General features: G+C 38.7%; 1 protein-coding gene across 1 annotated transcript; it reads right to left on the bottom strand.

The window, feature by feature from the left end:
- Positions 1-53,311: 53,311 nt before the first annotated feature.
- Positions 53,312-60,678, bottom strand: LOC104114166 (uncharacterized). Its single transcript, XM_009624544.4, has 2 exons — positions 60,117-60,678; positions 53,312-54,743 (listed from the first exon to the last, which is right to left on the bottom strand). The coding sequence occupies exon 2, from the start codon at positions 54,729-54,731 to the stop codon at positions 53,505-53,507; it is 1,227 nt and encodes a 408-aa protein (XP_009622839.1). The 5' UTR covers positions 54,732-54,743; positions 60,117-60,678; the 3' UTR covers positions 53,312-53,504.
- Positions 60,679-72,089: the final 11,411 nt, after the last annotated feature.

Below are 72,089 nucleotides of genomic sequence, written 5' to 3'. Positions count from 1 at the left end.
TCTATGGATTTGGAGATTGGGAGTTCTCAGGAGCGGATTGTTTCATGGTTATGGACTGTGAAGTTGTGGCTGGAGCTAGCCATATGATAGAATGTGTTATGATTCAGTCATTATGGATTTTCGGAAGAATTTTTATCTATTTGTGGGTAACCCGAGTTGATTTGGGGGTCCATAGGTTGGCCCAATTAAGATGTGTATTCTACATCGAGCTGGAATGATTGGCTCCATACTGTTATTATTGAGAGATGTGACATTTGGTCGATGTTGAACTTATTCGTCTTCTCAAATGATCTGGGAGTTATTCCTTTATGCTACGAGGAGTTGTGATTCATTGGTTATGTGCACAGATGGTGCGGTTCTATTTGAGCTTTATAGCAGAATTTGAGTGTGATGAGTAACTGGGTATTGCGTGATCGATACCGTAATGGTTATGTCCTTTCAGGTTTTTGTGTGGTATTTTTGTCATTTGCCTCTCCGTTGTTATTAAATTGGAGCAGGGTAGCTCGGAGTATATAATATAAACCTCGTGTTAGAATCGGGTGATGGTTCTACGGTGTATGATAAATTTTCAGCGTTTCGTTGTGGAAGTACTTGTTAATCTGGCGGGGCAGTTATCTCATTTGAGTCATTTTCCATGACTGGGTACATTTGAATTGTTGCGTATTAGTGCACGGATGGCACGAGTTGTGGCTCCGAGTTATATTGGTGCGGTATATCTGTGGAGCAGTTATGTTTAGTAATATAAGGTCATTGGACCTGGAATGGGTACTATCAGGTTTAATTTCGGTATATCCAGGAGTATAATATTGAAAGTTGGCTCAGAAAGTGATTATGGTTCCGGTTGGGGTAAGAGACCTCCATGACTTGTTGGTCCGATAAAGGGTTACGAGATTCTGCGTGTTTCTTTTATTATCAATAGTGTAAGAAGGTTTTGGGATGAGGTTTGGTTCGATATGGGTTTAATACCAGTATGCGGTTGGTTTTGGAGCAGTCACTGTGATCAAGAATGGTGCTACGAGCATGCGAGTTGTGTAATATGCTGGTTGATTATATCCGTGGTTATAGTTATAGCTCGATGCAGCTTATTCGGACTTATACAGTGTGTAAATGTAAGATTCGTGTCTTGAAAGAAATTTTAAAGGTTGGAAATTAAACTCCAAGTTTTATGGGCTAAGGTTAAATTAATGATTTTCAGTTGCATTGTGTAGTCAAGCCTATGTGGGATAGGGTGACGTGGGTTCACCCCCGGGTACGTGTGTGATAAGATGGAATAGTGATTTGATGGCTTGGAAACAACTCTTGGCACGTTCGAGGACGAACGTATGTTTAAGTGGGGAAGAATGTAACGACCCGGCCGGTCGTTTTGAGTATTACAACCCCGCTTCCCCCTTTACTGCTCAAATTGTACTTTACAGTTATTGTGTGAATTGCCTGGGTAATTGGTTCGGGTCCGGTGAGGTTTGGAATGAATTGGAACACTTAGTTCCAAGGTTTAAAGCTTAAGTTAAAATAGTAACTAGATGTCGACTTATGTATAAACGACCTCAGAATTTATTTCTGATGATTCCAATAGCTCCGTATGGTGATTTTGGACTTAGGAGCGTGTCCGAAAAATTATTTGGAGGTCCGTAGTGGGATTAGGCTTGAAATGCCGAAAGTTGAATTTTTGGGAAGTTTGACCGGGGAGTTGACTTTTTTGATATCAAGGTTGGAATCCGATTCTTGAAATTTGAATAGCTCCGTTATGTCTCTTATGACTTGTGTGAAAAATTTGAGGTCAATCGGACGTGAATTGATAGATTCCGGAGTCGTTTGTAAAAACTAGAAATTTCATCATTAGGCTTGAATTAGGATGTAATTAATGGTTTTAGAATTGTTTGAGGTGATTTGAGGGTTCAACTAAGTCAGTATGATGTTTTAGGACTTGTTGGTATATTTGGTTGAGGTTCCGAGGGGCTTAGGTGAGTTTTGGATTGTTAACGGATAATTTTTGGCCTTGGTGAGATTGCTGATATCTGTTACTGCATTTTTCGGATTTTCTCTTTCACGTTCACGAGTAGGCCCTCGCGTTCGCGAAGAGGAATTTGTGGTAGGCAGGATTTGCTCATCACGTTTGCGAGGAGGTCTCGCGTTCGCGAAGAGAAGCTGGGTCGTGCATCGCGTTCGCGTATAGGGTATCGCGTTCGCGAAGGGAAATATAGTGGGGTTGGGTTTTGCCTTCACGTTCGCGAAAGGGAGCTCGCGTTCGCGAAGAAGGGCTCCTTTAAGCATCACGTTCACGAGCAGTGTCTCGCGTTAGCGAAGAGCAAATTTTGGGAAGCACATTTTGTGCTTCGCGAACGCGAGGGACCTGTCGCGTTCGCGAAGAAGACAGGTCTGGACAGAAAGTTTAAGTTCAAAATAATGGGACTTCGTCCCATTTTCCATTTTTAACGATTTGGAGCTCGGATTGAGGCGATTTTTGGGAGATTTTCAGAGAAAACAATGGGGTAAGTGTTCTTAACTCAATATTGGTTAAATTACCCGAATCCATGGTTGTTTTTATCATTTAATTGGTGAATTAAGTTGGAAAAGTTTGAAAACTCTCTTAGTTTAAATTGACGATTTGAAGGCCGAGTTGTGGTCGGATTTGAGTAATTTTGGTATGGTTGGACTCGTGGTTAAATGGGGGTTCGAATTTTGTGAGTTTTATCGGATTCCGAGATGTGGGCCCCACGGGTGATTTTTTGGGGCGTAATTTCGGGTTTTGTGGAAATATTAGTATTTTGATATGGAATTAATTCCTATAAAATTTGTGGGCTGAATCAAATTAATTGTGATTAGATTCGAGCTGTTTGGATCTTGATACACATAGAGTGGAATTGCTGGAGCATTACTTAACTTACTCGACATTGGATTTGGCTTGTTCGAAGTAAGTAACTCCTCTAATCTTGGAGTTGAGGGTATGAACCCTGAATATATGTATTTTGTGAATTGTTGGTAGGTAACGTACATGCTAGGTGATGGGCATGTGGGCATGCACTATAGAAATTGTGACATAATTATTTATGTGGAATTTTATAGTTAAATAATCTTGACGTTTTCCATGCGATTTTATGTGTTAAAGAAATTGAGCTGAAAAGCATATTAGAAATCATGTTGAGGCCATGTGCCAGTATTATTGGGACCCTCAGAGGTCATATTGCTGTGAATTATTGTGTTAAATTGAAAATTCATACTCAGTCATATTCATTTCATTGCATATCATAACTCAGTTTTATGACTCTATTTTGATGCATATAAATGTTTTGGGCCGAATGCCCTGTTTTACTGAGATGCCCAAGTAGCTTGAGAGTTTTATGACTGAGTGAGGCCGAGGACCTGATTTATGTTGCAAATTTATGGGATCGGGCTGCACGCCGTAGCATATTGCATATTTATGGGATCGGGCTACACGCCGCAGCATGTTTGATATCGACTGAGGGCCTGATTTGTGAGGATGAGTGTGGATCGAGGTTGCCCACCTGCAGCATATTTATGACTGAGTGAGGCCGAGGGCTTGATTTGTGAGGATGAGTGTGGATCGGGGCTGCCCGCCTGCGGCATACTTTATTATTATAGCACGTGAGTTGTCCGTGCAGCACGTGAGTTGTCCGTGCAGCACGTGAGTTGTCCGTGCAGATTATAGCGCTTGGGCTGTAGGTGCCCCTCCGAAGTCTGTACAAACCCCTAGTGAGCGCAGGTACCTACTAAGTGCGAGTGCCGAATGCTGAGTGAATGGGATCCATGAGTGATTGTGAGGTATGCCCGAGTGGCAAGAGTGATTGTGAGGTATGCCCAAGTGGCACGAGTGACTGTGAGGTTTTTCTCGAGGGGCTGTACATGAGTGATGTTTTGCCCGAGGGGCTGTTTATGATCTTACCATTGAGTTGCATTGCATTGGCATGCACACATGACATACATGCATAGAGATGTATTTCCTCGTGTTGTACTGCATCACATCATTCATGATTTTTCACACATTGTTGACAGATGGGCATAGTGATGCATTTGTTTTTACACGGGTTATCCGGAAAGAAAATGAAACATCTTATTTATTATTGACAAGATTTTGGGAGAAATTTATTATTTTCAAACTATTCATATTTTTGGAAACTCCAGCAAACGATTTGGATTTTTTTTCACTGATGTATTTGAAAGAAAGAACTACTATTTTTGAAATAATGATTTGGTTGGGTATTTTATCCCTGAGTTACTTCTGGCATTATTTGCTTTACGTTGTAATGAATTGTTGTGTACTATTGGTTTTGGACCCGACCTTGGTGGAAGCTCATCACTACTTTCAACCTACGGCTAGGTTTGTTACTTACTCAGTACATGGGATCGGTTGTACTGATACTACACTTCTGCACATTGCGTGCAGATGTTGGCTGTTGTTGTTGCTGTGCTCAATGGTTGCGGGACTTGAAGATGTACCTGCGTTCCTGTTGTAGCTGCCTTTTGTTCAGGGAAGCCTTAGATTTATAAAAGCTCTGTTTATGTATTATTCAAACAGACTATGTATTATTTTATTTCCGCTTTATATATTCTATTCTTAGAAGCTCGTGATTTGTACTACCAGTTCTTGGGGAATGTATAAGGTTAAGATAATTATTTACTTAAATTTCTTTAATAATTGTTATTGAAATTGGATAGTTGAAAGTAGGCTTACCTAGCGGGTTGGGTTAGGTGCCATCACGACTAGTTGGATTTTGGGTCGTGACAATTATGTACCACACTCTAATGGGAGTGGGTCGTTCACCTCGAAAGGATAATATATGCATCTATGGTTCGTGTTGCTCGACCTTCAGTAGTGTACACGATATGATGGGATCGGGCCGATCGCCTCGGCAGTATCATCCTCTTTCTGAGATCTAGTCGTACTACTCGGCATAATCGTGCATATCCGAATATTCACGAGATTTTCCTTCCACTGATGCCTTGCATTTTATATGGTATTTCTTATCTGTTTGGGTCATGACAACTTGGTATCCGAGCTTTAGGTTCACTTGCGTCTCACGAGCCATGAGAAAGTCTAGTAGAGTCTTGTGGATCCGTAGGAGACGTATGTACTTATCTTCGAGACGCTACAGGACTGTTAGGAGCACTTCTCTTCTTGATTCCTCATCGTGTGGTTCAATTCTTTTATGGCCTATGCCTTTATTTTCTTCCTACTCAATCTTATGCGACGTGGAGCTCTTGGTATCAATTGGGCATTGAGGACTTATAAATAGTATCGCATATGAGGTGCAATATGTTTTCCCTGCGTGTTCGAGTGGGCTATTTTCGTCACTGTGCGGGAGGATGTTCTGTCGTTTCAGCTCAGTATCTATATTTTCTATGGTTTTGAGGCTACGCACAGATTGCTATGATGTTCATGCATTGTTATTGCACAGTGTCGGTGTAATAGTAGGGTGATTATTTATGTATCGAGGCAGTGAACGACTTGAAGGAGGATTTATCAATGCATGATTTAGAGGTTTGGCATTTTAATCCAGCGGAGGAAAGGCAACCGGACTATGGATGTCCAGGCTTTGGTCGATGGAGTAGCGAGACTTAATATATTTTAAGTGTGGTGGAATTCTCATTTGTGATGTGGTGTCGTCGTTCTTGTTTGAACTCATTCAGGTCACCAGTGTTATGGTTTTATTTGATTTTCCTTTGGGTAGGGTGCTGTGAAATGGTGCTTGAGAAGCGGTTGTCAGAGATGGTGGTATGTAGCGATTTCAGAATCGAATTAGTGTTTCTAATGTTCATGGCTCGAGAAAGATGGTTTTCTAGGAGATTTAGGGTTGGTAGAAATTTATTAGTTCAAGTGCTATAGGTATGGATTTTATTTAAGGCAATATTTGGGTAGTGAAGGAGAGGGAAGGACATGGTGGGAGGTGTCTCGCGATTAATTGCTAGCAGGTCAAGTGTGAACAACAAAGGTCGAGAAGTTGCATAAGGAGATAGTTTAACCGAAGTGGGAGTGGCATAGTAGCGTATGGAATCTGGGTAGGATAGCCACATACCTTGAGGAAGTTTAGAGCGATTTGGGGGTCATGGTAGAAGGTGACTAGGTCCACGGATTTTATTTGGAATAGTGGTTACTGTACAGAGGATGAATATGGCAGAAGGGAGTTTGCTTGAAATGAAGAGGGGTGTGAAAACTTGATTATCATTTTGGTTGCAATATGACTTTGAATTTGGAATGTATTGTCGGACTTTTAGTTGATGTCTACGGGGAATGAACCGACTATTACAACTGGTGGATGAGTGTGGGCTTCAGAGGGTTTGCTGATTTTGGTAGTTGTATCCAGTGAAGCATCGTTGGAAGATGTCGTTATGGAAATTCCATATGTGGTCTATCTCCTGTGAGCAAGTCAACAGATGTGTGAGTTTGGTGAAGCTTCTACGAAGAATTCTACTTACTACCCGGTAGGAGGTCGAGTATGTGATTGTGGATGATAATTCGGGATGTTTTACAAAATGTTTAGCGAGAGTCTTCAAGAGGTTTGGCGAGAAATTGTGTGAGATCATGGTAATTGAGAAGGGGGAATCTTTGTGGGTTCTAGATTTATGTAATTGTAGCTTGAAGCTAAGTGAGGGAGCCCATTGTCTACGATTGGAGCGCGTGGTTGTCTGCTTGTGCGGTTTTTGGTTATCGGTGTATTGGTGGATTATTATGACTAAGAAATGGGTTATTATGACTAAGAAAAATAAAACATCAAGGGTAATTTGAGCAAGGAATTTGATGAATGTGTGCTATATTTAGCCTTATCGATTCAGGTGTAGGATTTGGGAAGACTCAAAGTTTATGCTTCTTGTGGATGTGATGTACAAGAAAACGAATTAGCCTGGCTACTTCTTGGGGGTGTTCATGTACTAGAAGAGCATTGGAGTTTGGTTATACTCGGGACCAGGACAGAGTGGGTGGCTCTCAATAGTGGTTCTAATGGGTTCAAGAATGCAAGCGTAGTATTTAAGGATTTTGGGTCCATTGTGTGGTTAAATATCGGGTTTTTACTAGGTATTAAGACAATGCGATCGTATGAGTTGGGTCACTCGGGATGAGTGTTGATCGAGTTTCGTTATGTTTTTGAATGGAGCTATTATTATTTCTAAGGCATGTCAAGAGTAAATCGGAGGAAGTTGGGCCGGTTGGTAATGGTTTGAATCAGCGTAATTGTGGAAATGATAAGTTCCTTTGGTATGTAAGCTATACAGGTGATTCGTAGATCTACGCGCGGGCTTGACATCCATCATAATTTGATTGATTGGAGGTATTTGATTATAAGGGCCTGATATGTGTAGATGGATCCCGGAAGAGTTGTGGTGGTTTAGACCACAACTTGAGGTTTGTATTTTTTGCGGTTATGGGAATTCGGTTGCATGTTGCCATCGTTCCTCTGAAATATGTTGAGTGAATGGGGTTCTAGACATTGAAGTGTTTATTCTATTGGTGGTTCAGGAGTTATGGTGAAATTCTTGTACTCTCGCGTAGCCGCATGATAGGTGCAGTGAGTGGCATGGGAATGGAAAGTGGAGGATCAAGGTTGCGATTCAGTGTTGACAGGAATGTCACGAACTCGGATAAGCAGGGGAGAATTCAAATGTTCAGAGTAAGCTGGCATTTTCTTTAGTGTCACCTGAGAACGACGTTCTGTGAAAGAGGCTTTGTGTATTGATTTGCGGATTCTTGATTTGCTTTACAGAATTAGTACGGTTGGTGGTCTGGATGTGTGGACTTTGTTGCCTGGTGCAGAAGGTCGTGAGAGCGTATCCCACAGGGAGGTTTTCATAATTGTGACATGTTAGTCACTTGATTGTTAAAAGATTGAAACCAAGTATGGAGATTTTTGGTATTATCGTTAATGTGAAAGTTTATGCCTGGAAGGCCCTCAATTGCTTTGGTTGTGAAATGTGGGAGTTTGATCCAGATTGGGACGGCTGCTGGTGTGTGTCATGAATTGGGTCATTGTGGATCCTCGAAAGGTTGTTGGCCCTGTATGGCACGATCAGAATCGACTTGAGGTCCGTTAATGGGTATAATGTTAATGTGTGCTCTACGTCAGGTAGAATGCATTCATTCGGCATAGCATTTCTTATGAAGGAGTCTTCGGACGCTGGATGTTATTCCCGTCGTCAGCTATTCCATGTAACACTATATTGTGCCAGGTGGGTTGTGAGACGACTTGATTATTCGCACATGTGTTGTGATCCCGTGTAGCTTGTGGTATTATATGAGTAGGACAACTCTCGATATGTAGGTCATTTATTGCACGTTAGTCGTGCTTGAGTTTTGTAGCGTATGGCGCTGTCCGTCTCCCTAGGGTTGTATTTTTGCACTTGGCTTGCTCGTGGTCGATATTCGGGTATTTCGTAGGTATAAGCATTATGGCTTGATGGATATTCCCTTATTTATTGTTTTGTGTGGATCGGGTGGCACTCCGCCACGGGTATGTTGTTTGGATCGGGTTGCACGCCGCAACGATATCATGTGTGGATCGGGTTGCACGCCGCAACAGTGAGATGTTGAGTACGGTTCCCTATATCTATTCTTGTGTATTTTGTTTCTTATTCTCTGAGAAGGGTTCATAGTATCTGTTCAACCATTTTATTCGCTACGTGGGCTGGGTAGTTCTTTTCCACAGTTCATTTTTCCTTATGTATCACATTCGAGTTTATCTTGTTGGCACATTATTGGCGTAATATGAGATTTTTTGCAGTGTTTGAGATGGCTTATTTCCTGAGCAGCTTGTATTGGGTGAGACGAGGTTATTGAATCTGTGATCTGTGCGATAGGAGTTATGTAGGGTATATTAAAGATCAAATACCGTTATTCAGTTTAGAATGAGGTAATGGTCTTTGTTAGGAGGAGAGACTCCATGATTTATTGATTCGAAAGGTGGTTATTAGTTTCTATACATCTCTTCCGTCGTGGCAGTATTGCGAGAGTTGGAACAGGACTTATATGTGTCATGAGGTGTGTTGCGGGCATCAGATTCGTGAAATTCCAGATATTATGGTCGGGGGTGTTATTATGGGCAACCGACTTATGTGGTGCATGGTGTGGCTTCAGCATAGGTGCATGGTCATGTTTTGGTACAGTGTGTAGTGATTGATACGGTGTTCGTATGTTAAAATCAGGTCTTGTAGAGAAATTCGTAGGTTGGAATTTGGTTCTAAGGCTTATTGACTAAATAAAATGGAGGATCTTCAGTCTGGCTTGAGCTGATGTACTCAACTGGGTTGTGGTGGCACGGATAGGTGCGCAAAGTGTTGAACAGTGATTTTGGGGAAACTCCAGAGCACTTCTTAGCACGTTCGAGGACGAACATATGTTTAAGTGGGGGAGAATGTAACGACCCGATCGGTAATTTTGAACTCTACCGCGTCGTTCGGCGGTTTGAGGCCTCGAGTAGCTTCACTTCATGTATTACGACTTGTACGTGTGGTCAGAATTGGATTTTGGGAAGTTCAGAGTTGATTCGGAAGAACAATTCTAATTTCGGAAGCTTTAAGTTGGAAGAATTGACTAAATTTTGACTTTTGAGAAAACGACCTCGGAACTAGGATTTGAAGGTTCCAACAGGTTCGTATGATGATTTCGAACTTGGGCGTATGTTCGGGTTGAGTGTCGGATGGTCCAGAAGCATTTTAGCACTTATTATGGAAGGTTGGCATTTTGAAGGTTTAAGAATTTCCTAAGTTTGGTTTGAAATGGGCTTTGGTGTTATCGATGTCCATTTGTGGTTCTGAACCTTGTAATAGGTTCATATTCTGATTTATGGCTTGTGCGCAATGTTTGGCATCATTCCAGAATGTTTTGATATGATTCGAACGCATTCATTGAAGTTTAAAAATTTGAAAGTTTATAGAAAGGTTTTGATCGTCGATTCATAGCTTTGATGTTGGTTGGCGTGATTTGAGGCTTCGACTAAATCTGTATCATGTTTTATGATTTATTGGTACGGTTGGATGGGTCCCGGGGGCTTCGGGTGCGTATCGGATTGGAATCGGATCGAGTTTTAGACTTAAGGAATGGCTGAAGCTTAAGGCTTCTAGTGTGATCGCAACTGCAAGGTTATGGCCACAGGTGTGAGACCGAAGAAGCGGCCCAGGGGCTGCAGAAGCAGTTAGGATTGCGGCTGGTTGGATTTGCAGGTGCAAGGAATTTACCGCACCTGCAGCTCGCAGATGCGGGCGGAGGAGCGCAAAAGAGGAAGTGGTTTGGGGCTGGAAGATCGCAGGTGCGAGTGTTGTAGCACACCTGCGGAGCCGCAGGAGCGGTCATGTGCGAAGTGTTGCACGAGCTGGGGAGTCTGCAGATATTGGTTGTTTCCGCAGAAGCATATGCGCATCTGCGATTAGATGTCCGCAGAAGCGAAAAGCGGGCATGTTGGAGGAAGCCGCATCTGCGAGGTAGCTTCCGCAGAAGCGCAAGGAGTTCCACAGGTGCGGAAAATAGATAGGGCAGAATATATATATATATATATATGCTAGCCAATACGAAATTTTCTCATTTCATCTCATTTTTCTTTCATGGAGCCGACTTTGGGACGATTTTGGAGAGGTGTTTCATCCACCTCTTGGGGTAAGTGTTTCTAAATCAATTTTGATTATATTTCATGAACACATATGGAATTTTAAAATAGAATTTAGTAGAAATTTGGGGATTTTGAAAGAAACCTAGAATTTGGTGTTTTGGATTTTGACCACGAAATTGGACATGGAATTAGGAATAAATTACATATTTGAGCTCCTAATGTTATGGGTAATGCTTATCTTCAAATAATTTCGGAATCCAGGAACATGTGCCCAAGGGTTTACTTTATTGACTTTTCGAGCGGAGTCGGGAAGTAATTAATTATAATGTTGGAGTATATTTTCATTGGCATCCCTGATTGTTTGACTAGTTTCGAAACGTTTGGCTTGGAGTTGAGTGTTAGAGTGGCGTTGGAGCCGGTTATGGAACTTCGAAACGAGGTAAGTCTCCTGTCTAACTTTGTGAGGGAGGGAACTACCCCCTAGGTGATGTAATTGTTATATGCTTTTAGTTGTAGGTGCTATGTACGTACGAGGTGATGAGAGACCATACGTATCTAAAACGTGCTTATGTCCGGATAGAATTAGGACTTTACCATATAATATTTGAAATATTTGAACTCATTCTAACTTGCTTAACTAATTAAAATTATAATTGAATTTGATTTAGAAATATACACATATATATTAGGTCGAACCTTATTACCTTGAGTGATTGGCAAGTTATAGAAACGACAAAGGTTATACTCACCTTGTGTTCATATACTGTATCGTAAGCTCGTGTCTCGTAATTTGATAATTCCTTTCCTTTCTTTCCTTTCTTGTGGAGCGGGCTGAACGCCTCGGCATGATTATGTACCACACTCTCATGGGAGTGGGACGTTCGCCTTGGCAGGATAATAGATGCATCTATGGTTCGTGTTGCTCAACCCTCGGTAGTGTACACGATATGATAAGATCGGGCTGATCACCTCGGCAGTATCATACTCTTTTTGAGATCTGGTCGTACTAACTCGGCATAATCTTACGTTATATCGCTAGCAATCCAAATATTTGCGAGATTTTCCTTCCACTGATGCCTTGCATTTTATATGGTATTTCTTATCTGTTTGTTGTTAACACTTGATATTTCCGAGCTGTTGAGATAGAATACGAGATTGAGGAATTGATATCGTTAAAAGAAATTTTGGAAGATTGTGTTAGTTACGGATTTACCTCACTACTATCATTGTACTCTTATATGTTTGTGATTTACCATATTGATTTATTGGACCACTAGTAAGTATCGATGTCGACCCCTGGTCACTACTTCTCCGGGGTTAGGCTAGATACTTACTTGGTACGCGTTATTTTACGTACTCACGCTGCACTTCTGCACTAAATGTGCAGGATATGACAGGTTCATTTGGTGATCATCTTGGCGCGTTGGTGTAGCTATTGAGGAGACTTTATGTGAGTTGTATTCCGGGCTACGCATCGCAATCCACAGAGTCTCCATCGTACTATTTATTTTATCCTGTCTCATTTACATTCTAGACAGATGTTGTATTATTATTGTACTCCTTAAAAAATGCCTATGCACTTGTGATACTGGGTCTTGAGGGTTTTCACTGGAGGTTCATTATTGTAGTTCACGTAATTATTATTATTTTACCTTGTAATTCATATTTTATACGGAAGTTGGAAATAAAGATCACGGATTTTCTACGGGTACCAAATCTCACTCTACTTATTTAATGGGATTCACGATTTCAAAGATAATAAAATGAGTAATAGTTGATTTGGCACCGTTGGCTTGCTTGACGGGCGCGTTAGGCGCCATCGCGACCAATAGTGAAATTTGGGTCGTGACATATATGTAAGTATGCATATGAGGGGGTGTATGTGTGTGTGTGTGTATGTATGTATGTATGTATATATATATATATATATATATATATATATATATATATATATATATATATATATATATATATAAAATAAAGATAGTATATACTTATAAAGTAAAAATATAAAAATAATAAATTTCATACTGAAAAAAGACAATAAAAATTAGAATAATAATATTGATTCTTGAATTTGATAACTTTATATCAAAAAATAATTTCACTACTTAAATTTGCTTGCCGCAATGCTTGAATGCCATTGTAAGAAGGGAAAAATGAGAAGCATAATCTGGATCATTTACTCCAATGTCAAATGTAAATGACGCAACAAAATTTATATTCAGAGGTAAGGTAAGAATATAAATGAGTTATTTTTATTATCTTATTTTTTTCAACGATATCATAAATCACAATTCCAAAAGTTCTCATTCATTTCTTATACTTTTACACTATAATATTCAATATATTATTTAAAGGAAAAAGTAGCATATACACACAAATGAGGCCCCACAACATTTTGGGCTTAATGCAGGCCTTAGTGGCCTCCCCTCTGGCCGGCCCTGGTTAGCTCTGAGAATGAAAATATCTCTTGTAGTAAGCATTTTTTTTAAAGTAAATTTTATATTATAAGAATTTGAATTAGTCGAATCAATAAATACCAAATATCAAATAGTTATAATAAAAAACTTAAAAAAGAGAGCTACTTTTTACTTACTCCCCTGGCCATTTCAAGCACCTTATCTAATGGGGCATAATAAAAGAAAGAAAAGAATAGATCGACAACAGCAAGCATTCTACTCTAACCTTCCTAACATTTATAGACAGGTCCGAGACGCCATGGCCCTTATTCTAATCCATTTTATGATCATCTGTTTTGTCAAACTTTGTTTGCTAATTCTACATACTTAAAAGATATTAAATGACCAAACTAGAAAGCATATATTCCTAATCAATGGTCTTTTCCCAGTACCTAATACATATGCCGGCTCTATACCAGTTGTGCTTTCAATAATTTAATATTGCACATTCAAAGTGCTGATCTGCTCAATAAAGGTGAAATTCGTAGGATAAAAAAATAAAATCAACTTAAAATGGAGAACTTTTCTAAATAGATGGTGAAAGTAACGACCCAAAATCTACTATAGGCCGTGATGACGCCCAACGTCATCGTTAGGCAAGCCAGCGCTTAATTATTCATTTTATTATTTTTAAAATCAGGAATCTTATTTTGATAGAGAGGTCCGTGCATTAAAATAAATCGTAGTTACGTACAGTTTAATTAAAAATAATAAGTAAAAGTGTATCAATGTAAAACAATCTATAAGAATTCTAAAACACCCCCAAAACCCGGTGTCACAAGTGCATGAGCATCTACTAAAAGGTACAATAACAATACAACGTCTGTCTGGAATACAAGTTAGACAAAAAAATGTAAATAATTCTGGTGGAGACTCTTTATGCTGCGGATCGTAATATGGGATGCAACTCACCGTAAAGTCCCAGTAATAGCGCCTTTTTCTCCTAAAAGACCACCAAAAATATATACATGCACAATAAGTGCAGAAGTGTAGCATGAGCACGTAAATCAATACGTACCCAGTAAGTATCTAACCTGATCCCGGAGAAGTCATGACGAGAGGTAGACATCGACACTTACTAGTGGTCCAATAAATCAAGTACAATAGAAAGTAAACAAGTATGAGGCGTGGTAAATAAACAGTGTAAACAAATATAGGTATGTGGTATAATCCTCCTCTGAAAAGTAAACACTAGCTCTCAATTATCGGATACCTCCTCAACCGAAGTGTGTGTGTGTGTGTATATATATATATATATATATATATATATATATATATATATATATATAATGGTCCCCACCAGATAGGTTGTCACAACTCAAATCAGGAAAACTCATGGATATGTAGGCTTCTTGTCAAATATTACGCACAATTCTGCCGACGCGAACGGTCTGATCCCATAAGAGTATTTCATGAAGTTGCCGAGGCGAACGGCCCGATCCCATAGGAGTGTTTTATAGAAATACCTAGGCGAACATCCCAATCCCATAAGAATGTGATACATGATACTGCCGAGGCGAACGGCCCGATCCCATAAGAATATGATAATGCCAAGGCGAACGGCCCGATCCCATAAGAATATGATATTGCTGAGGTGAACGACTCGATCCCATAAGAGTGTAGTACATAAACCTGCCGAGGCGAACGGCCCGGTCCCATTAGAATAAAAAACTTTAACGGGTCCTTGACCCCACTCACGAATATACGTGTGAGTTATAAAATTTAAAGAAGCTTTTCGATGAAAACTCACAACGCAAGAGAAATTCGTAAGGAAAGCACAATTATTCCGCGGCTAATCAAGTAGCTCGTTAAATATCTTACAATAGCGAGTCCATCACTCTACGCAAGCCTAGTCTCAGGTCGTAACGCGAAATCAAGTAACTAAGCATGCAAGAATAACTCAACTAGTACAAATAAAGCATGACATGAATCCTAGTCTACCCGGACATAATCAGGAATTCTAGCATGCGCACGGACACTCGTCACCTCATACGTGCGTAGCTCCCATAACATGTAGCATATAACAAGAATAATACCTACGTGATAATTTTTCCCTCACAAGGTTAGACATGAGACTTACCTCGCTCTGAAGTTACATAACCGGCTCCAATGCCTCTCTAACTCCTCGACTCAAAGCCAAACGATCCTAAACTAGTCAAACAACGTGCAAATCAATCAAAATATACTCCAATGCTTAATATTTAATAACTTATAATGATTCCCAACTCCGCTCAAAAAGTCAACAAAGTCAACCCTCGGGACGACGTGCCCGGATTCCAAAAATGTTTGAAGATAAACGTTACCCATAATACCACGAACTCAAATATATAATTTATTCCTGATTTCATGTCCAATTTCGTGGTCAAATTCTAAAAATATCATTTCTAGATTTTCTTCCACAATTTCCATAATTTCTATCCAATTTCCATGTTAAAATCTATATATAACCCATATATTAACTCAAAATATGTAAGAATAACTTACCTTATGATATATGGAGAAAACGACCTTCAAGAATCACCCCAAATCGCCCCACAAGAGCTCCAAGAATTAAAAAGTGATGAAATGAGCTCAAAATCCCGAAATCAGATGTTTAATACACCTGCCAGGTCTCTTTCTTCATGATCGCGTCATTATCCATGTGATCGCGATTAACAAAAGTTACAACCTCATTTTCCTTCATCGCAATCGCGTCCAAAACCTTGCGATCACGATGTACAATATTTGTTTCCTCTTCACAGAAACCCTTCGGTAAAATGGGTATAACCTTTTGTATAAAACTCCAAATGATAAATAGTTTGATTTTATAAAAACTAGAATTAATGGGCTACAACTTTTATTTTTGAATCATCTCCAAATTCCTTATAGATTACAAGATATAAGCTCCTAAAGTCATACAATTGATAGCAAAAAATCCTTCTACGCGATCGCGAATTTCCTTCCTCGGTCGCGATTCACAAGGCCTGGAACAACATTTTGCTCTTCGCGATCATGGCCCCTTCTTCGCTAAGGATGCACCAGATCTCAAAACCAGCAGCTCAGACTTGGCGAAATAACCCGTATCCCATCCGATACATACCCGAGGCCCCCGGGGCCCCGTCCAATCATACCAACCATTCCTAAAACATGATGCAAACTTGCTCGAGGCCTCAAATCACAACAAACAACATCCAAACCACGAACCAATGATCAAAACACCTCTTTCAACTTTCAAACTCCGCCGAACGTGTCCGAATTACACATAAACATTCTGGAATGATGCCAAACTTTACGTGCAAGTCATAAATCACGATACGAACCTATTCCAAGGCTCGGAATCCCAAACGGACATCAATAAAATCAAAGTTCACTTCAAATCAATCTTAGGAAATACTAAAACCTTCAAAATGCCAACTTTCCACAATAAGCGCTGAAATATTTCCGGACCACCCGATACTCAACCCGAACATATGCCCAAGTCCGAAATCCTCATATGAACTTATTGGAACCTTCAAATCCCAATTCCGAGATCGTTTACTCAAAAGTCAAACATTGGTCAACTCTTCCAACTTAAAGCTTCCGAATTGAGAATTTTTCATTCGAATCAACTACGAACTTCCCGAAATTTGATTCCGACTACGGGTACAAGTAATAAAATATGAAGTGAAGCTACTCAAGGCCTCAAATCGTCGAACGACGTGCTAGAGCTCAAAACGACCAGTCGGGTCATTACATTCTCCCCCACTTAAACATACGTTCGTCCTCGAACGTGCAAAGAACCACTTCGGAATTGCCCAAAATAATTGTTTAACACCTCGTGCACCTACCCATGCCACCACAACCCATGTGAAACATTAGCTCGAGCCAAACTGAAGATCCTTCCTGCTACCTTAGCCTACAAGCCTTAGAACCAAATTCCAACATCCGGAATTCTCTATAAGACATGATTCTAACATACGAACACCATATCAATCTCAACCCGTTGTACCAAACACGATCATACGCCCATGCTGAAACCACACGATGCACCGCATAATATGTATGCCCATAATAACATCCTCCAACCGTACAAGTTTCAAATTCACTAACATAATGCTCATCCTATACCTCATATGCACATAAGCCATGATCCAACCCTCGCGATACTGCTACGATGAAAATGACCCGTAGAAGCTCGTAACCACATGCCGAATCAATAAATTATGGAGTCCTCCGCTCAACAAGAACGCTTGCCTCATTCTGAACTAAATAGTGGCATATTCCCTCTAATATACCTTATAAGAATCTGATTGCACTGATTTCATGTCCAATAACCTCGTCTCACCCAGTACAAGCTACTCGGGAAATAAGCCACCTCAAACACCGCCAAAAATCTCAAATGACGCCATTAATGCGCCAACAAGCTACAAACTCGAATATGACCCACAAGGAAGAACGAACTCTAGCAAAGAACCGTCCAACCCGCATAACGAATAACACGGCTGAATGATTGTTATGAACCTATCTCAGAGATGAGAAACAAGGCACACAATTAAGTATAAGGAACCGTACTCAACATCTTATTATTGCGGTGTGCAACCCGATCCACACATGACATCGTTGCGGCATGCAACCCGATCCAAGAAACAAACATGTGGCGGCATGCCACCCGATCCACACATAACAATAAATAAGGAAACACCCATCAAGCCATAATGCACATACATACAAATACCCGAAAATCGACCACAAGCACGCCAAGTGCAAAAATACAACCCTGGGGATTCAGATAGCTCCATTTGCTGCAAAACTCGAGCTCAACTAAGGTGAAATAACGATAAGCTACACAGAACCACAGCACACGTGCGAATAATCATGCCATCTCACAACCCACATGGAATATTAGAGTATTACAGAGAATAGCTGATGACAGGAATAACATCCAACACCCAAAGACTCTTCCATAAGCAGGGCTATGCTGAATGAACACATGTGACCTGATGTAGAGCATATAATTCACATTAGTTCTAATAGCGGACCTCAAGCCGATTCTGATCATCCCATACAGGGCTAATAGCCTTTCAAGAATCCACAATGACTATATTCATGACACATAAGAGCAATCGTCAAATCCGTAACAAACTCTCACAGTCCAACACCAAAGGAATAGAGTGCCTCTCAGTCATAACCTCTCCCATTGGCGACAGTACCAAAATCTCCATACATGTTTTAAATCTCTAACAATCGAATGACTAACATGTCACACTTCTACGATCTTCCCGTGGGATATACTCCCACAACCTTCCACACCAGGTAGTAAAATCTAGACATTAATGGCCATCGACCATGCTATTTTTATAAACACTGGCCAAGCATCCGCATTTCAATACCCAACACTCCTACCACAAAAAGACCATCCTCAGGCTACCCGAAAATAGTGCTAGCATACTCTGAACATCTGCAATCCTCCCCCGCTCCTCCGAGCTTGTGACATTCTTATCAACACCAAACACAACCTTGATCCTCAATTTCCAATTTTCATACTGCTCACTGCACTTATCATGCCGCTACGTGAGAGTACAAGAATTTTATCATAACTCCTGAGTCACCAATAGAATGAACACTTCATTATCTAGAACCCTCTCACTCAATATATTTCAGAGGAACAATTGCAATATGCAACCGAATTCTCATAACCACAGGAAATACAAACCTCAAGTTGTGGTCTAAACCACCATAACTCTTCCGGGATCCATTTACACATAACAGACCATCATAATCAAACACTCCAAATAGGCACACGGCCACGCGACTCACTTATAGATGGTGGGCTCACCCAGTTAGCAAACACTACAATCACATAGATCCAAACCCCACAACGACCACTTTTTCCCAGTTACCATGATCCCACACTGTTGCTCAGCCAAATTCCTCATTAGTTCTTATTGAACTAATCATAACACATCCCGAATTATCTGCCACAATCGTACACTCGACCTCCTAAACGCTGTACCATCTTATTCAAGTGATCCAAGCTCACTTCGCAGTACATTCATCCCATGTTGGGCAGAAAGTAGAACTCTTCATAGGAACCTCATCAAAAATCACGCAAACGTTAACCTTCTCACAGGAGATAGCTGACTTGTGTACCCTCATCTCGACCTCCTCTAACTTCATTGCTATAGTTGCATCCATCATGAAATCAACTAACCTCCCTGGGTCTGCACTGATCAGCCATCCGTAAGAATCCCTTCATTCATTAACATCACCTGAAGGTCCAACAATATGTTATCAAGCCCTTCTTGCCACATTCAAAATTTTCTAGGCATAGAAACCACCTCAGAAATCATCTCCTTCGAGCCATCAATACTTGAAATGCCAATTCAGTCCTGATGTCGTAGCACACAACCGTTTCGGATAACTTCCTCTTAGGTTCCATCTCACGACATCACGCCTAGAGGAAAATAAATAAATACCAACATGCCGATGAGCCTCAACGCATTCAATCAAGGATGGTGACACCGCAATATTAAAAAGAATTCTACCGAATTCGGAGATATCAAATCTCAATCGTAGGCAATACTGACACTGGGCTAAAATGACGGAGTACTCCTTCACAATGCAACGATAATAGTCCGCCCTCATTCACAGGGAATAGAATCATGTGCTGCATCCGTAGCATCTTCACAACTCGTCAGTGCCCAATTGATAACAAGCACTCCACACTGTATAAGAATGAGTAGAAAGGGAAATGTTCCTAACAACTATGTAGCCTCTCAAAGAAAAGTACAGACATCTCTGTATCGATCTGCAAGACTCTACTAGACTTGCTCATGACTCGTGAGATCTAAGTGAACCTAACACTCTAATACCAAGCTGTCACGACCCAAAATCCACTATAGATCGTGACGGCACCCAACGTCGTCGTTAGGCAAGCCAACACTTAATTATTCATTTTATTATTTTTAAATTCATTAATCTTATTTAGATAACGACTCCAGTGTATTAAAATAAATCGCAGTTACGTACAGTTTAATTAAAAATAATAAGTAAAAGTGTATCAATGTAAAACAATCCATAATAATTCTAGAACACGCCCAAAACTTGGTGTCACAAGTACATGAGCATCTACTAGAAGGTACAATAACAATACAACATCTGTCTGGAATATAAATTAGACAGAAAAATGTAAATAATTCTGATTGAGACTCTGTAAGCTGTGAATCGTAACATGGGATGCATCTCATCGTAAAGTCCCCCAATTAGATGCGGCTTTGCACCCAATAAGTGCAGAAGTATAGCATGAGTACGTAAATCAATGTATACCCGGTAAGTATCTAGCCTAACCCCGAACAAGTAGTGACGAGGGATCGACATCGACACTTACTAGTGGTCCAATAAATTAAGTACAATAGAAAGTAAACAAGTATGAGTCATGGTAAATAAACAGTGTAAGCAAATATAGGTACGTGGTACGATCCTTCTCTGAACGGTAAACACTAGCTCTCAATTATCGGATATCTCCTCAACCGGAGAGAGTGTGTGTGTGTGTGTGTGTATGTGTGTGTGTATATATATATATATATATATATATATATATATATATATATATATATATATAATGGTCCCCACCAGATAGGTCATCACAACTCAAATCAGGAAATCTCATGAACATGTTGGCTTCTTGTCAAATATTATGCATGATTCTACCAACGCGAACGGCACGATCCCATAAGAGTATTTCATAAAGTTGCTGAGGCGAACGGCCGATCCCATAGGAGTGTTTTATAGAAAGGCTGAGGAGAATGGCCAGATCCCATAAGAATATGATACTTGATACTACCGAGGCGAATGGCCCGATCCTATAAGAATATGATAATGCCGAGGCGAACGTCCCGATCCCATAAGAATATGATACTACCGAGGCGAATGACCCGATTCCATAAGAGTGTGGTACATAATCCTGCCTAGGCGAATGGCCCAATCCTATTAGAATAAGAAGTTTTAACGGGTTGTCTTGGTTGGTTGATCCCCCGATAGAAGGTTTGTTGAATTATGTTCTACGTCATATCGTTGTTGGGGCACTCTTTAACCATTGTTCTATATCATTCTCATATCTCGTGTAGTGGTTCATTGGCTCTTGCTTGAATGCTAGAATTTCATCCCGAAGTATAGCCATGTGCTCGGAGAGAAGTACTTAGAACTAAATTTCTCCGCCAATTCATCCCAAGTATGAATGGAATAGCTCTAAGGCTTTCCCCCGTAGAGACAAGAGAAAAAGCCTTAGCCTCAAAGCATACTCGGAGAAATTTGTTACTCCCCCAACACGTATCTACGAACCCCTTCAAATATTTGTATGCATTTTGACCCAGAGCACCAGTGAAGAACCCTCGTTGCTCAAGCAAGGTGAGCACCACGTTGATGATTTGAAAGTTGCCCACCCTAATACGGGGAGGGACTATTGCACTTGCATATCCTTCATTCGGCAACACCCGGTGTGGAGCCACTCGCGGTGGAGGTGGGGGTGGAGCGGACACATTGTCCTAAGGCACTCGACCTCGTCTATTGGCTTGAGGTTCAAGAGGAACCTCATCCATTTGATCATCCTCAACGTCCAGATCCCCCAAAGAAATGTTTCCAAGATCATTCTTTGCCATGGTTGCACCTACAATTTCTCAACACGTTAGTAACACAGAAGGAAAAGAAGATATTCCAAAAGCACACTCAAATATATAGTTAACATCATTCTTTAACTCCCCGGCAACGTCGTCAAAAATTGATCTCGTCCAAATAACACCTCAAAACAAGGATATAAACGGTCGATTGCAATAATAATAACCCAACAAAGAGTCGGGATCGAATCCATATGGAGTTTATATGGGAGTTAGGACTTAGGAGTATATATTCTAGTACGTGAGTTTGAACTATCTTAATTTACACTTCCACAAATTGGTTTTGTTTCTATTTCCATTTTTAAAACTAATATTGCAAAGTTAAGAAATAAAACTAAGACAATTGTTTTTGTTGTTTTTTCAAGTTTGTAAAAAGCCTAGGGTTATAACCATTGCCTAGGTGTTCGCCTAATGAGATATAAACCTTAATTCTTATTTTGTTGATCGGGGTGTATTATAGCTATCAACTCTCAATTATCCACTCAGTACCTCTCGGTCAAGGAGTAGTTTTGCCCAATTTGGCTTTCTCAAGTCCAAATGGGTATCACACAAAATGGTTAATAAGAGCTCAAGTCGGGTTATTACTATCTCTAAGTTGAACCCTTTAATTGGGTTGATCAATCTCTCGATTGACCTAATTTTTTGTTAGCCAAGATTTCCTAGACTAAATCTCTCTTTATCAAGTAGAGACTAAGTCATTTAGGCATGAACTAATGTTTGCAACCATTAATTCCACAAATTAAAGCATGAATAAGGCTAAATAATAAACAGACATTTATAAACAAATACTAAATTAGATACCCATAAGGTTTACACACTAGGGTTGGGTCACAACCCTAGTAAAAATCTAGCTACTCATGCTTGAAATTGAAGAAATAGAATAAGAAATACTAATTAAACTCATATTGGAAAGTCAAAATGATAAAATCTATGTTACAATATCCTACAATATAGAAAACTACTAAAAGAAGCAAAGAAATATAGCTACAGGACTTGTTGATGTCAAAACTTAACCTAATTTTATGAAACTCGTCTATTTATATAAGGCTGGAAATTTCGGACAATAATGCCCTTCCGGAGGTTCTGCGGCCGCACAATTCCATGTGCGGTCCGCAAAAGTCTTCATCTTTGCAGGAACTAGGATTCTGCGGCCGCACAATTCTCCAATGCGGCCATGAGTTATTGTTTCTATGGTCCGCAAATTTATCTCTGCGGCGGCAACCTGGTCTTTTGCGGTCCGCATCTTTACCTCTGCAGCCGCAAGGCACTTTTTATGCGGCCGCACAATTCTTGTGCAGTCCGCATTATTGAGGGACTTGGAGTTTGGGAATTTGCACACCCTCTGAAATTTATCTCCGGTTCTTCATTTGCGGCCACACAACTCATGTGCGGTCCTCAGTTTGCTAGGAAACCCTGTTGGAATTTGCTTCATTGTTTGCGGCCGCAGATGGAATTTTGCGGTCCGCACTTTGCAAGCTATTGTACCTTTTGTTGCCTTGTGTTTTGATTACTCCTTTTTGAGTCGGATTTCATCTCGGGAGTCGGACTTCCAACATAAATTTTGCACATTTCATTAGTTTCAGGAACACAATTAAACACTTTTAGACTAAAATAAAAGCTAAAATGCGCTAATAAGTAGTAAAAAATCCCCACTTATTAACCCCCCCAAACTTAAGTTTTTGCTTGTCCTAAAGCAAATAAAATAATTCCCACCTCCACAAGTTAAGGGCCATTCCAGCCAATCAAAAGTGAGTCATTCACACATCAATTAGGACCAACAATTACCCACACTACTTATGTATTATCAACAAAGCGACCAGTTAAACGTTTATGCATATGTAGTTCTAATGTGACACTTGAGCATCAAGAGTTGACTTTATTCAGCAAGTAAGCTCGCTCTTTCATGTAGGTCATTGTGGATCCCAAACCCCTCCTCCTCGACTCTCCATTTGCCTAGCTCACTTAAGAATTTTAGCACTCAATCCAAAGATTTCTGAAAGGTTCATTCATCTCTCTCAAGAGAATGTCGCAAGTACGGCTTTAAGTACCATAGGCTTTCCCCTAATGTAGATCGCCACTAATGTAAGCTCACTCGGCTTGAAATCACGTAAGGCATTTTCGGGATGTAATGAAGGCTTTTGGACCAAGGTTGGATACACTATGGTTGAGTGGGTTCACCTTTCCTTAAGCATTCCATTTTTTTATTCTCAACTCATGCTTTGCCAATTCCTTGAAGCATTTTCTTTTCCTTGGGTAACTAGAGAGACTTAACATCACTCTTTATTGATCATGATATTCATTTTTCTCCCTCCTTGATTTCTCCATGCTTTGTATCATTAGTTTTCTTTGAATCCCTTCAAATTTTTCACTTATTCACTTTCTTTTTATATTTTTCTTTTTGTTCTTTCCTTTTCTTTCCTTTCCTTCTCATCAATTATTTTCTCTTTTTGTGCCTTGATACCTCTTTCAAGTTCCTCGTCTCTCCCCCAAACTTACGTTTTTAGCCAATTATTTCACAAGAGTGTTAAGGAAAGCTCGGCTGCCAAGAGAGGGTCACGCCCAAACGGGTAAAGGCTTGTAACATGGTTATCAAATGAGAAAGGCTCGAGACTCAAATGGGTTGACTACGGATAACAACATTGGTAGGCAATGGAAAAATTTAAGCGGCTCAAGGAAAGTCTACAATCACTTCTCAATCTAAGCAAAACTTAAAATTTCGCCTTGAAACACATTCGGGGCAAGTTCTAGACCATTTGCACGGGTACTTGGACTAGCAACAAAAACACTCCACCCCTTACGCAACTGGATTGTTAAAGAGGATAGAGTCGAGGGCCCACAACGATCATATTCAAGATTGAAAATCACTTTTGTTCGACTTAACCAATCGATAATTGGCTAAGTCAACACAAGAGTCGCAAAGTCACTAACTGGAGCTATTTCTTTCAAAATCCTTGTTTCTAACCATAAGCACGTAGTTAAGTGTGTTGGTACCAAGTGAAGCATGTTTGACTCTTCGAGCATGACTTAATTAGGTCTTTTTATTCATTACTACTACTATTATTGCTTAAACACCAAAAAAATAGACTCATTCCCTTAAGAAGGTTGTCATGCCATCCATTGTTGGGAAGACTCACCCGGTTCACACAAAAACTACCTTTGGAAAGAACTATGGCATTAAAAAACCAAAGGCTTATTCACTAAAACATAAAAAGAAGCTACTAAATTGAAAATAAGCTACTAATTCAAAAAAAAGTTACTAAATAGAAAAGAAGCTACTAAATTAAACATTAACTAGTAAGAGAACCAAACATGAAGAAGCTACAAACAAAAACTATTGAAAGCAATACGAATATACTCAATGAGAGAAGATATATACATAATGAGAGAAGAGATGAGAAAATATATACAGAATAAAGAAAAAGAAGAGAATATTGTCTGTTATTACAAACTAATTGTCTCCTAATTATTAGGTACTTCTGCGGCTGCAAGGCACTCCTTCTGCGGTCGCATAATTCTTGTGCGGTCCGCATTTTTGAGGGACTTGGACTTTGGAAATTTTCACCCTCTAAAGTTTATCTCCAGTTCTTCATTTGCGGCTGCACAATTCCTGTGCGGTCTGCAGTTTGGCAGGAAACCCTGTTGGGATTTGCTTCATTGTTTGCGGCTGCAGATGGAATTCTGCAGTCCGTACTTTGCAAGCTATTGTGCCTTTTGTTGCCTTGTGTTTTGATTACTCCTTTTTTAGTCGGATTTCATCTCGGGAGTCTGACTTCCAACATTCCTGCAAAGTTTGCACATTTCATCAATTTCGAAAACACAATTAAACGCTTTTAGACTAAAATAAAAGCTAAAAGGCGCTAATAAGTAGTCAAAATCCCCACTTATCAATCGTTGCCAAAACCTTGCGATCGTGATGTACAATTTTTGTTTCCTCTTCACAGACACCCTTCGGTAAAATGGGTATAACTTTTTTTACAAAATTCTAAATGACAAACAATTTAATTTTCGAAAAACTAGATTCAAAGGACTACAACTTTAATTTTTGGATCACCCCTAAATTCCTTAGAGATTGCAAGATATAAACTCCCGAAGTCAGACCACTGACAGCAAAAAATCCTTCTACGCGATCGCAAGGCATGACATAGATTGTAGACAGTCAGCTCTCTTACAGCCAGTTACTACGATTGATTGGGGAGAAAGTCCTAGTCTAACTGCCGATACGGGTATACTAATAGATAGAGGATCTTCAAGTCCTAGAATAAGAAAGTAGCTTGTCTACCGTACTGGTTGCTTCATTGAATGTTTCGATCTGCATTCTATATAAGGAGTTGATTTGCATCCTTGTCTGGCAGTTAGCTAAGCGATAAGCTGTGATCGAGGAAGCCCCGCCTAGTAGTTCCTCTACTCTACTAGTCCTAGTACTAGATACTAGATAGACAGTTCGGTCACCGGTGGCATAAGATCCGTATCTAATCTATTCGAATGGAAGGAAGGTTATATGACTTTTTAACTTTGCAAGAGTAGTTTCATCGGTGGAAGGGAGGGAGAAGGTTTGGAACACCAATTCCTCTCATGAAAAGACTAATTTCCCAAGAAAAGAGATGTTTCCTTCCTCTTACTTCCTTTATTCGATGCGGCCATTCATCTAGATGCATGTTGGTATTCCATCCTTCCTTCTCCTTTCAGGGAGAGTATTCCGCTATGAGGGAAAGAAGTGAAAAGCTATGTGAAGTAAACGAGGAAAGGCTCTCCGACTCAAAAATATAGTGTACATTATGATCTATCCTATCCTTTATAAAGCTAAAAGCAAGTAAGCATTTCGAGTGTATGGAAGCAAGAAGTGTTAGTACGTATTCCACTAATGCTGCTTCGATGTTGAAGGGGCTCGTCCATTCACTATATGTCTATAAATTCATACATAAACAGGAACATTAAAAATTCATCGATCTCATTACCGCTCAGTGGGGGTCTTCATTCACTCTTTTCTTACTTTCCCTACTTCTAGAAAAAAGAAAAAGAAATGTTGAACAAAAATGATCTTTCTAAAGTTAATGCAGCAGATTGGTCAGCTGTGGGACAGGGCCGGGAGCAGCAGTAGGAGAAGCGATAAGCCCTTCAATCTGCTCCTCAAAGCCGACCATTCCATTTTTGCTTTCAGTAAGTAGGCAACGCGAAAGCTAATTCGGTGCTTTATTTGTCAAGTCAATCTTCCTGGAGAAGACATGAACTCGGTACAGTGAAGAGAGATTAGGCTTATGCCCGAGGGCTAGGAAAAAGGTTTAATAATGTCGTGATAACTTCCATTTGGTATGGTACCTTAAAGTTTGTACTTTATCTTTCATTGGGAAAACGGGACGGTTTTTCTGCCCCAGACTCTGGCGAGCAAGTTGAAATAGACATACAAATCTCTTGTCTCTCTCGCTACTAGGCTTCATTGTTCGTGAAAAGTATGGAGCTCTAACAGTCTCGATATTTTATACTTCTAGGAATCGGGACTGTTGTTGTTCGGGTACGGAAGGAAATTGAGTAAGGAGTATAGAGTCAAGGGTGCCCTTCTTAGGCAGGTAAGGTGGCAATGAGGAAAGAAAGGACAACACATAGGCTTGCAAAGCATAAGCGTCACAAGCAGTACACTGAATACCGACCCAATCTTGACGAAAAAAAGGAAAAGCAAGTACATCCTTAACGGCCTCTATTCCTGACGTGAACGACCGCATTCTTGGAACGGAATTTCCTTCCACGATCGCGATTCACAAGGCCTGGAACAACATTTTGCTCTTCGGGATCGCGGCCCTTTTTTCGCTATCGCGAAGAAGGATACACCAGATCTCAAAAACAACAGCTCAAACATGGCGAAATGACCCGTAGCCTATCCGAAATACACCCGATGCCCCAATCATCCCAATCATTCCCAAAACATGATGCAAACTTGCTCGAGTCCAATCACACCAAACAACATCCAAACCACGAATCGACGATCAAAACACCTCTTTCAACTTTCAAACTTCGCCGAACGCGTTCGAATTACACTTAAACATTCTAGAATGACGCTAAACTTTACGTGCAAGTCACAAATCACGATACAAACCTATTCCAAGGCTCGAAATCCCAAACGGACATCAATAAAATCAAAGTCCCAAACGGACATCAATAAAATCAAAGTTCGCTTCAAATCAATCTTAAAAAAATTCTAAAACCTTCAAAATGACAACTTTCCACAATAAGCGCTGAAATGCTTCCGGTCCACCCTATACTCAACCCGAACATACGCCCAAGTCCGAAATCATCATACGAACCTATTGGAGCCTTCAAATCTCGATTTCGAGGTCGTTTACTCAAAAGTCAAACCTTGGTCAACTCTTCCAACTTAAATCTTCCGAATTGAGAATTTTCCATCCAAATCAACTCCGAACTTCCCGAAATTTGATTCCCACTATGGGTACAAGTCATAAAATATGAAGTGAAGTTACTCAAGGCCTCAAATCGCCGAACGACGTGCTAGAGCTCAAAACGACCAGTCGGGTCGTTATAATCTAGAAGTCTTTTTTGTTTTTTTGGTTTTTTTTGGAAATAGGTCATGAAGTCATTACCAAGTGGTTTTCACACAGAATCAGAGGATATTGCCATTTGATGTGAGTCAAACTGCACTTTTCATACTTTTTATCCACGACATTATGAACTTGCGGAAATTCATGCAATTATTTGTCATTTTGACCAGAAAGTAGAAGGAGTAGTACCATTTTCCGCTGGACCGCTGCTTGTAAATTCTAACTAGGAATAGCATTTGATAATGACTATTGACTCCACGACGCAAAGTGGTCTAAACGGCCCCTTTCAACGACTTCTTTTTCTTTCACGAAACTCTTTACCTACTGCAGCCATTGCTTTAATTTGATTCAACAATCCCCTCCTTCATAGTATATTTACATTAACTGCTATAGGCCTAGCTATAATTTGCGTCACGTTAATGTCTTATTCAAGAACAGAATGGGATTTTCTCATTCAACTTTATTGTTCTAATCTTCTGAGAGCGCGCGGAAATAGCAAAAATAGAATGAATTTGGCTAACTCTTCACAGTGGCACGTATGATCATCCTCCATGTGTGATGAGATTCAATCTTGTTTTGGCCTTCCATCAGATGACTTTTTCTTCAAACAACAGTAAATATGTTGATGACCCGAAATCTTGTTCTCCCTATAGTATATTCAATAGATGTATGTACATCTGCCTGCTTTATAGTACTCATCTTATAATATATATTGGAAGCAGAAGTGGAGTGACAGTGGCCGATGTAGTGTATAGTTACTGGTTCCTAGTAACTTTTGCGGAGACCATGTATTTTTATTAAAAAATTCATTAAATATTTATAAATATATAACTGTGAATTCAGTTATTATTGTATATTAATTTTAAATTACAATAAGAACCCATAAATTTCAAATTATGAATCCGCCTCTGAGTGGAGATATAACTTTTTCACATTATTTGCAGGCTATAACAAACAATATGCATCTTTATTTGTCTCAATTGCAGGTATTGGAAGACAGAGCTACTAAAGAAAATAAAGAAAATGCAAATGAGGAACTTAAGGCTTACAAACCTTCAGAAGTTTCTATGGATTTGAACAAGAAAAGCTCACATGCTGATTAGATTAATGGTGAGGTCAAGCTTACAAAAATGGATCCGTTACAAAATCAGGAGATGATCTCAAGAGTGTTAAACTAGCCATGTATTAGAAAAGAAGCTTGTAGCCAAGGGGATATCAAATGGGGTTTCTGATAAATGCTAACTTCAATTGATTAATAAGTGTATAGTGTTATCATGATACATAAATTTTATTCTTTTTAGTTTATTGTTAGGTTGCACCTTTGAACAATTGGTTTTACTAGTTAATGTAGTACATGGTATATAAATGTACGTATTTGAACTTTTTTTGTTATTTGTTAGTTGATGTAATTCTTGAGATCTTCATTCTTAGCAATGATCTTAAAATATATGATAATATATGTTAGGTAATAAATGTGATTAATTACTTGGGATATTAAAAAATGTAATTTTATAAAAAAGAAATAGCACTTTACAAGGATTCTTGCAGAAGCTACGCTCGAACAATGTGGCATATAAGGTTCCAAAGGCCACACTTTGAAAGTGTTGCTATAAGACTTAAAAGCGTTAGTATAAGGGGTATGCACAAGCGTGATCTTTGTACCTTATAGGCTATACTTTTGAAGCGTGGCTTCTAAAGTAACACTTTAAAAGTGTGGCCTTAGGGCAAGGGCTACGCCTATTTAGGCCACCCGTCAAAAACGTTGCTTAAAGTCAAAAAATGTGGCTTTTGCTCAAATGACACACTTTTTGCTAGTTTAGGTCACTCTGGATGGCGGAAGGCCTAAAATATTATAGTGAGCAAAACTGTTTGAAAAAAATATTAGCTAGGAAACATAAACCAAGTAGAAAAGACTCAAGGTCAACAAGTCAATTATGGTTCATATGGAGGCACAGGGAAAATAGAAAAGACTCAAGGTCAACAAGTCAATTAAGACTTGAGAAATAGGAGTAGCTTGAAGAAATATATCTAGCCCTAAATATTTATCATACTAAAAAATTAGTAAGTGGAAGTAGGTAATGTCGAATTATTCCACAGTTCAACTTAAAAAGATAAAGTACAGTGCAGTGTTAACTCTGAGAATGAATCTAGAAAGTATTTTTCTCTTTTGATAAATTTTCTTATGCAAGAATTTGGATTAGTCGGGTCTCTGAATACCTGATAAATTTGCACATTCAAAGTGCTCATCTACTCAATAAAGGTGAAATTGTACGAAAAATAGTAAAATCAACTTAAAATGGAGAACTTTTCTAGATGGATGGTCATGAAGTCATTACCAAGTGGTTTTCACACAGAATCAGAAGATATTACCATTTGATGCGAGTCACACTGAATTTTCATAGTACTTTTTATCCACGACATTATGAACATCATATTTTGCGGAAATACATGCAATTATTTGTCATTTTGACCAGAAAATAAAAGGAGCAGTACCATTTTCCGCTGGACCGCTACTTGTAAAAATTCTAACTAGGCGTAGCTAGCTTTTGATAATGACTGTTGACTCCACGACCCAAAGAGGTCTACCCGGCCCCTTTCAACGACATCTTTTTCTTGCACGAAACTTTTTACTTAATGCCATTGATTTTGATTCCAACAACCCCTCTTCATAGTATATACCTCCGTTTTAATGCATTTAAACTCATTTGATTGGATACGGAATTTTAAAAAAAAATAAGATTTTAAATTTGTGGTGTAAAATAAGGCACATATATTTTGTGTGACTATAAATTATTGTACAAAGATACCTTGTTTCTAAATAAAGAAAGATGTCATTCTTTTTTACACGGACTAAAAAGAAAATAAGTTTACATAAATTGAAACGGATAGAGTATTACCTTAACTGGTATAGGCCTAGCTATAATTTGCATCACGTTAATGTCTTATTCAAGAACAGAATGGGATTATGTCATTCAACTGTATTGTTCTAATCTTCTGTGTGAGCGGAAATAGCAAAAACACAATGAGGTTCGCTAACTCTTCTCAAATGTTACTATGGCACGTCGAATTAACGTAAAATCCAATGTAATTGCAACACATAGACAAAGACAAATAGTAGCAAAACATATACTACTCGGGACTGTGAGGTCTGCTCTAGCTAGCTAGTGTGGTAGACTACCTCCACCTCTAATTGAGATGATTATATATACAAGAGAAGTGATTATTAGCCATGAAAAATTCAGTCGTTAAAAGTCCAAATATGATCGCTATAGGTCACTAACGACCGGACAAAAATTAGTCATTACTGGTCACTAAATAAAAATGTTGTCTATCCTTGTGGGATGTATAAGGATATGGTAGAAAAGTTTAGATGTACTTTATGTTAAAAAAATATATTTTGTGCATAACTTAATTGAAAAACTAGACCAAGGTTAACATTTTAACTGGAATTGTCCAATGGTTTCTTCATCATATCATCATTGTGATTCTTTTCTTTAACTTTCTGATTTTCTATAGGCAGCTCTATAAGGGGCATAATAATTAATGAAACGACACAAGCATAGGAGGAGAGAGGACCACATGATGTTATCATTTTTGGCGCAATGAATAACCGATTTTCCATAAAATAATTACTGCATTTGTTCAGCTTGACCAAAAGTAAGAAAACGTTATTTACTCATAATTGATATTAACCCCAACTTAATATAATGATAGTGTATATATATAATGATTTACACTATCAGCTGGCACCAGCAAATTATAATTAGGTTATACCATTTTTTACTTGATTACCAATTATGTAATGTTTATTGAGAGATTTGTTTGTAATTACCAAATAAGTGTTTTGATTGTGTAAATATATAGACAATGTATAGAACTTAAGCTCATATACTATGTGTCTAATACAATTATGAATTACCAATACGTATCTTTAATTTGGTATAAGATTTTACCAGAGTCTAGTGAATGTCATTTTCCGGGGCCGCTGCTTCTTGTAACAGGCTTTAATCATACAAAGATGTCTCTCTTCAACCTTTGCTTAATAGTCTCTTTCTCTTAATTGCACGAAACCTTTGCTTAATGTCATTCCAACACTCCACTCCGTCTCATAATTTGCTATAGCCTTATAACATGCGTCACATTAATGTATTATCGAAAGTTCATTTCGTAACTTTTCCAGAATATTTCACTTATGAACCTTATCTATATCGTGATCAACGAACAAAAGGAAAAAAAAAAAAGTAAACAAAAAGGTAAATTTTTTACCCCCATTCAATATTTCTTCTAATGAAATAGGTATATGACATGTTTTGCACATGAAATTTTATTGCAGTACTTAATATGATATGTTGTAATTAAAAATCCCGAAATTCACGCAGCAGGGAATCCTTCTTCCCAATTCAAATACGAGGATATACTCCACGACAAGCCATAAAACATTAGTACTTTATGTCTCTATTCTACATTTTTTGAACGTACATTTAATTGACAGTGCGTGTAAAGAAAAAAGCAAATTAAGGAGAATTCTCGTGTTTATGTTTATGTTGTTCCTTCGTTAATTTTCTGGGGTCCTGGTCTTTTTGGCAATTTACTGTGGAAGCAATAGATGCTTCAAAAATTTAAAGCCTCATTTGGGAAGGGCCTTGTTACCTCAAATATTAACTCCTCATAATTATTGGAGTTCGCCTCGAAAGCTCTAAAGCTTCGCTTGCTAACCTAATTAACATATATCGTGATCAAGAATCCACTTTGGTTACAGATGTAAACAATTAACCCTTAATTTGCTGAAATATATAAACTATCGATAATTAAACATTATATATTGTTAACTTCCGATTTCTCCGCGCACTCATCAGTGTCAAAACCCCCCAAAAATACGAAGACAAGAAGTTGAACCAAAAAATATTGTTCACGGGTTGTAGTTTTTTCCCTTTTTGTTTTTGGCAAATGTAGTTACATATTAGTTGCTGTAATTTACTCTCCATTATTTCCGTCCCATATCATCTCTTACTCCTACTTTCTACCTCATTCCAGCTCAGAAACTATTGGAAAAAAGAAAAGAATTAAATGACTCAAACTTGGTCAGGACCTTGGCGAGTAGGCATGGCGGGCTTGGCTAAACACGTAGGATTGTAATCTCCAGGCATAATCACAACAAATTTTGGTTCCATCTCTGGTCTCAATACCTGTACTGACTTCGTCGACGGCTTCTCTTGACGACCGTCGTCGGAATCATTAACGTTGTTGGAAGATGACGATGATTCTTCCGTCGACGACGAACGTTTCTTGTAAGAACAAGCCAATATTAACAATGCTAACGCTATTAATCCCATCATAACTGCTAACCCACCAAAGAGGTACGGAACTGGGGAATTCCATCTGTGAAAACTCGAGTCTCCTGCTGTAGAAGTTGTATTACGTAATGGTTTCATCATCATTATCATAGTTGTCATCTTCTTAGTAATATATTTTTTCTCTCGATCAGTTAATCTGAGAAATTGATTACTCTGTTATGTTTGTATTTATAGGGCAGGAAAAAGAAATAGGAACAAGAAATACCCCGTCCTTTCCGGTTTAGTTTAGTTTCGTTCATGTGAACCTATTTTTTTTTTGGTCTGTTTCAAAATGGATGATCTTTTTTTAAATTTCAAAATAATTTAATTTAAACTTTCAATTCTACCTTTAACGAGAGTCTTTATTTTTTCGAATAAGAATGGACTAGAAAATGGTACTCCTATAATTGAGTTACAGAAATATCCCAGCAAAAATCCATTCGCTACTCAAAAAAAGAAAAAAAAAGTTGTGGGATTCTTTCTTGCGCTTTACTGTATTCCTTGCTGATCTATGCACTCAAATTTCACCGGTGCATCACTTTACAAGTCTTGTCATACTAGTTTTTATTTCTTGAATTTCCATATTTATCGCTCACCATTATTCTTGTGTATACCGTTTATTTTTTTTTAAACATGCCTAATATATGCTAATTACGAATTTTCTTAATCCTCCTATATATCGAGTTGATTGATGTAAATATTTTACTTAAAAGTTTAAAGACAAAATACTTTAACACCCCTAAATTTGACACGGATTATTAGACCTTAAACTATTTGTGGTCTTAATTACCCCTTAACTTGGCCTTTTTAGAGTCATTACCCCCGGACATTGATGTGCCAAAGAGTATGGGTGCACTTGTCTGCCACCTGGAATTTTCTGCATATGTGGCATTTAGCTTTTAAAAATAAAATATATTTTTACCTTTTTAAGTATGTTACTTTTTTGGATAATTTTTTTCGAATACAATTTATAATAAAACTTGGATAGAACTACATTATTTAGGCTAAATATTTTTTTATGGCTAAAAATAATAAAGTCTTAGTTAATCGTTTTTTGAATTTGACCTGAAAATAAAGATTTATAAAATTGATGTCACACCCCTTTTACTACCCCCAATTAAAGTGACAAACTTGAATAGGGATTATTTTATTTACAGAGTCGCCACTTGGAATTGATTTTTTTGGGTGTTCCAAGTCACCTTTTGTTTGAATCCCTAGTCAAAGGAAGATTTGACTCTTTTATTATTGGTCTGCAAAACAAAATCCGGGTAAGAAATTCTGTTGACCGGGGAGAAGGTGTAAGGCATTCCCCGAGTTTCGTGGTTCTAGCACGGTAGCTTTATTGACTATAACTTGGTTTGAATTAATTTAGAATAAACTGTGATTTAATCATTTCCATATTTTATCTATCCGCTTTTAATTATTAAAATATGGAATTATCTTTGAAACGAGTCACGTGTGAATCCGTTTTTTTTATTATGCCAAAATCATGTCACACGTACGTGTACACAATTAATAACATTTTATTGTATTAAGATTGTTTTGGCCAAAATTGCGAACAACGTACTTCAGTTTTAATTTTGGAAATCACAATAAAAGCATGCCTAAAGTACTCTATCGTGTTCATTATTCTATCTAAACTTTGAGATTATTGTAAAGTTATAAGGTATGGATAATATTGTGGAGGAAATAAAGTGAATTAGTTATGAAAAAGTGGGCTAGCTTCATGTGTTTTAAAAAAATTAGGTCGGCATATGAATAAGTAGGGACTCTCTTGTTTCTCTTTTTTGGATTATGGCAGAACATATCTTACTTGGCCCAAACTCACAAACTATATTATTGTATGTCCGATCTAGTTTTTGATTTTCACAAGACAAACAAATGGCCAAACTGGCATAACTAATGGACAATGGTTCCAAGGAAAAATAATACATCATTGCTTCTTATTTTCAGCTATCAAATAAAACTAAAAAATTATTAGACTTGGATCTCATGCTCATGAAATAAAAGCGGAAATAAGAGATTCAAACAACAAGATACCAACTAAACAAACCGAAACAAAATCAAAGCAGTAAATTATTTTTACGAAAAATGCAAAATAAATAAACAAACAACAAAGGGAGATGGATATTCGAATAACAGGAACCAGAAATACGTAACATCAACCTCGTCGGAAAGAAACTCGCACCTCGCCGAATTCGACCGGAACTTGGACGAAGCTCGGGGATGGTGTTTGGACTGATTTTTGAAGCTGTTTTTCGGGAGCTTTGCAGTTGGTTCGGCCGTATTTTTGCTGCAATTTTGGGCAGATTTTCGGCTGCCTTTAAGAGCGATTTTGGAACTGTTTTTACACTGGTTTTTAAAGTGTTTTTGCTGGTTAAAGGTGCTACGTTTTGGGGGGGTTTCCGGGCCTGTTTTCGTGTGTTTTTTGCCCTTTTTCAGAAGAAGCTACGACTTTGTTTTTTTTAGAGCTAGAAGCTCTGCCCTTTTTTTTTTTGTTTAGGAAGCCCTCCCCCTCCTTCTGTGTAGGTCTTTACTTGAAGGAAAAATAGGGATATGTGGGTTGTGAGTGAGGGGACAAGCATGGGAGCAAGCATGGGGGACAAGGTAAAGTGGGGTGGGGACAAGCATGGGGGACAAACATGGGGGACAAGGTAAAGTGGAGTGGGGACAAAGTGTGGTATTGGTGAGATGAGTTGGTGAAAATTCAAGTACGGTAAAAAATTAGGTGCTCACAACATGCCCCTCTTTGCTTGGAAACATGAAGTGTTTTTAGGCAAAGAAAAGATGAGCGATATGACTAATTTTTGGTCATACCATTATTCAAAAGGGAAGAGACAAGAGAAAAAAGTGCGACCGAGTCTTCGTTATGGACAACCTATATATCCCCGGGTTATAAGGGAATCAGGACGCGTGTAGTTCAAGGAAAGTAATGGAATGATGAGTTGGGAAGTCAAGTGAGGTTCCGTCGAGGCTCCGGTCTATGGTCTTGCTATTACATCAAAATTGAAAGAAACTAAACAAGCCTATCAACTATGAGTTACAAGATTCCTATCTATAAGTCTTTTGAAGCTTGATCTTGAATCTTGACTGGTTGTTCATGAAAACTCTTATCTGAACCTTGATGCTTGCTAGTTGTAAGTGCTAGTTCATTCTTCTACGATTTCTTCTGAGCAAAACGAGAAATGTGAAGCTCGTAACTTCAGTCATGTCTTGAATAGTCCGAATCCTTTCCATCTGCTTCTGCATTTGGATTCACTTTCTTTTCCTTTTCTTTTCTTTATTTTGGATTGAGACTTTTTCTTTTGTTCATCTTGAACACTGTGCCTTGAGGTAAAACCTGCTCAGACATCACAACAAACAAACGAACGAAATTTTTCTGCCCCAGTTTTCACTAGGAAAATTTCGTGAGTTATTGTAACAAAATTCTAAACTACTTGTTTATTAAAAGCAATAAAAAAAACGGGAATGGTATATCCTGAAAAGGTCATGATCCCAAAAGAATGTCTCAGCTAAGTATTGGTATACCTTATGTTGGAAAAATATGGCAAGGTAATGGGATACCCTATATTGGCAATGATATCAGGGAGTGGTGTACCATGCATTTAAGCTCAAATCAACTAGGGAATGAAGTATCCTATGTTGGATAACACAGCTAAGGATTGGTGTAGCCTATACTAGTAAGGAGGTCGGGGATTGGTGTACCCTATACTGAAAAGGAAATATAACCAGGGGTTGGTGCCCTGTATTACTGAAAAGAAAATATAACCAGGGGTTGGTGCCCTGTAGTACTAAGAAGGAAATGTAACCAGGGGTTGGTGCCCTGTATTACTGAAAATCAAATGTAACCAGGGGTTGGCCTGTATTACTAAAAAGAAAATATAACCAGGGGTTAGCGCCCTGTATTACTGAAAAGGAAATGTAACCAGGGATTGGTGCCCTATATTACTGAAAAGGAAATGTAACCAAGGGTTGACGCCCTATATTACTGGGAAAAAGAATGTTGAATCCCATTGGCGAAAACGTTCTACCAGGGTTAAACTACGAAAAACAAGACTGGACAAAGAGTACTTCTACCCGGGTTAAACCAAATTAAGCAAACCTGGGCGAAGAGTACTTCTACTTGAAAATATGAGCTGGATCCCCCAGGCGCAAAAGTTCTACCTAGGTTAAGCTACGTAAAATATCCTGAGCGAAGAGTACTTCTACCCGGAACTATGAACTGGATCCCCCTAGGCGAAAAGGTTGTACCTGGGTTAAGCTACGAAAAGTAACCTGAGCGAAGAGTACTTCTACCCGGAACTATGAACTGGATCCCCCTAGGCGAAAAGGTTCTACCTGGGTCAAGCTACGAAAAGCAACCTAAGCGAAGAGTACTTCTACCCGGAACTATGAGCTGAATCCCCCTAGGCGAAATGGTTCTACCTGGGTTAAAAGCTAGGAAAAACAAAATGAGCGAAGAGTACTTCTACCCGAAACTATAAGCTGGATCTCCCTAGGCGAAAAAGGTTCTATCTGGGTTAAACTACGTAAAACATCCTGAGCGAAGAGTACTTCTACCCGGAACTATGAACAGGATCCCCCTAGGCGAAAAGGATCTACCTCGGTTAAGCTACGAAAAGTAACCTGAGCGAAGAGTACTTCTACCCGGAACTATGAGCTGGATCCCCCTAGGCGAAATGGTTCTACCTGAGTTAAGCTACGTAAAACATCCTGAGCGAAGAGTATTTCTACCCGGAACTATGAACTGGATCCCCCTAGGCGAAAAGGTTCTACTTGGGTTAAGCTACGAAAAGTATCCTGAGCAAAGAGTACTTCTACCCGGAACTATGAGCTGGATCCCCCTAGGCAAAATGGTTCTACCTGAGTTAAGCTACGTAAAGCATCCTGAGCGAAGAGTACTTCTACCCGGAACTATTAGCTGGATCCCCTAAGTGAAATGATTCTACCTGGGTTAAGCTACGTAAAACAACATGGGCGAAAAGTACTTCTACCCGGAACTATGAGCTGGATCCCCCTAGGCGAAAAGGTTCTACCTAGGTTAAGCTACGAAAAGTAACCTGAGCGAAGAGTACTTCTACCCGGAACTATGAGCTGGATCCCCCTAGGCAAAATGGTTCTACCTCAGTTAAGCTACATAAAACATCCTAAGCGAAGAGTACTTCTACCCGAAACTATGAGCTGGATCCCCCTAGGTGAAAAGATTCTACCTGGGTTAAGCTACGTAAAACAACCTGGGCAAAAAGTACTTCTACCCGGAACTATGAGCTGGATCCCCCTAGGCGAAAAGGTTCTACCAGGGTTAAAGCTACGAAAAGTAACCTGAGCGAAGAGTACTTCTACCCGGAACTATGAGCTGGATCCCCCTAGGCGAAATGGTTCTACCTGAGTTAACCTACGTAAACATCCTGAGCGAAGAGTACTTCTACCCGGAACTATGAACTGGATCCCCCTAGGCGAAATGGTTCTACCTAGGTTAAGCTACGAAAAGTAACCTGAGCGAAGAGTACTTCTACCCGGAACTATGAGCTGGATCCCCCTAGGTGAAAATGTTCTACTTGGGTTAAGCTACGTAAAACAGCCTGGGCGAAAAGTACTTCTACTCGGAACTATGAACTGGATCCCCCTAGGCGAAAAGGTTCTACCTGGGTTATGCTACGAAAAGTATCCGAGCGAAGAGTACTTCTACCCGGAACTATGAGCTGGATCCCCCTAGGCGAAATAGTTCTACCTGAGTCAAGCTACGTAAAACATCCTGATCGAAGAGTACTTCTACCCGGAGCTATGAGCTGGATCCCCCTAGGTTAAAAGATTCTACCTGGATTAAGCTACGTAAAACAACCTGGGCGAAAAGTACTTCTACCCGGAACTATGAGCTGGATCCCCCTAGGCAAAATGGTTCTACCTGAGTTAAGCTACGTAAAACATCCTGAGCGAAGAGTACTTCTACCCGAAACTATGAGCTGGATTCCCCTAGGCAAAATGATTCTACCTGGGTTAAGCTACGTAAAACATCATGAGCGAAGAGTACTTCTACCCGGAACTATGAGCTGGATCCACTAGGTGAAAAGATTCTACCTGGGTTAAGCTACGTAAAATAACCTGGGTGAAAAGTATTTCTACCCGGAACTATGAGCTGGATCCCCCTAGGCGAAAAGGTTATACCTGGGTTAAGCTACGAAAAGTAACCTGAGCGAAGAGTACTTCTACTCGGAACTATGAGCTGGATCCCCCTAGGCGAAATGGTTCTATCTGAGTTAAGCTACGTAAAACATCCTGAGCGAAGAGTACTTCTACCCGGAACTATGAACTGGATCCCCCTAGGCGAAAAGGTTCTACCTGGGTTAAGCTACGAAAAGTAACCTGAGCGAAGAGTACTTCTACCCGGAACTATGAGCTGGATCCCCCTAGGTGAAAATGTTCTACCTGGGTTAAGCTACGTAAAACAGCCTGAGCGAAGAGTACTTCTACCCGGACCTATGAGCTGGATCCCCCTAGGTGAAAAGGTTTTGCGTGGGTTAAGCTATGAAAATGAGAGGTATGGACAGTGGTGATGCATGCTGAAGATTTTAAGGAGCTTACATTTGGTGACATTCGTCCTTTGAGAACCGCCATTCTGCACTGCTTTGTTCCTGCTTCAAATAAAGAAAATTTATGAGTTTTTAAAGTGGTGGTCGGTTTGTGGCCTTGATGCACTGAGGAGTTTGAGTTCACGGACACCCCGTTGTCAAAGAACTGATTCTAGCAGAGTGGTACCGAGATGCTCGGATACTTTGTATCATTTTCTAGAGACTTTGTCTTTCTAATGTCTCCCCTGGCTGTTTCATACCCGGATGTCCACGGTACCGTTAACCCTTGTATTTCAGGCAAAGCAATTTTTCTTTAAAATCAAACTTAGTTGTCTTGCACTCAGAACCAGTTTGTGTCTGTAGTGCTTATCAACTTTTCCCATGAAGCAAGTCTTGCTTAGGAGACCTTTTCAGTTTCTTTGAGACACTTTGTCCGCCTTGTCAAAAGAGATCACAGATGGATTCCTGCCTTCGTCAATGCCGTATATGCTCCAAATTATGCTCGGTATTACGGGAAAACTGTAGACAGTTTTGCAGCCATTTTTGCTTTGCTTTTGATGCAAGATTAGACCGAAAGGGAATCTAAGAAAAATTATGGAAAATAATAGAAGAGCAATTAGAAGTGGAAAAGGAATTGTGTCTAAAATAAAAGGTGTCCCTTTCGGGAAGAGAAATAAGGAGACTTATCTGGAGATATGTGCCGACTTCAATGAATCATGACATTTATTTTGGACTGGACACCTGATCTGTCTGAGCTGTCTAATTCTCAAAATACATCGCAAATGTTCATCTCAAAACTGTCTTGGTTGTGCTCATGCCGGAGCATCGAAGACCCTCACTCGGCTAGTAGCGCCCTTTGTGGGTTTTCGCTAACTGACCTCTCTCATTTCTCTAATCACTGTTGCCTTATGGTGCCGATCTATCTCCTTACAGTGCTCATACGGGTTTTCAACGATAAGACTCTCTCATTTCTTCTTTTCTTTTCTTTTCTTCTTTTTTTTTCCATGCGGAAGGTTGGCCAATGCCCCTGGCATGGGGACTTCAAGTATTCTTAAAGATCGATCAGAAATTCTTAACAGGAAAAGGCGAAAAGAACCTTGAACTGAATTATAACTTTGGGAACTGTTTCTACGGGAAAACCGTAAGATAAAAACAAACTTCTGCCCCAGTTTTGGAGTATTGGGCATATGGATTTTTGTTATAATGGGACCGAACCCAGGGTAAGGCTGCCTACGTATCCTTTTGGAATCAGGTCGGACGTAGTTCAATGACTCAAAAAATTTATTGTTTGACTTCTTCTCCTTTTTTTTTTTTAGTACACAGGTTCCAAAAAATGGAAAACAAGGAAGAAAAATATAGATTAAAAGGGGTAACAAAAGGGTGACACTTGCTTGGAATAGCGAGCAATGGTAACCTTCGTCATCTCGGTCTAAGAAAATCATGTGTGGAAGTTCCACAGTGGGTATATATCAGACATAATATCTTTTGACTGCATCTGCATTAATAGTCATGTCTGGTACATGTCCTTCTTTATCTACCAAGTGCAAGGCCCCTTTTGGTAACACTTTCTTGATGATGTAGGGTCCTTTCCAGTTTGGGGCGAACTTTTCTTTAGCTTCTACTTGGTGTGGAAGAACGCGTTTCAGAACGAGTTGGCCTACCTCGAAGTACCTTGGACGCACTTTCTTGTTGTAAGCGCGTGCCATTCTTTGCTGGTATAACTGGCCAAAGCACACTGCTGCTAGCCATTTCTCATCAATCAACATTAGTTGTTCTAATCGGGTCTTTACCCATTCTGCATCTTCAATCTCCGACTCCACAATGATTCGAAGAGAGGGAATTTCGACTTCAGCCGGTATTACAGCTTCCGTCCTATATACCAACAGATAAGGAGTTGCACCAACAGATGTGCGAGCAGTCGTGCGGTATCCCAAAAGAGCAAAAGGCAACTTTTCATGCCATTGTCTCAAACCTTGGATCATTTTCCTAAGAATCTTCTTGATGTTCTTGTTCGCTGCTTCAACGGCTCCATTGGCTTTTGGCCGGTAAAGGGGTAGAATGGCGATGCATAATTTTAAATCGCTCGCATACCTCCTTCATCAAATGACTATTGAGATTGGCTGCATTGTCAGTGATAATGGTATTTGGGATACCAAAGCGGCAGATGATGTTGGAATGAACAAAGTCTACCACTGCTTTCTTGGTGACTGCTTTGAAAGTGACGGCCTCCACCCACTTGGTGAAGTAATCAATTGCAACCAAAATGAATCTATGCCCATTTGAAGCCTTTGGCTCAATTGGCCCAATAACATCCATTCCCCAAGCAACGAAAGGCCAAGGAGAGGACATGGGATGCAACTCCGAAGGTGGCGAGTGAATCAGGTCACCATGAATCTGGCATTGGTGACACTTGCGAACAAAACTGAAGCAATCTCGCTCCATTGTAAGCCAATAATACCCTGCCCGCAGAATCTTCTTCGCCAAAACATATCCATTCATGTGAGGTCCGCATACCCCCGAATGCACTTCACTCATGATCCGCTCAGCTTCTGTGGCATCTACGCATCTCAACAAGTTCAAATCTGGGGTCCTTTTGTACAAAATTTCCCCATTCAGGAAGAAACCGCTGGCGAGCCTCCTTATAGTTCTTTTTTGATCTCCCTTGGCGTGCTCTGGGTATTCTCTCATTTTCAGGAATCATTTTATGTCATGATACCATGGTTCACCATCTGGTTCTGTCTCAATCGTATTGCAGTAACCGTGTTGATTCTGAACTTGGATTTCTAGTGGATCGATATGGGTGTTTCCCGGATAAGGGAGCATCGAGGCTAAAGTAGCCAAAGCATCGGCTAGCTCGTTGTGAAACCTGGGAATGTACCTGAACTCGATGGATTTGAATCTTTTGCTCAAATCTTGTACACATTGTCTGTATGGAATAAGCTTGATGTCTCGAGTCTCCCATTCACCTTGGGCTTGCCGGATAAGCAAGTCAGAATCTCCCATAACCAATAGTTCATGCACATCCAGATCGAGGGCCATTTTCAAACCCATGATACAGGCTTCGTATTCTGCCGTATTATTGGTACAGAAGAACCGAAGCCGGGCTGTTGCAGGGTAATACTGTCCAATAGGTGAGATGAGGATTGCCCCGATCCCAACTCCTTTGATATTGACAGCTCCATCAAAATACATTTTCCATACAGGGTTGTCGTCTGGAACTACTTCCTTCTATTGAGTTGACCTCTTCGTCTAGGAAGTATGTGGTAAGTGGCTTGTACTCATCATCAACTGGATTCTCTGCCAAAATGATCGGCGAAAGCATGTGCTTTTATCTCAGTGCTAGTGACATAGATGATGTCGAACTCTGTGAGCAGGATTTGCCATTTTGCGAGCCTGCCGGTGGGCATTGGCTTTTGGAAGATATACTTCAGAGGATCCATTCTGGATATGAGGTAAGTAGTATAGGCCAAAAGATAATGTCTCAACTTCTGAGCGACCCAAGTCAAGGCACAACATGTCCTTTCTAAAAGGGTGTACTTAACCTCATAATTGGTGAACTTCTTGCTCAAATAATATATTGCTTGTTCCTTTTTGCTTGTCGCATCATGTTGCCCCAGAACGCATCCAAAGGAATTATCCATCACCGATAGATATAAAAACAAAGGCCTACCAGGTTCAGGTGGGACCAGTACAGGGGTTTTGATAGATAATCTTTGATCCTGTCAAAAGCATTTTGGCAATCGTCCGTCCACTTGATTGCAGCATCCTTTTTCAGCAACTTAAAGATGGGCTCGCACGTGGTTGTGAGCTGAGCAATGAACCTACTGATATAGTTCAACCTTCCGAGCAAACTCATGACCTCCTTTTTGTTCTTCGGGGGTGGCAGATCTCGAATGGACTTTATCTTAGATGGATCCAATTCGATGCCTCTCCGACTGACTATAAAATCGAGGAGTTTCCCAGATGGAACCCCAAACGCACATTTGGCTGGATTGAGCTTAAGGTCATACCTTCGAAGCCGTTCGAAGAACTTTTTCAAATCATTCACGTGATCAGCCTGTGTCTTTGATTTTATGATGACATCATCGACATATACTTCAATCTCTTTGTGCATCATGTCGTGAAAAATGGTGGTCATGGCCCTCATGTAAGTTGCCCCTGCATTCTTTAAACCGAATGGCATGACCCTGTAACAATAGGTACCCCATGGAGTGGTGAAAGCGGTCTTTTCTGCATCACCCTCATCCATTAGAATCTGGTGGTACCCAGCATAGCAATCCACGAACGACTGTATCTCATGCTTTGCGCAATTATCTACAAGAATATGGATGTTCGGCAAAGGAAAATTATCCTTCGGACTTGCTTTGTTCAGGTCTCTGTAGTCAACACAGACTCTAGTTTTTCCATCTTTCTTTGGCACGGGCACAACATTTGCCACCCAGGTGGTGTATCGTACGGCTCTGACAACATTGGCGCTCAATTGCTTCATTATTTCCTCTTTGATTTTATCACTCATGTCCGTTTTAAATTTTCGTTGCTTCTGTTGGACTGGTGGAAAATCAGGATACGTGGGAAGCTTATGAACCACTAAATCGGCGCTTAAACCAGGCATATCATCATAAGACCAGGCAAACACATCTCTATACTCAAATAAAAGTTGAATCAAGGCATCTCTGGTTTTTTGTTCAGTGTGAATGCTTATCTTTGTTTCTCTGACTTCTTCATGACCTCCGATATTAATTGGCTCAGTTTCATTGAGGTTGGGCCTAGGCTTGTTTTCAAATTGTTCCAACTCTCTTTTTATTTCATCAAAAACCTTATCTTCATCATATTCGACCTCTTGATGCATTATTTCGAAATTAGACAGCTTTTTGAGATCTGGGCGTGAATTCCGTATGCATGTCATGTTATTAAAGCCGGCATTAACAAAACTGAAATGGAAATAAAATGGCAGGAATTAGGAAAAGGAAAAGATACAGATACAAAATACGAAACCGAACTGCATTTCATTGAATTTGAAAGGATAGAAGGGTTAACGTAAAAATAAAACAATCATACTAAGATATTTGGATTACAACCCTGAAAGTAACCCAAAGTACAAAAGAAAGAAGCTGCAAAAGTCAACTACCAAGACTCTTTCCTTGTGGGGAGAGGAGTTGCTTCCCAGTTATTGAGCATGGTTTCTGGGCCAATTAGTTGCATATCGGCACGACTAGTGCCTTCACCAGCCTGGATCATATTCACTTCAGAAAACATCTGGCTGAGGCCATGGCAAATTTTATCAATGTTTGCATGCGCCGAGGAATTTTGACCCTCTTTGAATCGTGGCTTGACAAAAGTGCAGAAAATGTGAGGGATAGGTTGCTGCAAGACCCACCCGTACTTTTTGCGGTGCTTGGCTTTGTCTTCGTCCGCTTGTGTTGGCCTGAAGCCTAAACCAAAAGTACCCCTGTTACTGAACGGAGAAATAGGTTCTGAAATTCCTTGCAATGATGCCCCCAAGCCTTTTCCTGGCTCATAACCTTGTCTCATCATAAGTGCAGCCACCATTACAGATGTGGCGGAGAGATGAGGATACAGAATGGGCTTTCCTTCCTCAACATGGTCCACAGCAGCCACTTTGAAAGCCTGATAGACAATAGACTCACATTCTTCCTTGGCCTCAATACATGGGATTAACGGGTCTTTATAAATGGATGACTCGTCTTCTCCGTGAATAATAATTTCTTGCATGTCGTGCTCAAATTTGAGCATCTGATGCAAGGTGGATGGCACAACTCGGGCCGTATGGATCCATGGCCTTCCAAGAAGAAAGTTATAAGAAGTTTCCATGTCCGCTACTTGGAAGACAATTTCAAAATCAACAGGCCCAATCGTCATGGTGAGGTTGATCTCCCCAATGGTATCTCTCGCTGAGCTATCAAAAGCCCGGATGCGAACATTGCTGGGTCGGATCCTGTCTGTATTGATCTTCATACTTTGCAAGGTAGAGAGGGGGCATACATCTACACCCGAGCCTTCATCAACCATGACTCGCTTCACATAATGCCCCTTACATTTGACAATCAAGTGCAAATCCCTATTGTGACCGGATCCCTCCTCAGGAAGCTCATCATCAGTAAAGGAAATTTTGTTCACCTCAAAAAATCTATTAGCCATATTTTCTAACTGATTCACGATGGTATTCTCTGAGACATGTGCCTCGTTCAGGATTTTGATTAGTACACGGGCATGCTCTCCTGAGTGTATGAGCAGAGATAACAGAGAGATTTGGGCAGGAGTCTTTCTCAGCTGGTCAATGATTGAGTAATCCTGAACTTTCATCTTTTTCAAAAACTCCTCCGCCTCTTCTTCAGTGACCGGTTTCTTTATTGGCATTTGACCTTCTCTGATTTGCTTAGCCTTCCTCAACTCTTCTGGAGAGTAACACCTCTCTGATCGAGTCAAACCTCCAGTTTCCCCTACTTCTTCTATGATTTCCTTGCCTTTGTAGGTTACTACAGTTTTGTTGTAGTTCCAAGGGATGGTTTTCGTATTTGTTACACGGGGTTGTGTGGCAGGCTTGATTATGATCGGTTCTATTATACCCGTCGTATCACCCTGATTCTGCTTTGTGATGGGGTGACCTCCAAAGACGTATAACTTTGGGTTTTGAACATTGGAGCGAACTTCCAACCTCGAGATTTTTGGAACAAATAAAGTTGCCCTCTCTGAGCTCTGGGCGCCTTTCACAATCAACGGTGCATCTAGGCTTGGACTTACTTCCAGTTTGGTTCCCTCTTGAATCGTTACCACTGTCATTTCTGCTCGACCAACCGGCTTGTATTCATGATCTCGGCCAATCATTCCCATAAAATGAACATCATTGTGTACTGGCAACAGGTTATTGGTCACATTAGGAGGTTCCTCGCCATTTGTGACTACAATCAATTTTTCAACAATGAGTCTTTTTATGGCTCTTTTCAGGGTCCAACAGTCATCAGTGCTATGCCCCGGAGCACCTGAATGGTATTCACATCTAGCATTTGCTTGAAATCCGTGTGAATCGGGATGCATATGGTGGGGAGCGATGGGTCCAATCACGCCCATCTGCTTCAACTTCTGGAACAGACTAGAGTATGATTCAGCCAATGGAGTAAATTTTTCCACCGGCCTCTGCTCTTGACCATAATCCTGCCTAGGACGAGCATTGTAGGGTGCCCGAAAATTTTACTGCTGAGGTCGGGGGAATCTTGGAGCTGGTGCCCGTACCTGTTGATTGGGAGGACGAGCATATGATTGAGCATTAAACACTGTATATTGTGGCGGTCCCACAGAGTACTGAGGAATTGGCAGGGGATAGTAATGTTGAGGGTAGCTGGATTGCCCCTGCTGAACTTGCACATAAGGGTGCGATGCCCCTCTTTGAACTTCCCTGGATCCCGAAGTCATCATGGACCCTTCATCTCTCTTCTTTCTATTTGCCAAACTTCTCGACCCATTTTGGATAGCTTGGGTGGTGGCTTTGAGAGCAGCTTGACTTACAATTCTGCCAGTCTTGAGGCCATATTCGACCATTTCTCCTATTTTGATTGCTTCCGCAAAAGGTCTACCCATTGCGGACATCATGTTCTAAAAGTAATCAGGCTCTTGGGCCTCCAGAAAAATAGTGATCAACTCGTGGTTATCCATGGGTAGCTTAACTCTAGCTGCTTGCTCCCTCCACTTGATTGCATACTCCCTAAAGCTTTCAGTCAGCTTTTTCTTCATTTTGGACAGGGAATTGCGATCCGGCGCAATATCTATGTTGTATTGAAATTGTTTGACGAAGGCTTGGGCCATGTCGTCCCAGACATGCCAGTGAGAGATATCTTGGTCAATGAACCATTCGGAGGCTACCCCCACAAGACTTTCCCCAAAATAAGCCATCAGTAATTCTTCTTTTCCACCTACACCCCTCAGCTGGTTGCAGTCCCTTTTCAAATGGGCGATAGGGTCGCCGTGTCCATCATACTTCTAGAATTTTGGGGTCTTGAACCCTGGTGGCAAATGGATGTGAGGGAACATGCATAAATCACTGAACGAAACACTTTTTGTGACCCCTAGTCCCTGTATGTTCTTTATGTTCTGTTCAAGACTTTTCATTTTCCTGGCCATCTCATCCGGCTCAACCGTCTTGGCAGGCTTTTCATTTTCCACTGGTGACTCGTACTGAGGAGTCTGATTACATGGAGCCGAGACCCTGAAAGCCATATTTGGAGAGTAGTATTGGCCATCATAAGCATGAGATGGCGGCTCGTTGATTGGCCTCATCACAGGAGGTGGAGGCGGGATTGTGTATGTCGGTCCGCCAGACACGACTAGAGGAGTGTTCCTGACCGGTGCGACTGGAGGTCACACATTAGAGGTACCAGGAGCAACGTGGGGGCTGTAGTTTGGCACATACCCTGGTGGTAGAATGTGGCCGCTCGTTGCATGGAGCGGTGGTTGAGTAGCCAGGGGCACGGTGGAAGTTCCCTCTGAGGGACCCCGGGGTGGAGGCTGACCAGACAACCAAGCTTGATATACATCAGATAATTGCTGTCTCAATTTTCTTATTTCCTCTGACTCTTGTTCAACTGATTGACCCTGGGGGTCGTCACTGATCAGCTCGATCTCATCATCGTTGGCCATTACTACTGCTCCCTTAGATCTAGTGAAGTAATTGTGTGTTGCCAGTTTCACCACAAACCAACCACCTTAAGCTTACTAGCTAAGAGGCAGCAAACGTGTTAGGGTTAAGTATTTTATAGATATGAATCACACATAATGTGCTATACTCCTATCATTATCACTATTTCTAACATGCTTTTGGAGGTTTCATGTTTCATTCCGGCTTATGAGGTTGCTTCTTATTGACGCTCTTATTTTCTTCTCATTTTTTTTTATTTTTTATTTTTTTTACTCACGCCTCATTTTGATTCTCATCTTAGAACCATTGAAAAATATTTTGATCGAACCTTTTATGGGTTACCTACGTATCATGTCGTCGCATGAATCAGATCATTACGTAGTTCAGGGGGATTGGGAATAGACACCAATTTTTCTTTTTCTTTTCTTTTTTTATATATAAAGACTTTTAAATATATTTTTTTGAGTTTTTTTTTCTTTTTATGAAATTTTGAATTGTTTTTTTAAAAAAAGAAGGAATTCTAAAGAAGGAAGAAAATATTTTGGATTTTGATTTGAAGATTGTTTTTTTTTCGAATGAAAGGCTTCGGAAAAGAAGGAAAATATTTTTGGATTTAATTTCTTTTTGAATTTTCTAAGGAAAGAATTCTAGAGAGGGAATCCACGAAAGGGAAACTATTTTTGAATTTTTCTTTTTTTTTGAACATTGGGGCCGGAACCGATGAGGTTTGCCTACGTATCTCATATCCGGTGAGAATCAGACCCGTGTAGTTCGGTGAATGAGAAATAAAATAGATAAACTTACTCTTTTTTTTTCATATACAATTAATCCGATAAAATCTCCTAGCAAAAAAAATATTTTCAATTTTTGTTTTTGATTTTATTTTTATTTTTATTTTTTTTTGGAATTGGTGAAAGAAAAACTTCTAAAGAAGAAGAAAAAAAAGAATTTTTTTTGAATTTTGATTTTTTTTAAAAAAAAATTTTCAAAAGAAAGAAAATATTTTTTTAGATTTTGGGTGAAAGACTTTTTTTTTTTAAAAAAAAGGAATAAAATATTTTTGAATTTTTGGTCCCAAAAAAAAAATTCTAAAAGAGCAATTAAAGGAAAATATCTTTTTGGATTTTTGAAAATTGGGGGCCGGAACCGATGAGGTTTGCCTACGTATCTCACATTCGGTGAGAATCAAACCTGCGTCGTTCGGTCAAAATCGACTATTTTTTTTTATTTTTTATTTTATGAAAATTAATCTTTAAAAATCATGTGCACTAGACCACATCATTTTTTCTCTGTTCATTCAACTGATTTATGCTGAAGTCGGTCAACATGCAAGCCTCCCAAAAAATGCAACAAGTAGCACATAACATGACATAATGGTCTCAACAAGGTATCTGTCCTAAAACAGAAATCGGCCCTTGCGTCGAGCGATGCTAAGTCAAATGCACATGATGCAAATAAAGCGTAGCCAACTAGGGATATTCATTGTTTGTGGCTTGTTCTTCTAAGTTTGTAAATCCTAATAGAGATGGTATCTAGACCTGGCTTACCCGGACGGACAACCCGAGCCGGGGAGCGTCAAGCGTCACCAGTAGTAGAATAGTACTGGCTAGCTAACGGCTCTCCCGCCTAAACACGTGTGACTAAATCCTTCACCAGAAGCTGGTAGGCTAACTGGCTTTATCTCAAGACAGAAATTTTGTGATGCTGGTAGGCAAACACAACATAACTAATTATCAAAAGACTCAGAGGGATGCGAGAGAAGATACAATTTATATGTACAGTTCAACAATATCAAAATGGTAAAAACTCGACATGTAACACATTAGGCCCAAATAAATCACAATATATACAAAAATTAATAAAGCCAAATAAAGTCAATGTACAAGCTCGAATTCTTGAAGGTCCCCAGCAGAGTCGCCAAGAGCTGTCACACCCCTTTTACTACCCCAAAAATGATAAAATGAGTTATGGATGGTGGGTTAAAGAGTTTCTCCAATTAAAGTGACAAACTTGAATAGGGATTATTTTATTTACAGAGTCGCCACTTGGAATTGATTTTTTTGGGTGTTCCAAGTCACCTTTTGTTTGAATCCCTAGTCAAAGGAAGATTTGACTCTTTTATTATTGGTCTGCAAAATAAAGTCCGGGTAAGAAATTTTGTTGACCGGGGAGAAGGTGTAAGGCATTCCCCGAGTCCCGTGGTTCTAGCACGGTAGCTTTATTGACTACAACTTGATTTGAATTAATTTAGAATAAACTGTGATTTAATGATTTCCATATTTTATCTATCCGCTTTTAATTATTAAAATATGGAATTATCTTTGAAACGAGTCACGTGTGAATCCGTTTTTTTTAATTATGCCAAAATTATGTCACACGTACGTGTACACAATTAATAACATTTTATTGTATTAAGATTGTTTTGGCCAAAATTGTGAACAACGTACTTCAGTTTTAATTTTGGAAATCACAATAAAAGCATGCCTAAAGTACTCTATCGTGTTCATTATTCTATCTAAACTTTGAGATTATTGTAAAGTCATAAGGTATGGATAATATTGTGGAGGAAATAAAGTGAATTAGTTATGAAAAAGTGGGCTAGCTTCATGTATTTCAGAAAAATTGGGTCGGCATATGAATAAGTAGGGACTCTCTTGTTTCTCTTTTTTGGATTATGGCAGAACATATCTTACTTGGCCCAAACTCACAAACTATATTATTGTATGTCCGATCTAGTTTTTGATTTTCACAAGACAAACAAATGGCCAAACTGGCATAACTAATGGACAATGGTTCCAAGAAAAAATAATGCATCACTACTTCTTATTTTCAGCTATCAAACAAAACCAAAAGATTATTAGACTTGGATCTCATGCTCATGAAATAAAAACGAAAATAAGAGATTCAAACAACAAGATACCAACTAAACAAACCAAAATAAAATCAAAGCAGTAAATCATTTTTACGAAAATGCAAAATAAATAAACAAACAACAAAGGGAGATGGATATTCGAATAACAGGAACCAGAAATACTTAACATCAACCTCGTCGGAAAGAAACTCGCACCTCGCCAAATTCGACCGGAACATGGACGAAGCTCAGGGATGGTGTTTGGACTAATTTTTGAAGCTGTTTTTCGGGAGCTTTGCAGCTGTTCAGCCGTATTATTGCTGCAATTTTGGGCAAATTTTCGGCTGCCTTTAAGAGCGATTTTGGAACTGTTTTTACACTGGTTTTGAAAGTGTTTTTGCTGGTTAAAGGTGCTGCGTTTTTGGGGGGTTTCCGCGCCTGTTTTCGTGTGTTTTTTGCCCTTTTTCAGGAGAAGCTACGACTTTGTTTTTTTTTTTAGAGCCAGAAGCTCTGCCCCTTTTTTTTTTTGTTTAGGAAGCCCTCCCCCTCCTTCTGTGTAGGTCTTTACTTGAAGGAAAAATAGGGATATGTGGGTTGTGAGTGAGGGGACAAGCATGGGGGCAAGCATGGGGGACAAGGTAAAGTGGGGCGGGGACAAGCATGGGGGACAAGGTAAAATGGAGTGGAGACAAAGTATGATATTGGTGAGATGAGTGAGCGAAAATTCAAGCACGGTAAAAAAATTAAGTGCTCACAATTGAAATAAATAGTCAAGGCATCTAAAAAGTTGTAAAAAAAAAAATGACTCTTCTGACATCAGGCACTTCGAATTGGATTATGAAAACTCCGGTTCAAGCTTTCGGTTATGAAATACCAAACCAAATAATCTCAATTTGGTTTGTTTTCTTAGAGATTTCAGATTAATTGATTTAGTTATTTTGAAATTTCTGTTTAAACCTATGGACATCTTCTGACAAGAAATAATGGACCTCTAAATAAAGTATTTATGTCAAATTGCCTAATTCTCAGTCCCATTATATTCATCAGAAAATTTGATAATTGCAAGTACAAATGTAAATCCTTGATATGACAAAAGGATTACAAGAAGAAAAAATAATAACAAAAAATTATGAGATAACTATCATGAGTATATGTTATAAATAGTCAAGGCATCTAAAAAGTTATAAAAAAAAATATACATGACTATTTATTTCAATTGTATAAATTTTTATTTTTAGATCAAATTAAAAAAAAAATATTAAACTAAGATTTTATTATTTTTAGCCAAATAAAAATATTTACCCTAAATACTGTAGTTCTATCGAAGTTTTATTATAAATTGTATTCGAAAAAAATTATCCAAAAAGTAACATACTTAAAAAGGTAAAAATATATTTTATTTTTAAAAAAATGCCACATATACAAAAAAATTTATGTGGCAGGCGAGTGCACCCACACTCTTTGCCACATCAGCGTCCATGGGAGTAATGGCTCTCAAAAGGCCAAGTTGAGGGGGTAATTAAGACCACGAATAGTTTAAGATTGTAACTAATAATCCGTATCAAGTTTAAGGGGTGTTAAGGTATTTTGCCAAGTTTAAATTGTTAGAAAGTTATAGACAATTTTTTTAATTTGATATAAGTTGGCAACACTTTCTTTTTTTTTCCTTAAATGTTAAGATAATAAGCTATTAGTACATAAAGAATAATGAAAGCATATAGGAAAGTTTATCTAATATTAAGGTATAAGCATAAGTGAAACATATAATATAAGCATAACAACCAAATAGTTTATTTAATTTAACCATAACCCCCTCTCAGTGTGATCACAGATCTTCCCAATCCTCTTCATCAACATCACCTTCCGTTGCTGCAATAGCCATGGCAAAGGCTGGAGATGCTGAGATACCACTCAGTTCTTCTTCAAAGATTCTCCTATGATGATCCCTGCTTGCTTCAATGTAGTTTTCATTGTTCTAGATAGAGAACTGATTGCTGCGATGTTCTCGGGGTCTGCATTAGGATGTCCCGGTGCAATAGTCTTCCATGCCCAGGCAACTGTGTATAGCAGATGAGTGCAGTGCCTAGACCTCAAGCTCTGGAAATACTGAGGACCCCATGATGAGCAATATCTGAAATAGACATCTCTGTTTGGGTTATCTGTAGTCCTCTCAAGATTTTGGACTATGTATGCAATCTTGCTCAAGGCAGGTGCCGTGATGTTCACATGGAATAAAGACATAAGCTTTCCCAAAGGAACTTTCGAGAAATTCTTTAGGTCAATCAGCAATGTGTACGCATGAAGGCCATTGTAGGAAAAAGGCAAAAACCCTAAATAACTCAGGATCCACATTTCTCTTGTACCTAGAGTACCTGCAGCTTGAGATTGAGTGTGAGCTAATGCCATAGTGTACGTCACCATTATTTTCTCCCTGCTTGCCAATCCTTTTTTCAAAGCGATGGCCTGGGCTTGAGATAAGCTAAATGTTGCAACAGTCCTTGCAGGGCCGTAAAATCCCTCATACCTGGTCCTCATAGCAGTTAACCCAGTAACAACGTTGTCAGCAGACTTTACCAACAATTTCATTAGATATGCAGCGATGAAACAGTAGGCATAGCGCTTCTCTTCCTGAGTGTCTTCTCCTGCTTGAGGTACAACGGCTACATGTGCAGCTGCTGCAGCGTTAGCTACAGGCAAAATCACAGCAGGCGCTGGTCCAGGAACCACCTGAGGGGCTTGAAGCGTGTACGGTGTATTGGGGAATGTATCGCTAGCAGGCATCTCCTCTCTGGCTAAGACCGTAGGGTTTGCTGTTGCAGCAGCAGGTCTATCGGCTTGAGACAGTAAAGGATCGGCAACTCCAGTGTCAGGAGATTTCAAACTCATTGCGAGCTTGAAACAATTTATGGCAGTCTTTACAGAGATGGTGTTGTTGGATATTTGCTGCAAGAACTCTGCACCTACAGTAACTGTATTGTTGTCGTCAAGAGGGATAACATGCCAGATAGGTATCGCACCCTTTTTATCATCGCTCCAATTCTCCTCGGGTAAGCCCTGTGTTAAAGGGATCAGATTCGCTGCAGCAGTGTACGCAGCTGGTACATTCATGGTGTTGAGATCTATGGTATTTGCAGCCATGGTGATTGAACTCTTGACATATGCATGCACAAGAGCTAAATCAGAGAATCTTTAAGAGGTGAACCTCCTAAGTTGGCAACACTTGTTTCCAATAATCTACCATTCAATTGAAGTACCTAACACTTACTGTATTTTAATAAGTGTACGTACCTAAGAGTTTTCTCGTGTCATCCAATGCTTTATCACACACTAAGAAGGCTAACAATCATTCATCTAGTCTCACTATCCTCTACTAAGAAATAAGAAATAAGAAATTAAAGAACAGAAAGCTTATTTTTCTTAGATAAGCTCTTTGGTCTCTTTCCAAATTTCCCTTTTTCTATTTTAATGTAAAAAGCTACTTAAAGGTTAAGTGGATTGGACTGTAATGACGTTCTATATCTCTTATAGGTAGCAAATCATTCATCTAGTGTCTCTATCGTCTAATTAATCTATGATATGGTCACCTAACTTTAAGCTAATTAATTTTGATATGCCATTTCCATAGAAGACCCTCCTCAGATGATCCAAACAACTGGCGGACAAAAAATTAGGCGGATCAATACTTTTTAGGTTTGGTTTTGGTTTTGAATTTTAAAAACCGATCAAATTTGGTTTGGTTTTGGTTTTGGTTTTAATAAAAAAATTACCGAAAAAACCGAACCAAACCGACTATAAAAGTAGCTATTTAAATTTATTATTACACCTATATATAGGTATATTTTTATATAAAGTTTTTAAAATTTTAAAGTACATATTATTCATATATTTTTAGTCTAATATTTTGCTATTTAATAATCTATTTCTTTGCCTTTACATTCTAGTTTGATCGATAGTTTTCTTTTGCTAAGAACAAGAATTAATTTCATGTTAAAAATAATCGATTTTTAATTGAGTACTTAAATTATTCATCACTATTTGATTCAATTATCATCAATATATCTTGATAAATGATAGATTTCTCAAGGAGCAATTGATTTGATAGTGTTATGTAGAAAATGTAGTCGACGGAATATGCGTTTGGTATTGTATGTCTCATGTTTAAGAAAAAAACCGATAAATAACCGGAAAAAACGGAAAACCGACAAAAACCAAATCGATAAAAAACTGACTTAATTGGTTTGATTTGGTTCCAATATTTGAAAAAACAACTTACTTGGTTTGTTTCTTTTTAGGGAAAAACCGACTCAAACCGAACCATGAACACCTTATGGGGTTGAATTTGAAAGGGTCTATGCGTAATTTACTGGTATGAAAATTAACACGACTAAAAATGTATGAATATTTGAAATTGAGTGCGGGTTTATTCTGAAATGGGCCTAGGGGCCGGCTAAACGTGTGCTTTCGAGGTTAAGAATCCAATTCAGTTCCTGAATTTTAAGCTAATAAATCATTTATTTATGGAAAGGTTAACAGAAAAGTTATGGATAAATCCAGGTTCCAGAGGAATAAGATGACTTTCTTTTAAGCTAATTCACGTTTTATAAAAAGAAAAACAGTCCCTTAATAGCTAAGTAATCCTTAATCTCACGTAATTTCTGTGATCATTAAGTTATCCTTTTCCACCATGCTGTAAAAGAATCATTCTCCTAGAAGAGAATGGACACAGTATAATTGGCTTATGTCTAAGATAATTATTTTTTGCATGTTTTTCTCCGATTAACGACTAACTTTAAGATGAACCAACTAATCAATGAACATCTTCTTTATATATTTTAAATTTTAAGATGCTCCCTTACGTAAAAGAATTTGTTTGATGGGTACGTGTTTATGAGATTTGGATTAAGGACTTTATATATTCTACTATCATATTGAATTGTGCAAATTATCATTCAAAAGCTTAATTAAAGTTCAAGTACTTTAATACGAAATTGATAAGGAGTTAGGTATACACAACTCTTGCTTTAGAACAAATGAGAGCACATAGCATCATATACATAACATAGCGAACCAACTCTAAACATTTGCCGAATTATTTAATAATTAATGAGTACTGAGTGTTGTCTCATGTGCCAAAAAAAATCCTGTTCATCTGTCAATGGCACTACAATAAGTGTAGAAATGGCGTGGTATAGCCACTTTTTTAAGTTGCAAATACACGTCAATGATATTATGTCCTTAATATTTATATTGCACACATGAAGTTAAGGACATCACTTTATTAATATTTACACTGCACATATGAAGTTAAGGACACCGTGTCCTTAATATTTACACATCACTCATGAAGTTTAGGATACTATGTCATTAACATTTACATTGCACACATGAAGTTAAGGACACCATGTCCTTAACATTTACACTGCACATATGAAGTTAAGGATATCATATCCTTAATATTTACACATCACTCATGAAGTTAAGGACATTATATCCTTAACATTTACATTGCACACATGAAGTTAAGGACATCATGTCCTTAACATTTACACTATACATAGGAAGTTAAGGACATGATGTCCTAAAGTTTAACAACAGAAGTTCATGTCCTTAACATTTACATTGCACATATGAAGTTAAGGACATGATGTCCTAAAATTTAGGAGCAGAAGGTGCAAATACAGGACGCTTTGTCCTAAATATTTACACAACATTCACGAAGTTAAGGACACCATGTCCTCAATATTTACACAACACCTATGTCTAGCACAGGGGTATTTTTGTCCGGCGGGTAAAAGTTTATTAAGCACTGACTAAAGAGTAAATATATTTAAAACTGTGTCTAAAAAGTAAAGACATCTCTAATCAATGGCTATCTGTCCCCTTCCCCACAATAAGTCAGATTAGATGCATCACCCACTACTTTTATTTTCCCCAGTTGGGCCAACAGTCTACCGTATTTTAACATGTGATTAACATTTGGGTTCAAATCTTGAGAATACAAATATTTTTGGCAAAAGCTTTCCAATTTAGTGGGTTTTATACAGTGGAAATTGAAATTAGTAGTTTTTTCGGGCATTGAACACCTAAAGGCTAAAGCATATAGAAATTTCACTAATAACATACTTTGTCTAGATTTTTTATTGTAATTGAAAAAACTCCTTTTTTAAAGTTCGTTTACTTTATTTATTCGTACACACTAGTACAATAATCAGCGTCACTAATTAAGGGCCGTGGAAGTTGTTTTAAACACGGCTGGTTGTACTTTCTACACCGTTTATATTCTTTTATTTATGATTTATATAACACAATTTTTAATGGGATGATGTTTCGGAAATGCATAATTCACGACCGGCATTTCGAAGAACTAAAAGCAGACTCGTTTTCCAACTGCTCATAATAGAATACATTTTTGTGCATAAATAATGGCTATTATTTTAATCCATGGGATATTACAATTTAAGTCAAAATAGATGGTGTAGTGAAATAGAATAACATTATTCTCTCAGCCACCAGCAGTGAGAGTGATCATTATCTGCTTCCCGTAATTAGGATTTCGATCAGAAATCATAGTCAAAGCTGTCATCTGGTCCGCAACATTGGTTTCTCTCGTATCTACGAGAAACCAATCAAGTAATTTAACTTCAATTTAAGCAAGAATACATATTATTTAAGTGATAAGTTTGTGTATGCTTGCGTTCATTGGTTTGATTGTCACACCTCCTTTTTTTCGGAAAATTTTTTCAATTAAAGTAACATTAATCGAAATGGGATTAATTATTTAATTTCAGAATCGCCACTTGCAATAATTTATGCTGTTCCAAGTCACCGGTTTATGTTAAATTCCAAATAGAGGAAATTTGACTCTGTTTAAAAGTCCGCAAAACCAAAAGACCGAGTAAGAAATTCTGTTAACCCGGGAGAAGGTGTTAGGCATTCCCGAGTTACGTTGTTTTAGCACGGTCGCTTTAATCATACATGGCTTAATTAAATTGTTTTAATTACCTATTTTTAGAACCTATGTGTATTTTTTCTTTTACCGCTTTTAATTGCTTGATTATTCGTGATTTATGAAATTATCTTGAAAGGAGTCATGCGTGTGTGTACTTGTTTTGTTTGGTATGTCAAAGTCGTGTCACGCGTATGTGTACACAACTAATAACAATTTATTATTGTTAAGATTGTTTCATCCAAAGTTGGGTGAATGCATACTTCGGTTTAAATTTTGGAAATCGTACTTATGTCACGCGAACATGTACATAATCACAATAATAGATTAAAAGCATGCCTAAAGCAAACTACGGTTCAATTAGTTACCAAACGATATTTGGTTTTGAAGTTATGAGGCATTTAACCATTATGGAAGCATGGACCAGTTTTTGTATGTAAATACTAGGGTTATTGGGCCGGCGGACTAAACTCATTGGGTAAGCGTCTCATTTCCAACTTCAAGATTACACAACAGCCCAACAAACAAAACCCGGAAACTTAATGAATCTAGTCTAGCGTGCTACAGCCCATTATTCCCATATCCATTACCCTCTCCGTTTTAATTTATGTGAACATGTTTAACTGAGCACGGAGTTTAAGAAAAAATTAAAGACTTATAGAATTTATGGTCCTAAACAATTCAAAAATGGGCCCAGAATATTTGTGTGATTATAAAAGGTTCTCATTAAGGGTAGAATTATAATTTTAAGCAAATTTGTTTCCAAATTTATAAAGTAGTCATTCTTTTTTAAACGGACCAAAAAGTAAATAGGTTCAGATAAATCGAACCAGAGGTCGTTTCTTTCTCACTTAGAGGGTGTTTGGCTAAGCTTATAAGCTTGTCAAACTGGCTTATAAGCACCTTTTGACTTATCTACGCGTTTGGTAAACACTCAAAGTGCTTATAAGCTAAAATCAGCCATAAGTCATAAGCCGGTCACCCCCAACTAATGGCTTTTCAACTTATAAGCACTTTTAGTTTGAGCAACACTTTTACTAGTTTATCCTTAATAATATTTTCTAATTCACAAAATACTTTTCCCAAAATAAATTTCTTAACTTTCTCTTCATTTCATATTGGTTATTAATTCTTTTCTTTACAAAGAAATTTTTAATTTATAATCTTTTGAAAAAGATTCAAGGGTATTTTAGGCATTTTAATAAAAGAATAGCTTATCAGTATTTTTTAATCAAACACATCAACTGCTTATTATCAGTTTCAGCACTTCTATCCAAACACGTAAATGCTTATTTTAAAAATCAGTTTCAGCATTTAAAAAAACTTTTCAGCACTACAAGCTTATCAGCTATTTACAATCAGCTAATCCAAACGTGATAAGCTATTTACAATCAGCTAATCCAAACGGGCTCTTAGAGAAAATTTACTTCTTTAGTTGCTGATAGAATTGATATGAATCAAGCAAACAAAATCACATAATGAAATATTTAAACAAAAACTAAAAACAACAGAAGCATTCATGTAAGGCAAACAATGGATTAAAGGAAATGAATCAAAATAGATTAAAGGAAATGAACCTTTGATATGGAAATTCTGTCAATAAATTGAGAAGACAAACTTCTTCATGAAATGGATACACCTCAATAATCGTTCTTCCAGAACAAAACGAAACCAAGCAACACCAAACGGACCGGAAGAAAATTCGAACAGAACCTCGAACTAGCGACCTCAACCGGTGTGTGTGTGTGTATCTCTTTTTTCGATTGAGAGCAAGAAGAAGATGAAATCATCAGAAAGGGAGGGAGGCGCTGGTTCTCTCTCTGTTAGGTTTTGGCTTAAGGGAAGTGGAGGTGAGGCTCTGCTTTTGTTTTGGAGGTGGGAACGGCTGCTCAGGTTCTGGGAGATGGGGGTCGCCGGTTTTTTTTTTTTAGGGGGACGACTGTTTTTCCAATTTGAGAAAGAGAGATCAGGGCTTGGCCGCTGTTGCCTCTCTTGATTGAGAGAGAGAGAAAAAATGGAAAAATCCGGGCCTTCTTTCTTAGTGGTGTAGCGACCAGTTTTCTCCAAATTGCCGTTTTCCCTTCTGTGTTTTCTGTGTGTGAGAACCCCCCCTCTTTTTATGTGTTTATCTCTTTGTTATATAGAACTCCCACCAAATTAATGGGCTTGGAGAACAAGAAAACCAATATTAAAAATGTGTGGTCCCCTCCAAAGGAAAATGCCAAAATTAACAAATGATCAAAGGGAATCAAATGTGTTATGTGGGCACGTGATTTTGGAGGAAAGAGAGGAACATGGGGACCACTTTTCTTTCTTACTTTTGCCGTTCTCTTTACGTTTCTCTTCTTTCATTTTTGGTTTTTGCTCTTTTGTTTGTTTCTTTCTTTTGGAAAGCAATATGCAGTAACTAAACTAATTAAATGAATACATAATTATATACTACTTAAAACAATTTAAAAATTTTGAAATAGAATAAAAATTACTCAAGAAAGGTATTATTTACTAAAATCTACATCTTATCTTAGCAAAACTAAAATATGACTCTTTTGTTTTTGTATTTTTCAATTTTATCAAATAAAACCTATAAAAAAGTGAAATACAAGCTAAAATATCAAGATTAAAGTTAAAACTATTTAAATTCTGAAAGTAATAAAAAAAAATCTAAATATGGTCAAAAATTAGGTGCTCACGGCATGCCCCTCTTTGCTTGAAACATGAAAAGTTTTCAAGCAAAGACAAGGTGAGCCATGCGACTAATTTTTGACCAAATATTTATTCAAAAGGGAAAATACGGGAATCAGGTTACGTGTAGTTCAAGAAAAATGATAGAATGATGAGTTTGAGAGTCGAGTGAGGTTCCGTCGAGGCTCCGGTCCGTAGTCCCTTCCATTTACATCATAAATTGAAAGCAAACAATTACATCAAAATAAAAACAAAATACAATATCCTATCTACTTCTTGTCTTGAATCTTCCTTGAATATCCACTTAATCCTTCAACATGAAACTGAAAATTCACCCTATTCTTCAGGTGGGTATCATGTTGACTTGAATTTGAAGAAAACTGGAAGTTGATCCTATTCTTCAGGCGGGCATTCTGCTACTTGCACTTGAAATAAACTTGAACTTGGAGAAGACTGGAGCTTGCAAACCTTGTTCTTGACGCGGCTCGTGCTACTTCTGATTTGAAAAACTGGAGGTTAACCCTATTCTTCAGGAGGGATCCTGATGCCTCTCTAACTTGAACTTGTAAACTAAAAGTTGACACTGTTCTTCAGGCGGGCTCCTGATGCTTCTTGAACTTGAAAACTAAAAGTTGACCATATTCTTCAGGCAGGCTCCTGATGCCTCTCTGACTTGAACTTGTAAACTGAAAGTTGACCATATTCTTCAGGCGGGCTCCTGATGCTTCTTGAACTTGAAAATTGAAAGTTGACCATGTTCTTCAGGCGGGCTCCTGATGCTTCTTTGATTTGAACTTAAAATCGATTTCTGAAATATTGACCCTCGTTCTCCAGGTGGGTGCCTGCAATCAAAACAACAAAACGAATAAAATTTTCTGCCCCAGTTTGCACTAGGAAAATTTGTGAGTTGTTAGCAAAACTGTAAATCACCTATGCTACTGATGCAATGATGAGAGTAAAATTAAAGACTCGACTAGGATGTGCGTCCTCTGCGAGTAAAACTAAGAAAATTTTGACTAGCAAATACGTCTGCTAAAAATAAAACCTAAATGACCCAAACTAGGAAGTGTGTCTCCTAGAGGTGACACTTGAATGACCCAAGCTAGGAAGTGCATCTCCTAAGTATGAACTCAAACGACCCAAACTAGGAAGTGCATCTCATAGGGATGAAACTTGAATGATCCAAACTAGCAAGTGTGTCTCCTAAGGATAAACTCAAACTACCCAAACTAGGAAGTGCGTCTCAATTTAGTGAAATCTCAATTTAGGAAGTGCGTCTCCTAAAAGAATGACCTGAAAGACCCAGACTAGGAAGTGTGTCTCCTAAGGGTGAAACTTGAATGATCCAAACTAGGAAGTGCGTCTCCTAAGGATGAACTCAAACTACACAAACTAGGAAGTGCATCTCCTAGAAGTGAAATCTCAATTTAGGAAGTACGACTCCTAAAAGAATGACCTGAAAGACCCAGACTAGGAAGTGCATCTCCTAGGGGTGAAACTTGAACTAGGAAGTGTGTCTCCTAGAAGTGAAATCTCAATTTAGGAAGTACGTCTCCTAAAAGAATGACCTGAAAGACCCAGACTAGGAAGTGCGTCTCCTAGGGATGAAACTTGAATGATCCAAACTAGGAAATGCGTCTCCTAGATGTGAGATTGTGCCTGAGGAAAACTGTAAACTGAGTTTGACTAGAATAAAAACTGACCCTATTTTCCAAGCAGGACCCCTGAACTCAAGAAAACTAGAGATTAACAACTAACCCTATTTTTCAGGCAGGACCCCTAAACTTAAGAAAAACTAAATTACTAACAACTTAAGAAAACTAACAACTGACCACATTCTACACGGTATCCCTGAACTCAAGTAAAACTGAATACTCTTCCGACTAGGGAAAATAATGCCTAGGATGTACGGTTCTTCTCAAACGAGGAAAATGCCTAGGAGATAAAACCTTCTCAAACAACCTTTGTGCTAACAAAATTTGGGTACGACACCTCGAGGATGATTGCTCATATATTTTCCATGACAACATTGATTTCAACTTGGAAGACCTTGCTTGTTATTGACTAACAACTTTTCTTGCACTGCTTTGTTCTTGTTTCAAACAAAGAAAATTTTGTCAACTTTAAAAGTGGTGGTCGGTTTGTGGCCTTGATGTCTTTGGCAGCTTGACTTTGGGGTCATCCAACCTTTGGAAGATTGACTGCATTTATAGTTGGTTGCACTGCTGGGAGACTCTGTTGTTGCTTACAAGGGGCCTTTACTTTCTGTATCATCTCTGATTGTTTCGGTCCCAGTTCTATTTGTCTTTTGTGGCTCAATCAGCCTTATATCAAAAAGGAGATTTCTTTTCTTGGATAATCTTTCCTAATATCTTGAATGACTTTTGCTTTTGGAAAAATTTATCTGTCAGAGAGAATCACAACTGGTAAGTGCCTTTTGCATGATATGCACACTTCATAGTCATTGTTTAGTAATACATAGAATCCCTCATTAACCTTGAGGTTATCTTTGCTTGCTTTAGCTAAGTAGGCTCAAAAGATTCTTTTGGTGGGGACGATTTGCATGAATCCTCAAGGTATGTTAACTGTAACAATAGAGTGTGCTGGCCAAATTTACTTTGTGCAACTGAAAAGCTGGTAGCAGATTTTGAAATCTTTTCTTGCTTGTTTTGACAGGGACTGACTCAAAGTGAAGGACACAATGATGCAAAGAAACAATATTAACAAGAAATGGCCATGTCGGGAAGAACAGAAAAAAGAGTTTTTTTTTTGCGGTAACCAGCCTTAATGATCATGACATGCATTTTGGACTGCCCGGACTGATCTATCAAACTGATCTAATCATTTCTTTCGTTATTCCTTTGGGATTTGAAGTCAGACTTGTTTGTGTTAATTTTTTGCATCAGTTTCATGACTCACTTTTGACTAGTGGTGCCCCGAGAGGTTTTCACCAACAAGGCTCATTTATTTATCTCTACTTACCATCGCCTTACAGTGCCCGCGAGGGTTTTCTGCCCGCGAGGGTTTTCACTAGTAAGACTCTCTCATTTTTTTTTTTCTTTCTTGAGTGAGCAACTTGACAGTGTTTGATGTCGCATGACAGTCGTTCCTCATTGCATTCTTGGCATTCTTGAAGGCATATCTGGAGGTCTTTATTTGGATAGGGTTGGAAAGAAAGGACGGTATGGAGGCTCAAAGTAGACTCAAAATGAGAGGTTGTAGACTTATAACTTTTGGAATCGACTCTTTCAAAAGTGAAATAAAATCTTTGTCCTAGTTTCAGATACTAGGGATTTTTGGATCTTTTTTTTTCTTCTTCTTCTTATTTAGTTGGACCGAACCGTGTAAGGCTGCCTACATATTCTTTTTAAAGGAATCAGGTCAAACGTAGTTCATACATCTGACCTAATATTTTTTTGTTTCAAAACAAGTTGCCCTAGTTTTTATTTTCTAGGGGCATGGACTTTGAGTGTTCTTTCTTATTTTTCTTTTTTTATTATTATTTGAACATTTTAAGAGTTGTCCCAGTTTGTACTCTTGGGACATGGACTTTTTTTTTTTTTTTTTTACTTTTAACTCGAAACTTGATTCCAAAAGAGGGTGGTCAAAGAAAATAACACAGGCTCAAAGGGGGTAACAAAGGGTATAAAGTATTTGAATAGCAAAAAAAGGGCCTCCCAGCATTGAGAACGTCAAACATAGTGTCCTTTCGCGATCACAGCATTGATGAACACGTCTATCTTCTTGGTATGTCGTGGTCGAAAGACACTTTTCATCCATTAATGTCAAACTTTACAACAAACTTCAATTGATTTTCTCAAATCCGACCTTCACAATGATTTGAAGGTAAAGATCATTAACCTCCACGGGTATGACTATTCTAGTTCCACATGAATTTTACCCCAGCTTAATTCCAAAGTGTTGCGACTCTTTATTCATCCTCACAAGTGTCATGTCATTAGAACTAGTGGAAAAATAACTAAGCACGGAATGACACAAAAGGACAATTGTATTTCATTGAGTAAGGGATAGAAGGGTTTAACAATAAGACAAATAACCTAAAATCCGAGTTACAACCCTAAAATAACCCGGATAATGAAAATAGCAACAGAACAGGCAGACAAGACTCACACAAATAGAGGGATATAAGGGTTTGACTCAATAAAACAAATAAAATCTGGATCACAACCCTGAAATAACCCAAGATAATAGAAAAAATATCAAAACAAGCTACCAAGATTCCTTCCTAGTGAGGAAAGAATGACATTTCAATTGCTAAGCTTGTCATTTAGCCACAAATTTTCTCATCAGAATCACCAGGGCCTTCTCCAATTTCAAAATCATTAACTTTAGTCAACAAGTTCCCGAAAGGATTCTGTGCAATATTCTGGGTGTCACTGTCCTGGATCACAATTATCTCTTCTTGAATCATTCTCTTTACTTCCCTTTTCAAAGCACGACAATCTTCAATGCTATGCCCTTGGACATTAGAGTGGTACATGCACCGTACAATAGGATCAAAACCTTTTTCATATGGGTCCAGAGTATAGCCGAGAAGCGGCTCAATCGGGCCAGAATATTTTAACTTTTCAAACAAGCTTGTGTAGGAATCCCCGATTGGCGTGAAACTATCTTTTTGCCTTTGTTCCCCTCCATGCCCCTATTTTATAGAATTATTGGGTACTCGAAAATGTTGTGAAGGCGAACGAGTGTTTTGCGGTGCTGGTGCTCGCCATAAAGAGTGACCCAGTGGTTGAACAAATGACTGGACATTATACGGAGGATAATACTGGTTAGTATTATGTGGAGCTCGAGGATAGGTTTGTGGTTGGGGTTGGGGTCGGGGCTAAGTATATTGGTGATGCGGACCCTTAGAGCCATGTCGTAATCCTGAGACAACCATGGCAACATCATCCTTTTTCTTCTGACCCGGCAAGCTTCCCGTGTCGTTCTGAATTGCTTGTGTTGTGGCTTTTAAGGCAGAATAGCTCATGATCTTGCTCGACTTCAAACTATCTTCTACCATTCCTCCCATTTTTACCACGTCATTAAAAGGCTTACCCACGGCCGAGATTAAATGCCCAAAGTAAGTAGGCTCTTGATCTTGAAGAAAGTACTCAACCATCTCGTCTTCTTCCATCGACGAATTGACCAGGGCATCTTCTTCTCTTCTTCTGAACCCGTATTCCCTAAAGCTTTCATTAGGCTTCTTTTCTATCTTGGTCAGGGATAGGTGATCCGGAATAATGTCTATATTGTACTGAAAATGTCGGGCAAAGGCCTGAGCCAAATCGTCCCATGTTTTCCACCTGCTAGTGTCTTGGCGGGTGTACCACCCCAGAGCCACCCTACTTAGACTCTGACTGAAATATGCTATCAATAATTCATCCTTCCCACCGGCGCCTCTCATCTTGCTGCAAAACCTCTCAAATGGGCCACGGGATCTCCATGTCCGTCGTACAGGTCAAACTTGGGCATCTTGAATCCGACGGGCAGTTGGACGTCAGGGAACAAGCACAAATCCTTGTAAGCCACACTCACTTGCTTCCTATCCCTTGCATATTCCTCAAAGATTGCTCCAAACTTTTCACTTTCCTGAATATCTCATCTTGCTCCACGTTCTTAGATGGCTTCTTGGTTTTAACAGGAGGCTCAAAGGGAGGGGTGTAACAATAAGGATCCGGGACCTTGAAGGTTAGTTCTGGAGCATAGTATTGGGCATCTCGAACTTTGAATGAGAGTTCACTAGAAGATCGATGGATGGTAGCCAGTGGAGGGGCTACAAAGACAGAACTGGATGTTGGAGCAGAGTATGAGGTTGTTTTGGCTGGTGGAGCATGGAAAAGTTGGGATGAGGTGCCAGGGTAGTTGTGGTCAGGGGTAAAGCCTGGTGCATGTTGAGAGGAAAGATCACCGACAGTGGGAACCTGAGCTTGTGACAGTGGTGGGATAGAGGCATGGTTTTCAGTGTAGTTAGCGGGAAATTAGGGTGGAGGATGTCCCCCGATCCAAGCCTGATACATTCTTGCCATCTGTTGTTTCAAACTTTGGACCTCCTCTTTCAATTCAGATTCCGACTCGACAATATCTCTCGATGGGTCAACCACTCCTGTGTCCAATTCTTTGCCAGTCATGACTACCTTGTGCTTTGATCTGGTGTTGTATGGATGACTCGCCAGAATACCAACAAACTAACCACCTGAACAAAACCTTTTTTTCAAAACAACAAGCGTGTTAGAATGAACCCTCTCTTTTTTCCCTTTCGTTTTTTTTCTTTTTCTTTTCTTTTATCGCTCTTTTTATTTTTCTCTATTTCTTTTTAACCATTCGATCAAACCTGATATGGGTTGCCTACGTATCATGTGGGAACATGAATCAGATCTTGCGTAGCTCGTGAAGATTAGGAATAAAGTAAATAACTAACTCTTTTTTTTTTGGATTTTGAATTTTTTTTAATTTCCGAAAGAAAGACTTATAAAGAAAAATATTTTTGGAAATCGATTTTTTTTTCAAAGAATTTTGGAAAAGAAAAACTTCTAAAGATGAAAGAAAAAAAAAAAATATATATATATATATATATATAACTTCAACAACTTTTGTTTTTTTGGAATTTCGCAAGTAAAACTTCTAAAGAAGAAAATAAAATATTTTTTGGATTTTTGGACTTTTATTTTGAATTTATGAAAAAAATAATTCTAAAAAAAGAAAATATTTTTGAATCTTCAATTTTATTTTCAATTTTCGAAAGATAAATGAAAATATTTTTGGGTTTTGAGAAGAAATTAAAAGAAAAATATTTTTGGATTTTTAAAATCTAAAGAAGGAAGTAAAGGAAAATAATTTTGGATATTTTTAGTCGTCGCCGTCACTCGCTCGGCTTAGGCTAAATATCCGTTGAAAATTAATATTAAATCCAACGGAACATTATATGCCCTTCGCCTTTTGTAAAATTCATTTACGTTATGGCAGTTTTACACAAACAACCCTTCTGAAGAGTTGCACCTCTTCAATTTGAGCTCAACATTGGCTATAAATACCAGTCCATTCTCTCAGATTTTCCATACGAATTTCTGAGTTCTCCTTTTTTTGTATTATTTTAACTACAAAGAAAGCAACAGTAAGTGAGATTTGCTACCAATCTTTGTGTTCGCTGAAATACTGGGGTTTAACGTTTGTGTATGTCATTCTTTTACAGAAATGACGAATGACAATGGGAACCAAACTGTTCCTATGGTGACTGCCAATGCATCGACAAGCCAAACAACACCGGCATTGGCACCGGCAGAAAAACCGAAAAAATTTTCTAGGATTGATTTCAAGCGGTAGCAGCAGAAGATGTTCTTCTACTTGACGACTTTAAGTCTGCAAAAGTTCATTAAGGAAGATGTTCTTGTTCTGCCCGATGTAACTCCAGAAAATGAACGCTTTCTCATGACTGACTCATAGAAGCATTCTGATTTTCTATGCAAGAATTACATTCTTAGCGGACTGGAGGAAGATCTGTATAAAGTCTATAGTAAAGTGGAGATGCCAAAACAACTGTGGATAACGCTCGAAAGGAAATACAAAACAGAATATGACGGGTTAAAGAAATCTGTTGCCGCTAAATTTTTGGACTACAAAATAGTAGATAGCAAGTCTGTTATTACCCAAGTCCAGGAATTGCAAGTGATTATTCACGATCTCCTTACGAAAGGTCTTGTCATCAATGAAGCATTCCAACTTGCAACGATTATTGAGAAGTTGCCTTCTTTGTGAAAGGACTTCAAAAAACTATTTGAAACACAAACACAAGGAGATGTCCCTTGAAGATCTCATTGTTCGGTTGAGAATCAAAGAGGACAACAAAGATGCTGAAAATAAAGGCCATGGAAACTCAACAATAATGGGAGCAAACATTGTTGAGGATACTCCTCAAAATAATAGAAAGAGGAAGAATTCTTCTGGACCGAAAAGCAACCCAAGCAAGAAGCAGTTCAACGAAAATTGCTACAACTGTGGAAAAGCTGAACACAGATCTACAGATTGTCGTGCTCCAAAGAAAGACAAGAAGAAGGGTCAAGCAAACATGGTTGAAAAGCATGAAGATGTTGATGACTTGTGTGCTATGCTTTCTGAATGCAACCTGGTGGGAAATCATAAGGAGTGGTGAATTGATTCTGGAGCCACTCGCCATGTTTGTACTGTTAGAGAAGCATTTGCTACATATGTTCCTGTTGGACCCGAAGAGACGCTTTCTATGGAAAATTCTGCAACGGCCAAAATAATAATAAAATTCCAGCTTCTTCTTATTTACTTGAGTCAAATGAATTATGGCATATAGGTTTGGGTCATGTCAATTATAAAACCTTGCGGAAAATGATTAATTTGGAAGTACTGCCTATGTTTGAATGCGACAAATCAAAATGTCAAATATGTGTGGAATATAAGTATGTTGAACATCCTTATAAGTTAGTTGAAATGAATTCAAATCCTTTAGACTTAATTCATACAGATATTTGCGACATGAAGTCAATACCATCTCGCGATGGAAAGAAGTATTTTATAACTTTTATTGACGTCAATACTCGATATTGCTATGTTTACATACTTAATAGTAAAGATGAAGCAATTGACGCATTCATGTAATACAAAAATGAAGTTGAAACACAACATAACAAGAAAATCAAAATGATAAAAGTGATAAGGGTGGTGAATATGAATCTCCTTTTGAAAAAATATGTTTAGAATATGGAATTATTCATCAAACAATGGCCCCTTACATGCCCCACTCCAATGGGATTGCGGAAAGAAAAAATCGTTCATTAAAGGAGATGATGAACGCATTGTTGATAAGTTCTGGTTTGCCATAGAACTTGTGGGGGGGAAGCCATTCTTATGGCTAACCGGATACTAAATCGAGTACCCCATAGCAAACCACAATCCATTCCATATGAAAAAATAGAAAGAAAAGAAGGCCAACTTGAATTATTTTAAAGTGTGGGGGTGTTTGGCAAAAGTGCAAGTTCCTAAACCCAAAAGAGTAAAAATAAAACCGAAACCTATTGATTGTGTTTTCATAGGATATGTGACCAATAGTAAAGTATATCGATATCTGGTTCATAAATCAGAAAATCCCGATATTCATAATAATATGGTTATAGAATCAGATAATGCTGAGTTCTTTGCAAATATATATCTATATAAAAAGGAATGTGAATCGATTGGTGAAGGATCTAAACGACCTCGGGAAGAAACAAAAGAAAGTATATTTAACCAGGAGGATCCAAGACGTAGTAAACGTCAAAGAACGTCTACTTTATTTGGACCAGATTTTGTGGCTTTCTTATTGAAAAATGAGACTCGAACATTTAAAGAAGCTATGTTTTCTTCGAAATCATTATTTTGAAAAGAGCAGTCAATAGTGAAATAGAATCCATATTGAACAACCATACATGGGAATTGGTTGATCTTCCTCCTGGAAATAAACCTTTGGGTTCTAAATGGATTTTTAAGAGGAAAATGAAAGATGATAGAACTATTGATAAATATAAGGCAAGACTTGTAGTCAAAGGGTATAGACAACGAGAAGGTCTTGATTATTTTGATACATACTCTCCAATTACAAGAATTATGTCCACACGAATGTTAGTAGCATTAGCTGTAGTTTATGGTCTTGAAATTCATCAAATGGGCGTTAAGACGGACTTCTTAAATGGAGATTCGGAGGAAGAAATCTACATGGAACAACCTGAAGGGTTTGTGGTTCCAGGTAAAGAAAAGAAAGTATGTAGACTTGTTAACTCCCTTTATGGACTAAAACAAGCACCCAAACAATGGCATGCGAAATTTGACCAAACAATGTTGTCAAATGGTTTTAAGATAAATGAATGTGATAAATGTGTGTACATTAAAAATGTTCCAAATCACATAGTCATTGTTTGCTTATATGTGGATGATATATTGATAATGAGTAATAACATTGCCAACATAAATGAGACTAAGAGTATGCTAACTAGCAAGTTTGATATGAAGGACTTGGGAGTTGCTGATTTAATTCTGGGGATTAACATCCATAAGACTCCTCAAGGTATGGCATTTTCACAATCTTATTATATTAAGACAGTACTTGAAAAATTCAAGTACTTAGGGTTTAAAGTTGCAAAGACTCCAATTGACGTGAATCTTGCATTAGCAAAGAACAAAGACCAAAGCATATTACAATTGGATTATGCTCGTGTGTTGGGATGCTTAATGTATATCATGAATTATACATGACCAGATATAGATTGTGCTATAAGTAAATTGAGTCGATACACGAGCAATCCAGGTCAATCTCATTGGATGGCAATGAAACGAGTTTTGGAATATTTAGAACATACCCAGGACTTTGCTTTGTACTACAGTAAATATCCTGCGGTGATTGAGGGATACTGTGATGCAAATTGGATAACCGATTCAACTGGTTCTAAGTCCACAAGTGGATATGTATTCACTATTGGTGAATAAGCGGTATCTTGAAAGTCGTCCAAGAAAACTTGTATTGCCCGCTCTACAATGGAGGCTGAGTTCATAGCCTTAGATAAAGCCGGTGAAGAAGTTGAATGGTTCCGGAGTTTCTTGGAAGACATTCCATTTTGGCCCAAACCGTTGGCACCAATATGCATACATTGTGATAGTCAGGCGATAATTGGAAGGGCTGGGAGCGTGATGTATAACGATAAATCTCGTCATATACGATGAAGACATAAAACCGTTACGCAATTATTCTCTAGAGGAATTATCACGATTCACTATATAAAGTCAAGCCATAATGTGTCGGATCCACTTATAAAAAGCCTAACTAGAGAGGTAGTTGAGAAATCATTGAGGAAAATGTGACTATGGAC

The sequence above is a fragment of the Nicotiana tomentosiformis genome, chromosome 2 (assembly GCF_000390325.3).
Source record: "Nicotiana tomentosiformis chromosome 2, ASM39032v3, whole genome shotgun sequence".
Lineage (NCBI taxonomy): Eukaryota > Viridiplantae > Streptophyta > Magnoliopsida > Solanales > Solanaceae > Nicotiana > Nicotiana tomentosiformis.
The sequence above is the reverse complement of the archived record's forward strand: the minus strand, read 5'-3'. Positions and strand labels throughout refer to the sequence as shown.

Excerpts from the sequence above, each read along its gene's own strand:
- LOC104114166 (XM_009624544.4), bottom strand. The coding sequence starts at position 54,731 with ATGGCTGCAAATACCATAGATCTCAACACCATGAATGTACCAGCTGCG.